The 71586-nt window shown below is 44.2% G+C and overlaps 2 protein-coding genes across 3 annotated transcripts in view; both read left to right on the top strand.

Moving 5' to 3' along the window:
- PNISR (PNN interacting serine and arginine rich protein) overlaps positions 1–23426 on the top strand; it is a 35874-nt gene extending 12448 nt beyond the window's left edge. For both annotated transcript variants that reach the window (XM_084623639.1, XM_084623640.1), the window contains exons 4-12: positions 2253–2476; positions 6087–6273; positions 6472–6659; positions 7685–7822; positions 8771–8870; positions 9583–9636; positions 11036–11206; positions 21755–22856; positions 23098–23426. In XM_084623639.1, coding sequence (XP_084479765.1) covers positions 2253–2476; positions 6087–6273; positions 6472–6659; positions 7685–7822; positions 8771–8870; positions 9583–9636; positions 11036–11206; positions 21755–22856; positions 23098–23128 — 2195 coding nt within the window. In that variant the 3' untranslated portion in view covers positions 23129–23426. The remainder of the gene's footprint in view (positions 1–2252; positions 2477–6086; positions 6274–6471; positions 6660–7684; positions 7823–8770; positions 8871–9582; positions 9637–11035; positions 11207–21754; positions 22857–23097) is intronic.
- Positions 23427–33680: 10254 nt separating this feature from the next.
- Positions 33681–70341, top strand: COQ3 (coenzyme Q3, methyltransferase). The gene is made up of 7 exons (XM_084623162.1): positions 33681–34076; positions 54255–54378; positions 54849–55001; positions 55195–55294; positions 57303–57545; positions 66500–66659; positions 69216–70341. The coding sequence occupies exons 1-7, from the start codon at positions 33725–33727 to the stop codon at positions 69416–69418; spliced, it is 1335 nt and encodes a 444-aa protein (XP_084479288.1). The 5' UTR covers positions 33681–33724; the 3' UTR covers positions 69419–70341.
- Positions 70342–71586: the final 1245 nt, after the last annotated feature.

Raw genomic sequence — 71586 nt, 5'->3', positions numbered from 1 at the left:
TGTTTTTTCAAGGCACAACAGCTTGGAGACCAGAAAGGGCAGAGGTCTCCTTGTGAAATATATTTGTATTGTATGTGTCTTATTTTTTGAGGTTATAGGCTCTCCCCAGGTCTTGTCCTACCCATTATATACACCGCACATGGGATGCCTATAGTTAAGATTAACTGAGCATTTACAATAAAATAAATCAGTTTCGGTTAATTATAACTTTCTCAAAAAATTAGTTTTTGGCTGAAATGTGTGAAATGTGTTTTTTCCCTATCAAAGAAATTTTTGTCCTGAAAGTTTCATTTAAAAAAAATAAATAATAGAGCTGATTTCAAGCACAGAAGGAATAGAAGAATTGCAGTTTTACTGCCAAGAATTATTTTGCAAACATTTTCTTTTGCAGTTTTTAAAAAACAGATCTAGCACATCTGCAGAATGTAATGGCAATTTGAAATTTGGCAGGAATGCAGTTTCTAAGTCCGTAGCTAGTTTTTTATTAGTCCAGTGAAAATTGCTTTTGATTTTACAGCTACAAGGGAGGGGGAAAAAAATCCCAAAATCTGCACACGTGCACTGAATTATGTTTAAAAGATTAAAACAATGATTTTCCAAAGTTCTCTTGGCACTTTGGCAAATGTGCCTACGGGAACTGAAAGTCTATTTCAATGAAAATTTCCAATCTCAGACCATTACTTGTGGTGCATAGACATGCTTAACAAAGTGGAGTAGAATGTCAGGTTTGAAAGGTAGAAGTTATGTGGTATATAGTGAAGGAGGAAGAAAAATGTGGTTAAGTCACTGAATTGGGACATTAAAGATCTAGGGGAGTCATGGCCGCAGTATGCAGCTCTGCAGAGGATCTGAGCAGTGCTGCTTTCCACAGGGGAGCTGCAGTAAGTAGGGTAGCCCTCAGGGCTATCTAAATTACCCCCGGAGCAGCCCCAGGGTGCAAAGGTGTCTTAACGGCGCCTTAGTCCTTCCACCCCCGGTCTTCAAGTTCTGTGCTGCCACCTCTGAGATATGCAGTACTGAATCTTGCCTATAATGTTTGCAAGGTTTACAGTTGTGGGGTTTTTTTGTTTGTTTTGTTTTGTAGTTTTGTTCTGACTAACTTTCTGCATTGTAATGTAAACATAGAGAACTTGACATAGAAATGTTGAATCATTATTGAGTGGCTATGTTTCTAGTGGGGTCCTGGGGGATTTTATGCCATTTAGTATTTTTATCAATGATGTGGAAAAAAACAAAATAATTATTGATCAGGTTTGCAGAATATACAAAGATTGGAGGAATGGTAAATAATTGTTCTATCAGTGCCCTGTCCTCTTAATATCTGACTCAATTGGTAAGATGGAGGCAAGCAAACAATATTTATTTCACTACAGCCAAATGTGAAGTCATGCATTTAGGAACAAAGAATATGCATCTAGAAACATAGTGACAGGATGAGGGACTCTGTCCTTGGAACCAGAAACTCTGAAGAAGACTTGTGTCATGGTGGATGACCAGCTGAACCTGAGTTGCAGTGCAGTATTGTGGCTGAAAGGACCATTGCATTCCTTAGGATGCATAAATAGGAATCTTGACGACTAAAGAGATTACCTTACTTCTGTATTTGGTATTAGCCTAACCACTACTGGTATACTTTGTCCACTTCTGGTGTTCATACTTCAAGAAGGATGTTTCAAAATTGGAGAAGGTTCAGAGAAGAGCCATGAGAATGATTAAAGGATTTGAAAGCCCTGCCTTATAGTGATAGACTCCAGGAGCTTCATCTGTTTAGCTTATCAAAGAGTAGGTCGAGGGGTGACTTGATCACATCTATAAGTATCTACATGGGGAACAGAAATTTGATATTAGAGGGCTCTTTAGCAGACAAAGGCATAACTAGATCTTGTGGCTAGAAGTTGAAACTAGACAAATTCAGACTAGGAATAATTTAGATTGTGGTGGATTCTCCATTGCTGGAGAATTTTAAATAGAGATTGGATGTCTTTCTAAAATATATATGCTATAATTCAACCACATTGTTTGGATTTGAAGCAGGAATTAATTCAGGGGTATCAGAGTAGGTGGTTATAATGGCTCCTCCTAACCCTAATCTATGGCTATATATCCATTTATACCGACCTGACTCCTTATCGGACAAAAGCTGAAAGTCTTGTTTTTTGGCACTTCATGAGATTGATGGGTTAAGAACATTTATTATTTGTCTAAGTCTCACTGTTAACTTCATACTGAATTTTATTCTAAATCCTGAACAGAATGGGGAATGCCTCACCAACCTCCACATCCACCTCAAGATCAGCAGTGGATGCCTCCAGCCCCTGGTCCAATGGAAATTGTTCCTCCATCTGAAGACAGCAACAGTCAGGATAGTGGGGAATTTGCCCCTGACAACAGGCATATATTTAACCAGAACAATCACAACTTTGGGGGACCACCCGATAACTTTGCAATGGGGCCAGTGAACCAGTTTGACTATCAGGTGAAACATATTTGTTGCTTTAATATTGTAGACGTACAGAGGCCCTTCTGTGGAAGTGTTCCTCTAAGAATATCTAGCGGCGACTCTCACGCTTCAGTTCTACAAACAACAAGAAGTCTGTTAGCTGCTAAATCTTAGCAGCTAAGATACATTTTAACACCATGCAAAATACCTTATGCATACAGAAGAAGACTTTAGAGTTTTCAGTTCTGAGGCCAAACAAGATTTTTTTCCGTACAAATAATGAGAAATGGTTATGTGCAAGATTAAAATGAGTCAGTGTTTTCCAGTATATAATTAACACGACAAAATTGTGTAAAAGAAAAGAGCATTAAATAAAGTTAAGAAAATAATATACCTAAATATACTAGAAAATGTACTATAGGGCAGTGGTTCTCAGCTGGGGATCTGCGGCCCCCGGGGGGTCCACGAGCCCTTTCAGGAGATCCACGGAGCCCCACGGCTGAAACCCAGTGCCCCGAGCCTAGCGCTGAAGCTGGGAGCTGCATGGGGCTGAAGTTGGCGGCCCATCCCCCACCCCACGCAGTCAGGAGCAGTGCGGGGCTGAAGCCAGCAAACCTCCCCCCTGAAGCTGGGAGCTGCACTGGGAGTCCCCCACCTGCCCATACATAGCGCCTAGCTACCCCCTGCCTGCACACAGCCCCTAGCTCTCCCCTCTCTGCACCCTGAGCAGTTTTCAGTCTTTTTGAACTGAGTTCACCCCCCTGATCCGTCTCCCCCACCCTTTTGAGTTATATTTTTTGGTTGCATCCCTACACAGCCCAGACAGGCTGGGTGGCCTCCTGAGTGAGTCGGGGGTAGAGGTGGCGCTCCCTTCCTGGACCCCACTGTGCGGAGTTGGTTCAAGCCCCACCAGCTCTTGCGCCTCCCCCCCAACTCCATAGAAGTAAAACTATGCCTATGTGTGCCCAGAGCCCTGAGTCTCCACCCTGCCCCCGCTGGGCCCTGGTGTTTTTATAGCATGCTGAGGGGGGCCTCAGCAAGAAAAAGGTTGAGGACCCCTGCTATAGGGAATAGCCCTGCTTTTGCAGGGAGATAGACTGGAGGATCCAATTGATCTTATCCCTCTCTATCTTCTGTGAGTCTATGAATAAACAATTATTTAAAAAAAATTCACATCCAATTTTTTTCTTTACTCTTGCAAACAAGTTATGTGTAGTGTGTATAAAGAATAGATTTTTTTTTTAAAGTATTACAGTGAGGGGTGTTGTCCAAGTCTCTATATCCAAAGAATTTACTCTATTCCCACCTCCCCCACCTCCTAATTTTCAATGGTAATGTATGATCAAACCTGTTTAAAATAAATTATAAACACACACTACCTTTTGGAACATCTACCTCATATTCACAGACAATAGAAATGTGTGGGGAAGACTGACAAAAGGCATAGGAATTTATTTCTATTTTCTATCCTTCTTTCTGTACTCATAAATTTTAGTGCCAGGCATCATTGTTAGATGTGAGGTGAGCCATCCATTTTTAAATACTTTAGGCTATAAAAGTTTTCTGTCTGCTGTTACTGGACAAAGTTTTATAGAAAACTTCTCAGAATCCTGTAAAAATGGTACTGAAAGTCCACCTTGTAGCAGATGCTGCAGTAAATGGTACTATATTTAAAATTCCCATGGAAGTACTAAATGTCTGTTGTTTGAATAACCAAAAGAATATAATAAAACATTGATTTTAAAAAGAGCAAAAAAAAATCAGATGTTTTAAATTTAAATTTAAAACATTTTTCTTTTTTAAAGTAACCTATTTAAATTTCAAATTAAGACAACCTGTGTTAAATCCTAAACTTCTTATAAATATTAAAGTAATTTAAATTGAATTAAAATATTAAGTGGTACATGTTTTCTGTCAAAATTTTCAATAAAATCATATACTGAGCTGGTGGGAGTCACTGCCTAAGCACCTGGAACTAGAGTTTGTTGAATTACTAAGCCAGCTTTTGATAGTAGTAGCAGATATTTTCTTCGTTTCAGATTATTCAGATAGTTCAATGGCTAGTTCATTCAGAGTTAAAAAGTTGATTGGAGTTGAAAAAGAAGAAAAGTTTGTTTTCCTCTTCCAGTCTGTGAATAAAAACTCCGTGTGAGAGAATGAGATCTTCTCATTCTAAAATCTTGAAGGACATGGTAACCCGAAACAGTCAGTTCAATTTATTAACCACAGATAGCTCTTATTATTTTTACGTGTTTGTATTGTTGCAGTGCCTACTAGGATTAGTCATGGACAGGATATAGTACTTTTCTTAATAATCAGTTTTAAATGCAAAACATGTTTTGATAAACTTGTTTTTTATGTATCCAGCACATTTAAGGGAGTTTTAGTTAACTAATAAAAAAAATTAAAATGCTGTTTTTGTGCATTTTTAATTGAATTCCAGTTTGCCTGCAAATAGAGCTTGACACAAATTACACATAAAAATGAACCTTGTAAATAAGAAATGTATCATCCATATAACAGGTATCATTTCAAACATAATAAAAAGTGTAAAAAATTAAATATATGTTAAGCTGTATAATTGCTTAAATAAATGTGCATAGATATAGTGTGTCCCCTGGTAAACAAAGAGTAATATCAAATTTAGTGTAGAGGGTATATGTAGTTGTAAATAAGCATGTTTTAATGGTTTCCAACCAATGAGAATCAACCTTTTTTTAAAAGAAAATAAACTAAGTAGTACAAATGCAAAACAGGATTAAAATAAGGTTTCCTGCTTGTTTTAAATCATGCAGAAAATTGGCACTTTAAATAATTTTGACTTAAATCACCCTGTCATAAAATATTTGATGCTTGCAGCCTTATACCTTTACACCATCCTTTCAAATGGATTTGATGGCTATTTCTAGGCACCAACTATAACATGCAGTCATCGATGCCACAACTTTGGAACTTTGCATGGCAGTTTGGTAGGAATGCAAGTACTGTACCAAACTTGCATATAAATGTGTGCATTATTTTGATCAGCCATAATATATCTTTTTATTGGTAACATCCTCGATAGATGAGTGGAGATTGCAGGTAAAGTCCTGCAACAAGCAACAAAAAGTTGGAGCTTTTCACCCATGTCCTCAAGTTGTAGTCAGAGAGAGAGAGGGTGATTGCACATCTGCACTTGGCAGGACTCTGTGTGCTACTTTGACCCCCAGGCTGCACTTTGTGCACCCCAGCTTTAACTGAGTATTCTGGTGATAGTTGGTAGTGAATTGGTTAATATTGACTGCAGCTAGATGGCTATCAGACTTCAGTTTTAAGAGGCAGTGAAAAGGGGTTGTCTGCAGCCCATTCATAGATTCATTATGGTGTCCATGCATTGGTTTGCATTCTAAAATCTATTTTCAAAACCAGAAGTTCTTAAATAAATGTTATTTTTTAAATGAAAATGACACTTTAGATTTTGGGGACCACAGTAAAAGAGGTAGAAAGACCATAGTTAGGTAGAAAAATCCATGATTTCAATTTGCATGGACTTCTGTTGTTTCACTTACACACACGTGCGTGCACACATGCTATGTGGAGCCCAAGGAATAAGTTTAGAGTGCATTGTATTAAATGTGAAGAAAAATGAACTGCATTACTCTTTCAGCATGGGGCTGCTTTTGGTCCACCCCAAGGTGGATTTCATCCACCTTACTGGCAGCCAGGACCACCAGGGCCACCAGGTCCTCCAGCACCTTCAGCGCCTCCCCAGAACCGAAGGGAAAGGCCCTCATTCAGAGACCGTCAACGTTCACCCATCGCGATGCCTGTGAAGCAGGAGCCTCCACAGATTGGTACATGTTAACGACACTTTAATGAAAGAAACCCAAAACCATGATTTCAGAGATGGTTGTCATTGTAAAAAGAAATGTAATGTTTGAAACTGTAATTACAACTTTAGAAAAAAAAATTGCTATTGTTATTGGGTGAGAAATATGTATCTTTTTTTATTTTTTTTCCTTCTGACAAAACTATAAATCTCTGGCATGCAGATGCTGTGAAACGTAGAACCCTTCCTGCTTGGATTCGTGAGGGTCTGGAAAAGATGGAACGAGAAAAGCAGAAAAAGCTGGAGAAAGAGAGAATGGAACAGCAACGTTCTCAGATGTCTAAAAAAGAAAAGAAAGCAAGTGAGGAAGCTGAAGGAGATGGCCCACGGTTACCTCAGAAAAGTAAATTTGTAAGTAGAAACATTCGCTTTTGATCTAGATATGTATTTTCCTGAAAGGACTTAACATTTCTCTCTTCTCTTGTAGATAAAGAGAAACTATTTTTCAGTTTACAACACTTCTTTGATAACTCATGTTAAAAATGAAGTTTGTGTCAACTGCAGTGCCACTTACCTGATCTTTGTAAATTCTTAGTAGATAATGGGCAAAAGTTTAAGCATAGCTTAAAGAATATTTATTATTACTTGGTTTGTAATAGCAAAGAGGAAGTGATAAAATTGGCCTTTATTTTCTGTTGGCATAAATTGGTAATTGGCAGAGACTAGTAGGCAGGTATCTATGGTAAAGAATTGAACCGTTTGTATTAGGACTAGTTTGAGTACAAATGTACCAGTGCATACATGCTTGCCAAACTGAACCAATTTAGGGAGCCTTATGCTGTAGCCTCGTGTTTGTGGTAGTGCTTCCTAAAGAATTTGCAGTGCTGGATACCTATCCTACAGTGACCATACCACTGCATAGGTGGCCTTTCTGGACACAGAGGGGTCAGGTGAGCAGTCGAGAGCCTTCAGTTTTTCTCCTTGGGCAGCTGCCTTGCCTGACGAATATCCTAGGTTGTTGGCTAAGGGTCCTCTCTTTGGACCCCGTAGTCAGATTCCTCCAATTCATGCATAAATGCTGTTCACTTGGGAAAAAGTATCTCCGTTGATCCCCTCACATTATTTCCTCCACACCCTGCCTCCAGTAACAGCTTTGTGTGTCCTAACCAAAAAGAACCACCATGGCTTGTCTTCTGCAAATACTGGTTTGACGGTACATCTGAGGATTATCAAATCTGCATTGCAGCTGGTGATTTATGGTTGGATTTCTGGCTCCAAGGGCTTGTAGAGTGGGAAGGGGGATCACTTATTTGTTTGGAGGGCTGTTTTGCGTCATTCTGAAATGCTCTATTTCAATTTCTGTTGAATACCATAAATAGAAACTGCCTTGTTTTAATTATGAATTTATCCTGAAGTATGCAATGGTCTTCTTATAGGACAGTGATGAGGAAGAAGATGACATTGAAAACACAGAAGCTGCAAGTGTTGGAAAAGTCAGTAGGAGCCCCTCTCCTGCTCTTCAGGAGGAGCAAAGTGAACCAGAAATGACAGAAGAAGAAAAGGAGTATCAAATGGTATAAATAACATAGTTCTCTCAAAAGCGTGTTCGTCGAAGAGCAGTTGTGCTTTTCTATGCCTAACATTTTAAATAAATATGTAACATAGATTGTATAATGTAATGGGATTATATATGGAGTCGTGCGTGTCTCCAGCTTAACATAGGGATAAGCATTTCCACGTCGGGGAGAATGTACTTACATACATGTGCGTACCATACCATATATGTGAAGTTGATAGCTATCTGATAAGCTGTAAAAGAAATACAATATACTTATGCATTTTTGCCCACCTCACTGGTCTTCGTCCATTAATAATTCTAACATTCCAACCCCCCCCCCATCTACATTTTGCAAAAAATGCAGTTTTTTGAAGCCCAAGAATAGCAAAATTAAGTCTTGGGCCAGCAGCAACTTTTCTAACCAAAAAAAAAAAAATGATTTGAAGTGCAATATCACTTGTGGTGTTGCATGATGCGAAGTGGGAGCTTGTTTCCCAGTATGACCTAGTATTCATTGGAGGGTCTCTCTCCTACATATAAAAAAGCTATTGCAGGTGACTTTCTGTTTTTATGGTTCTTTCTGAACCCTCTACAACTGAATTCCTGGTATTTAAGGCCCCAAACCTGCGAAGTTGTATGCATGTACTTTATTTTAATGAAAGTGGGTAATTGTGCAATCTGTAATAGTGGGATTTCATACCCTGCTTCTGTATGTGAAATGCTTATGATTATAGGTCAGTGTGAGAGTCCAGACTGTTTGGATTTTTTCAGTTGGACTTAACTTCCAAACTACTTAAGAGTCCTAATTTTAACTGATCTTTTGTATAGAAAAAATAAGTAAGTAAAAGGAACCAAATCATGGTTTTACACCCAAGAAAAGCAGTGGGGTTGCATAAGTATAACAAAGTGTAGAATTTGGTCCAAATACTTTGCTTACAGTGTTGTTTAACATTATTTTCTTCAGATGATGTTGACAAAACTGCTGCTGACAGAGATTCTTTTAGATGTCACAAATGAAGAAATTTATTATGTAGCCAAAGACGTACATCGTAAAGCAACTAAAGGTATGCTTTTCTTTTTTAGTTTGAGTGAATATTCTATATTTGCATGTTTTTAGAACATTTTACCCCATAGCAACTGTTCCCAAGAGCAATCAATATATAATGCATCTGATTTGCTAGAGCTCAAATCCAGTAATCATATACTGTTGTCCTGTGCAGTGTATTGTGAGTTACTTCAGTTATTCCATTTCTTTCATATAATTCATTTCTTTAGTTATGATGGTATCTGTGTGTTAATGGCTTTTGCAGTGTAGATATCTGTTTCTTAATGCTATTGTTTTACCTCAAACTTTTAGTTGATCAAAAATGAAAGGAGACAAATATGAATCCTCAAGTAGCTCATTTTGTTTCACTGTTAACAAGCCACTCTATATATAAACAGCAGGTGATTTTTTTCTATATAATTATGAGTAAAATTAAATATGTAAATACTGGTATTTGAAATATATATGCAGATGCTGTAACTTGGAAACAGATCTATGAATATAGATTTGTGGTTTGCAAGTGACTATTAACTCACGTTTATAATGTGAAACTTTTACATGGTGAGAAAATCTAGGACTGGTTTTAAATGGATGATACGTTTTTAATGTTTCTTCTCTCCCTCCAAAAAACAGCAATAGTAGTAGATTTAACAATACCATAGAATCTCATGACTATGAAATCGTGGCTATTTGTGTTAACATGTTGTTCCTGTTGTTGATGTGATACAAAGCTCCTGCAAAACAGCTGGCACAGTCCAGTGCACTGGCTTCCCTCACTGGGCTCGGTAAGTATGTTCCTTATTTTTGAGAGGGGCTTAATGGGGAGATCACTCTTACCTTGCATTTCCAGAAATTGTGTTTTGAAACTAGGTTGTAATTACCCTAATAATTAAGGGTCATTCTGCAACCTTTACTCATGTTGGGTAGGACCTTACTCTACAAGTTATCCCACAGATTTCAGAGGGATAATTTGTGGAGTAAGGAACTAATCATATGAGTAGAGTATCAGAATCTTGCCTAAGTTTGTAAACTAGGTAAACACATGAGAAGTACACTTACTTTTTTTTGGCTGGATAGTTTACTTGATAACTAATCTTAATAGGATGGTTTTTGAATTGTTCCAGGAGCAAACTACAGTCTTTTTGAAGGAAGATCACTATTTTTTTGCATTACTCCCTTTTTGATCCAGCCTATGTTAACCGTGGGTAACAGTGGACAACATAACTGATAAAAATGTAAAGCTCTGGTTTGAAAAAAAAAAAAAGCCTATTCAAATGTTTAGAATAAATTTATACTTTCATTGGAAAAACTACACACTTACTAAAGCTCCCATATCCACGATTATCAATTTGAAGATGTACAGGATGTGAAGCATAGAATTGCATTCTGAGATGTAATAGGAAAAGCTCTTTCCCAATGTTGTCATCTTACCGTAGTCTAGTAGCAGTGCTACAATAAAATGTCAATGATCATGTGCTGTGAACTTTGTTGGTGAACACCTTTACATGAGGTGAAATGTTCTCTGTCCCAATTATTCAGATGTTTTTAAACTAATTCTAATAAAGATTAAGAGAACCTCAAATGGAAAGAAAGTAAATTGCCTCTGTGTCAGATGTTTAAGGTTACTTCGTATCAGTCCAGTATATACTCCGATCTTTCTTTTGGAGGCGAGGGAAGTCCATTTCTATTCCATCTCTGTACCTTTTGACGTACAGTATTTTCTAAACCACAGTAGAAAAGTTGATATGGCATTCAGGAATTCTAAGCCCTGGACAACTGAAGGCTGCCGAAGTCATTGCAGAGATGTCTTCTGGGACAGGGTCCCAGGCATTTCACTGCTTTGTCTGTGCGCTTGCTGATACATGGGAAGGCATTGTTACTGGCTCCATATGGAGCTTTTTTTGCCTTTCCATACAATGAGAAAAGTGCCATGATCACTGTGGTTGCTTGCTGAGAAATAGACAAGCTGTTCCAGAAGGAGTAAACCCAGATAATAAGCATCAATACAGAAATGGGGGCCTTGAACACTCCAGTCAACCAGCATTGGCACTTCCCTCAGAATAAGTGGCTTCTTCAGAGAAGAGAAAGTGAAAAAAGGGCAATGTACTCTCCTTTTTGCCCCACAGAAATATTAAGAACAAGGCTTAATCTTTCCTCGTGATAGACTGGGCTTTATGCACGCAGGTGGACTGGGTGGTTATGGATCAGGAGACAGTGAAGATGAGAGGAGTGACAGAGGCTCTGAATCATCTGATACTGATGATGAGGAACTACGACACAGAATCAGGCAAAAACAGGAAGCATTTTGGAGAAAAGAGAGAGAACAGCAACTATTACTAGAAAAACAGCTAGAAGGTAAGTCACTTAAATGAGTTCCTGCTGTAAAAACCTGCGCATGCATACTTTTTACAACTTAGTGGAATATGTGTGGGGTACTGATATATATATTCAGGCTAACACATATGGAGCCTTATATAAAAATGATGTTCTTCGAGTGATTGTTCATGTCCACTCCAAGCAGGTGTGTGTGTGCTGCGTGCACGCCAGCTGGAAGATTTTTTCCCCTTGCAGCGTCCGAAGGGTCGGCCTGGGCGCCCCTGGGGTGGCGCCTTCATGGCGCCCAATATCGGGCCCCACCAACCCCCCATACCCCTTCAGTTCCTTCTTACCGCCCGTGACGGCTACAGCAAAGGGCGGCTGCTTTGCTCGCTCTTACAGCAAGCGCCTTAGCAGTGTCTTTGTTCTTAGTGTAAATAGTTTTTTTCTATAGTTGTCATATAGGTAGTAGTGTTTGGTTAGATAGTTCGTTTCCCCTTCGGGGGTATGCCCGGGCCTCCGGGGTTTAAACTCTGTGAGTCCTGTGGAAAGTTTATGCCCAAGAGTGATCCTCGCTCGCCTTGCCTGCGGTGCCTGGGTGAGACTCACCAAAAGGACAAGTGCCGCATTTGCAAGGGGTTACACCCAAGAACCCTTAAGGACAGAAAGCAGAGACTAAAACTCCTGCTCATGGAGGCAGCTCCAAGACCATAATCTGACATGGGACCCAACGACCCGGCATCGAGGACGTCCTCTTCAGTGCACAGCGCTCTGGTGCCAATGGCATGCGAAACGAGCCCGGCTAAGGACTCTAAAGCCCACCGGCACCGCCACTACTCAGGACATAGGGCATCAGTCTCAGTTCGGCACCATTCTCTATCTCCAGTGCCGGTAAAGAAGAAGAGACCAGTGAGGGACCGATCACCCCCCTTGAAGCCTAAGGGGCCGGCGCCATCCACAAGTGGCTCGGCACAGACCGCCTCTGCCTCACTTCAGCTCAGGGTTTCGTCAACTCCTGCCCTGGCCGGGGTCCAGTCGAGTCCGAACCCTCCTCGGTCACCGGACCATCTGGTGGACATACAACCACCATCGACACCGGAGGCGTTTGAGGCGGTAACGAACCTGATGCGCCTCCGGGTGCCATCCTCCCGCAAAGGGAGGGACAAATCTCTGGCGACCACACGCCACCTGTTCCACTCCAAGAGTAAGGCAACCATGATGGCTCGTCTGTCTCCATCTCCGGCACCACCTGCACAGACGCAGGAAGCGCATCGCTCCCCAGAATCAAGTTGTCGTTGGTTGGCAACCCGGGGGACTGCTCCTCCATGGTGGTCTTATTCGGAGACCTCGGAGTCGGAGGTAGACTCAGCTCGATCTAGCAGATTGCGAAGCAGAAGGTCCTGGTCCCGGCGCAGTCACCAACCGGACCCAGCACCTGCTCAATGGCCCTTCTGGACACCCTGGGCATACCATCAGAGCCAGGGTCAAGTCCATGGTCCACGCTCCAGAACGGTGTTGGCGTCGTTCATGCCACAATCCGTGCCGGCACCGCTGATGACGGCGCCACCCTCGAGCAGAGTGGGCCTGCCGACTCACATGGTTTCGGCACCGATACCTCAGTCAGCTTCGGCACCGGCTCTCCAGGTGACGGCACCGGTGGAAGCCTCAGCTCCGTCCCTACCGACCCCGACGGTCTCGGTCCTGCCGGATTTATCTGCCCCAGCGCCGGCTGGGGTGCAGAGTTCTTCACTGGTGCCGGCTCCACAGCCCGAGTACCACATGCTGAGGGACCCCAAGGGGGCCAAAGGTAGTGAACTGGGCCCACCTCTGGTTCTCTCTTCCTTGTCCTCACCCAATGAAGCAGTCACGGGGAGTTCGGCCCCAGCTTTGGAGGACAACCAGGTTCTTAAACAGCTTTTGAGGCGGACCGCCCAAAGCCTGGGGATTCAGGCAGGGGAGGTGGAAGAGAATTTAGACCCTGTCATAGACATCCTGGCTCCCTCCGGCCCATCCAGGGTTGCACTGCCATTTATCAAGTCGCTAACTGAAACATCTAAGAACTTGTGGCAAACTCCTGCTTCTCTGGCACCTACAGCCAAGAAATCTGAGCGCCGCTACTTTGTTCCCTCTAGGGGGTATAAACATCTTTACACACACACCCCCCCCCCGGTCTCTTTGGTGGTCGACGTGGCCAATCAGAGAGAACGTCAAGGGTTTCAAGGCTCCACCCCTAAAAACAGGGATGCCAAGAAACTGGACCTGTTTGGCCGGAAGGTCTACTCGACAGCAGGCCTACAACTTCCTATAGCCAACCAGCAGGCCATAGTAAGCCGCTACAGCCATAACACCTGCTCGTCTATGGCTAAGTTTACAGAACTTCTGCCCCAGGAAGCTTGGGAGAGTTCTCTGCGCTCGTGGAGGAGGAGAAACTGGTCTTGCGAGCGTCTTTGCAAGCGGCCTTGGACGCTGCGGATGCGGCCTCCTGCACTTTGGCCACAGGGGTGGTTATGAAGAGAGGCTCCTGGCTACGCGTCTCTGGTCTTCCCGACAAGGTCCAGCAGACCATTCAAGACCTTCCCTTCGAGGATGTAGCTCTCCTCTCCGAGAAGACGGATAAGAGACTTCACAGCTTGAAGGACTTGAGGGCTACCCTTCGTTCGCTGGGGCTTCACACGCCTGCTACCCAGCGCAGACATTTTAGGCCTCAATGTGCCCCTCGTCCTTACCAACCCCAAAACTGCCAGGACTCTCCGCATAGGCGGAACAGGAGCACTCGGAGGAGGCAACGCCCTCTCTCTGTACAAAGCTCGGGCCAGCCTAGGGCCCCACAGGGCTCTAGACTACCCTTTTGAGGGTACAGTCGAGGACTGCTTGCCAGTACGACCTTTGGATCCTTCCCATCTTACTTTCTCATCCCGTCTGTCTGTGCCAGGTCCCAAATTACTTCAGACCGATGGGTGCTCCGCATGGTAGAGAGGGGATATTCCATCCAATTCTGTACCCTCCTGCCTTCCCAGCCCCCTTCTCCGTCCCTCTTCAGGGACCCCTCTCACGAGCAACTTCTAATTCAAGAGGTTCAGTCCCTCCTATCGGGGGCAGTGGAGGAGGTTCCTCAGGAGCGAAGGGGCAAGGGTTTCTACTCCCGGTATTTCCTCATATGGAAGGCTAAGCGGGGGGCCTCAGACCCATACTGGACCTGCGACAGCTCAACAAGTACATAAAGAAACTCAAGTTTCGCATGGTCTCACTAACCTCCATTATCCCCTCACTGGATCCAGGAGACTGGTATGCCGCCCTCGACTTGAAAGATGCATATTTTCATATTGCAATAGTCCCACATAACAGACACTACCTCAGATTCGTGGTGAACAGAGGCAACTACCAGTTTGCCGTCCTCCCGTTCGGACTGTCGACTGCCCCCCTGAGTATTCACAAAATGCGTGACAGTCGTTGCGGCATTCCTGCGGAAGCGCCAGATAGATTTTTCCATACCTCAACGACTGACTGATCAAAGGTTGCTATTTGGAGGCTTAGGTCGAGTTTATAAGGAGGACCTTCTTCGACTTAGGTCTCCTCCTGAACAAGCAGAAATCTACTCTGTCCCCAGTGCAGAGGATAGAGTTCATAGGCACGGTCCTGGACTCTACCCAAGCCAGGACGTACCTCCCAGAGGCCAGGTTCCGCTCACTTCAGGACATCATACAGAGCCTCAGACGGTTCCCAACGACGTCGGCAAGAAACTGGCTAAAGCTGCTGGGACACATGGTCTCCTGCACATATGTGGTGCAGCATGCCAGGCTCAGGCTGCGCCCACTCCAGTCGTGGCTGGCATCAGTGTACCGACCAGCCAGAGATGTGTTGGACAGGGTCGTAACCCTGCCCCGTCTGGTACTGGACTCCCTCCTATGGTGGCTCGACCCTCGAATGGTTTGCGCAGGGGTGCCTTTTGCCAGCCCTCAGCCCTCGCTCACCTTGGTGTCAGACGCCTTGGATCTGGGTTGGGAGGGCTCATCTAGGGGACCTCAAGACCCAAGGCCTCTGGTCTCCGGTGGACCTCACTCTTCACATCAGTGTCAAAGAGCTGAGGGCAGTGCATCTGGCATGCTACGCTTTCAAAACACACATAATGGGCAGAGTACACGTTCCTCTCCCCTGTGCCTAGAAGCCCTTGCCCTGTGGGACTTCTGCATAGAGCACTCGATCCACCTGCAGGCTTCATACCTCCCAGGGGTGCGAAACACACGGACAGCCTCAGCCAGACCTTCAACGGTCACAAGTGGTCCCTTTGGCCAGACGTGGTGAGCTCAATCTTCTGGTTCTGGGGCTCTCCCCAGATAGACTTGTTCACCACTCTGGGCAACAGGAAACGTCAGACTTTCTGTTCTCTTGGGAGCCACGGCTCGGGGGCCATCAGGGATGTCTTCCTTCTCTCATGGGAGGGCTGCCTGCTATATGCTTTCCCACCCATCCCCTTAGCCCACAGGGTGCTCCTCAAGATCCACAGGGACTGGGGCCGAGTCATACTAATAGCACCAGTGTGGCCGCGTCAGCACTGGTTCACCTCGCTCCTGGAAATGTCCGTAGCGACCCCACTCACCTTACCCCTGGTCCCCGACCTGATCACACAGGACCAGGGCCAACTCCAGCACCCGAATCTGGAGTCGCTCCACCTTACGACCTAGATGCTCCATGGCTAAGTGCCACAGAGCTGTCTTGTTCGGACCAGGTCAGACAAGTCCTCCTGGGTAGTAGAAAGCCCCCTACCAGGGCTACTTACCTGGCCAATTGGAAAAGGTTCTCTGTCTGGGCGGAGCAATGTAGTCAGTTGCCGCTCCTCACCTCCATACCGTTTATACTGGACTACCTCCTTCACCTAAAGCATCAAGACTTGTCCTGGTAATCAATAAGGGTCCACTTGGCCGCTATCTCCGCCTTCCATCTGGGTTCAGACGGTCTCTCGGTCTTTGCAAACCCTCTGGTCAGTCGTTTTCTCAAGGGTTTGGACAGGCTCTTCCCACACACGCGTCAGCCTGTCCCTGCCTGGGACCTGAATTTAGTCCTCTCCAGGCCTTACAGGCTCGCCATTTGAATGTCTTGCCACCTGCTCCGTTATATCTCTCATTCAAGGTCACGTTCCTTGTGGCAATTACCTCGGCTCAACGAGTTTCAGAGCTCAGGGCTCTCACGTCTGAGCCCCCGACACAGTTTTTCATAAGGATAAGGTCCAGCTCAGGCCTCTTCTGGCTTTTCTCCCGAAGGTCGTCTCCCATTTTCACATGACCCAGGACATCTTCCTCCTAGTGTTTTATCCCAAGCCACACAGCTGCACTCACTGGACGTGCGTAGGGCCTTAGCCTTCTACATAGAGAGAACTAAGTCGTTCGGGAAGTCCGTCCAACTCTTCGTAGCCATGGCGGACAGAATGAAGGGCCGCCCGGTATCCTCTCAATGCATATTGTCATGGATAACGTCCTGCATTAGGGACTGCTATACCCTGGCAAAGGAGCCTGCTCCACAGATAACCACTTACTCTACCAGGACCCAGGCCGCCTCTGCGGCGTTCCTGGCACAAGTCCCTATTCAGGAAATTTGCAGGGCAGCTACATGGTCCTCAATACATACATTTACGTCAGACTATGCAATTACACAACAGTCCAAGGACGATGCGACTTTTGGGAGAGCCGTGCTCTTTTCTGTGGATAACTCCGACCCCACCTCCTGAGCTCTAGCTTCTGAATCACCTGCTTGGAATTGACATGAACAATCACTCGAAGAAGAAAAAACGGTTACTCACTTTCTCGTAACTGTTGTTCTTCGAGATGTGTTGTTCATGTCCATTCCAATACCCACCCTCCTACCCCTCGGTCGGAATAGTCAGCAAGAAAGAACTGAGGGGGGTGGGGGGTCGGCGGGGCCCGATATTGGGCGCCATGAAGGTGCCACCCCAGGGGACACCAGGCCGACCCTACAGACGCTGCTAGGGGGAAAATCATCCGGCTGGTGTGCACGCAGCACGCGCACACCTGCTTGGAATGGACATGAACAACACATCTCGAAGAACAACAGTTACAAGAAAATGAGTACGCGTTTTTTCCTTAATTCTAAATTTTTGCTCAAAAATGTGTTTGAACTGCTTTGCCAAAAACTGGTTTTGTGTCCTTTTTTTTCCTTCCTGCTTGTAAAATTCGTTATATTTGTTCTTCATAGACTATTTACTTTCTCAGTTTTAAAAGAGCAAATTACAACAGATAGAGCCCTGCAAATCCATGGAGATCTGATTTATGTCTGTGGATATCCAAAGATTGTTTTTGCAGATCAGATGCAGATACAAATTTTGTATATGTGCAGGGTTCTACAGATAGTTTTCAAAAGTAAATTCCTTTAACATATCAACCCTGATTTAGAGTAAAATTCACCCCTATGGAGAGGGACCATGTGAAGCCTTTTCTCCACTGATCTTTAAAGTGGGACATAAGCCTTATGTTGTCCCTTCACATGCGAATGAATTTTACAAGGACTGCATTGCACAAGGATCTTTGAAATCGTATATGTTTACAAAGTGTTCTCAGGTTGAGAACCTTCTCCAAACCTATTTGCCAGGCTACACAGTGGTATAGGTCAGCTTACTAGTGGATGATGAAAAGAGCTTGTGCAGATGAAGAATTTTGTATATACTGTGGTAAACCCAGGTCAAACAGCTACAAGGGGAGGTAGTAATTAGTCTCAGGGGGTTAAAAGGCCCCTCCCTCCACTGAGGAGAGAGAACCAGGGAGCAATAAGGTTCAGCTGGAAAAGGGGTTGCTAGGGAACAAATTAGGTTCAGCTGACTCCAACTACTTGAGACATTTTTAAACCGGCCCCTGCCTGGAAGAAGGGGGAGAGTGAGAGAAGCAGGGAAGCTGCCAGTCGGCTGTTTGCAGCAAGACACCAGACCTTCCCATTAGGGAGGCTGCACTCCCCCTCCGCCCCTCCAGAAGGGAAGTAAAACAAGCACAAGGGACTGACTGAGGAGAGGAGCAGCAGCACCCTGTGCCACCTATAAGGATTTGCCTTGCCCCAAACTTGAGTCTCCAAGGCTAAAAAGGACTGAGCCTGCTGAGGCGAACAAGGTATTTCGCCACAATATGTTATAAATACATGAAATGTATTCTAACGCTTGTGATGTCACTCCCCATTTCAAAGGGGCAGGCTGGTTCTGTCTCTCACTAGATAGTGAAAACTTGGTGGCTGGATAAGCTATCATTTTTTTGGGATTTCCCCTTTTCCCTGCCTTTTAGAATTTTTCTTCTGTCACTTCATTGGGGCTAGATTAGCATAGGATGCTTCCTTGTGGGTAGTTAGACTTGTTTGCCTTAGGGTTCTCCTCTCTCCAACCTCCCCCCTCAAGAAAATCAGACTGCAATTTGGGTCTCTAAGAGAAAGCTGGGCAGTCCTCAGCCAAAGGGATTATCTTCTTTCAAACTGCTGAAAGTTGGTTTGGAGTGATTTGTGACTGCTCAGACCTTGAAGAAAGTAAGACCCAGGATATGCAATTTCTTAAAGCAGATGTAGAGATATATTCACTGCTTTTTGTAGCCTGAGGTACCTATTGGGTTCCACTCTATTCTAAATGTGAAGAAAGTGAACTCTGTTTTCTGTGTGCCAGTCTAATTTCGGAGACTCAATTTTCCATTATTCAGCAAGTCAAATGGAAGGAATTCTGCAAGAGGCGTGCATTCACGTACTCATTTACTCAAACAGTAAGAGGTTCCTTTGGGTTTTTGGGTTCTCAAAACCAGCCAAAAGTTCCTTGCCCCATTGCAGAAAACACTTCTAGGTTAGATAGTCTGCTAAAGTGTTCCTTTCAGGACCTCAGATTATGCAACTAGGTATGTTTACATGTGTGTCTTCGTAACTTGGTGTCGGTTCCAGTTTTCACATTCAGTCACTCCAGCTGTAGCTTCTGAGAACATAACCTTGATCAGAGCTCTCTCTGGCCTATCTCTCCTAACACTTTGGATATTAAGTCCCCCCTCATGCATGATGGTTACAGCACAAGAAAATTTGCTGGGGTTACTTCTGTGTTTCCTGCCTGGAGAGCAATCATGATTGGTACATGCATGAGTGAGAGGCTCACTTAAGTCTCAGAGTGGGGTAAGTCCACTGGATGTTGGCAGAGAATAATGTTTACCAATCATTTTGCTTAAATAAAGGGGGGCTATAGACAATTTAGTACTTCAGTCAGGATCTGATGGGAGCAAGGCAGTTAAAACTCAAAAAACAGTGTATCACTGGCATATTTATTTCCTGTTGTGTTGAAGTTGGACATTTTCTCCTCTTTGTTTAAAGGCCTGGAAGCTGACCTGGATCAGCCATTCCTTCATAAAGGGGTGTGATAGCTCAACATTTCATTTTCATTCTTCTCTTTAGGTGTATTAAGCTGTGTGCATATATCAAGGGAGAGGAATGTGGAAGTGATCTGTATTATGGTCACATGAGGGAGAAGAAGTCTCCCTGAGGAAAAAAACAAACTGGAATTTTGAAAGGTTATTTTAAATTTTTGTCAAGGTAGTCCTTATAATAATAATTTTCCTGGCCTGCTTGATTACTTCTAGTTAAACATGAGCAAACAAAGAACCTTTGTCATTGCTGAATATTCAAGAAGGTGGGTTTTATTGTGAAGCTTGAAGTGAAAATGATCCAAAATATCTTCCAGATCACTTCATTTTCATGAGTTTTTTCCCACCCCTGTAAAAGGTGGTCTCTTCATAAGGCAGTCCTTGCATGAGAACACACTTAATTATTGCATCTGTGTATCTCAAAGTTTTGTGTGGCTTTTAAACTTTCTATTTAGAAACCATGTTGCCTCTTTTGATTTTCAATTTCTCTTCCCCTGCTTTTATTTGTATTTATATTAGGATATTTACATGAAAACAATACTATTTTTGCTTAGTCTTCTGCTCATCATGTAATATTCCCCACTTAAAGGCAAAACTAAAGCTGTGTGTCCAAGCCTATTAGCTAGAAAACACTTCTCTTCTGAGGTATTCACTTTGCCATTTAAACTGTCACAGCAAGCAAACAATGGAGTTGTGCATAGCTATTTAGCCAGACTAAGTTATCACCAGATAGAGCAGTAAATGGATGTTTCCTATCATAAACAGACAAAAAAGCTTTACTGCAACAGAAGTGCTTTACCTTGGTTGAGTACATTTTTGGATCACAACTGTAATCATTATCTGTGTTCAGTGAGGTACAGCTGACTCAGTTTTATGTAGAATTTTGGGGGGCAACCTTTAACCTCTTCAACATGCAGCTGAAACAGACTTACCTTGTTACTCCATTTCTGTGTGTGCTATATATCAAAGTTGATTATAATTGAATTGTAAAAGGTGAGCATTTCCAGTTTTTCTGGGTAGCTGAGATTTTTGGCAATGTATGCATTTAATGTAATGGTGTCTTGTTCTGCTATTTAAAAAAAATTATATTGAAGGGGAAAAAGTATTCTAAAATTAATTTTTACCCCTTAAGCGGTGGTGTCCTAATCCTTTTAATGTGTTTAAAATATGTATGATGTACTGAAAAAACCTTCTAAAATTCATAAGTATTTTTTTCTTGCTTAAGCGCTATTTTAAAATAAAATATGTGGAAGGTCTGGATGATTTGGGGAACTTGGAGATGGGATATATAACCTTTTTTTACTCTCATGTCACCAGTTCGATGCATACTGGAAGTGATCTGTCAGCAGTCTGGTGTGCTGAAGGCTTGGTTATATGTGGAGTTGTTCCTGATTAACTCCATGTGTGAACACTCTTATTCCAGAAAATATCAACACATGGAGTTACTTAGGATCAACTCCATATATAGACAAGCCTTTAGTTCTGTTTCTAGTGGACAGATGTCCACTTCCCAACATTGCTAATTAGTCTCAACAAAGAACCTAATGATTAAATGAGTGAGTATGGAGTCTCCGCTATCCTTTTCTAGAGGTGTGGTCCATCAGGGTGGTATGGAGAAGTTAACACATCTTGCAGTACATATTGCTTTGAGGTGCAGTACATATCGCTTTGTTGTCATGGAAATAGAATGGTTTCTTTTACCCATATGCACCAAGTTCAGATACATTTAAAATACGAACATAAAGTATGAATTAATCACTTGCCAAAATTCTTGATTGAGTTATGTAAACAAAAATAGCATCCAAAACTGTTAAAAAAAAATATCTCCTGTTTTGCCTTTTAAAAAAAAAAAAATTCAGAAAACAGGTTTTAGAAATCACCTCTAAATTACAGTGTCATAAAATTAGGTCATCCAATGCAGTTCCCTGTCATTACAGGCTTGTGAATGAAATCCTGTATGTTGAATGATATTAAGCACTGGGGAGGGGGAGGGATATATTTTTTTTTTAAGAAGACGCAAAAGTCATCCAGGAACTTTAAGATGATGGTGTAGTGAGGAGTGGCAAGTGAATTGTTTTCTAAAAATGACTAAGGTGGTCTGGGAACTTGTTCCTTAGCCAAGAAAGACAGCACATTTGTTCTCTTGCCATGTATCTGTACACATTATTTGGCATTACTTGTGGTTTTTTTCTTTCATATGCTTTTCCAGAAGAAAAACTACAAAATGAAAAAATTGCAAGAGAGATGAGTGAATTCATCAATAAAGAGCAAAATAGTAATTCAGCACCACAGGAAGCGAAGGAAACAGAGGATGATATGTTCAATGAAAAGAAAAGATCTCCAGGTGAAACTGCACCAGATATAGAATCCAAAAAAGAGGTTAAAGAAAAAGAGAGAACAGGAAGGAGTAGGTCAAGAAGTTCTAGTAGTGGTACCACTAGCAGCAACAGCAGAAGCAGTAGTAGCAGCAGTACTGTGTCTAGTACATCATATAGTACGAGCTCAGGTAGTAGCCGCAGTTCTTCACGGTCTTCCTCTCCTAAAAGGAAGAAGAGGCGTAGTCACAGTAGATCTCCATCACATAAAATTAGGCGCAGTAGAAGTAGGAGTTATTCTCGTAGAAATAGGAGAGAGAGGAGTAGAAGTAGGGAAAAGATAAGAGAAAGGAGAAGGTCTAGTAGAAATAGCATTGACAAGGGGGAGAGACGAAAAAATCGTAGTCCTTCCCGGGAACGAAGTTGGGAGAGGCGTAGGAGCAGTAGTCACTCAAGGGATAGGCGAGCTAGTCATGCTAGTCGCAGCAGGAGTCGAGATAGGCGTAAAAGTGATGACCAGCATAGAAGTCTTAGTGGAAATAGGCACAAGCACAAGGGCGATGGTAAAGATCAAGAGAGGAAAAAGGAACGAAGTAGGAGCATAGATAAAGATAGGAAGAAGAACAGAGAACGGGAGAGAGACCAGGAGAAAAGAAAAGAGAAGCAAAGAAAAGAAGAAAAAGACAGTAAGTCTGGCAATCATGATGACAGTAGGTTAAAAAGAAAAAGAGATAGTGAAAGAGCTCTCTCTCGCAATTCAATATCTGTTAAAATTTTAAGACAGGATTCTAGACAGGAAAGCAAAAAAAGTTCTACCAAAGATAGTAAAAAACATTCAGGCTCTGAATCTAGTGTCAGGAGCAGTTCTGAATCACCAGGAAGCAGCAAAGAAAAGAAGGCTAAGAAATCAAAGCATAGTCGGTCACGATCCATGGAGAAATCTCAAAGGTCTGGTAAGAAGGCAAGCCGCAAACACAAGTCTAAGTCACGATCAAGGTAGTATACTTTTTAAGTATTTTGTCTGATTATTTTTTTTTTTACTATTCGTCTTCCTGTGTACAACATATAAAAGTATTTTTTAAAATAAAATTCGGTATTTGTTGTAATTGTTGTCTTGGGCAAAAGTAATTTTGGGAAGTCTTTTAAAATTACTAATTGTTAAGCCTAAAGTATGTGTGGTTTTGGGGCGGGGTGTCTTTCCCCATTAACTTTTTCCCCTTTTCCCTTTATTTTTCAGGTCAATCACCCCTCCTCGTCGTAAACGCTGAGGAATGATGTGGCACCAGTGACATGACATTAAAAAATTCCATGAGTTTTAAGGGCTTGTCTCATTATAGAGGCACATTGTGGCTGTGTAGGTGAAACCAGAATCCTTTTTTTAAACTGTAAATAGATGTATTTTTTTCCAAATGCTGCTCAGTTAAATAATAGGATTTCTTTGTATTGCAATTTTTTCAAAAACAGTAGTGCTTAATAAGAATATAAAACATGCCATTCTCTTTCAGCTGTAATGTTCTTAAAATTACTATTGAATGTATTGTGATGTCAATAAAGCTCTTTAGTTCATTTTTGTTTAAAATTCTTGCACCTTAATTTTGCGTGTTAAAATACAGATAATACTTTTTTTAAAGGCAGCTGTTTTTTTGTATAACAAATTTTAAAAGTACTTTGAAAAAATTTTAACATCTATTGTTTTTCAAAGTATGTAATTTTATTTTTTTTATTTTGTTCAGGGATTTAAAATTAATCAGTTGGGTTGGGGTTGGGGAGAAAAAGAAATAGTTTTCTAATTATTTTTTTCGTTAGATGAAAATGTCTTAACATTTTCACAGTTCTCCTTCTTTTTTGGACTATCAGGTAACATATGCTGTGTGTGTAAAATATGGATCATTCTGTAATATGCGATATGCTAAACCCAACTGAGCACCAGTAGGAATATGTGAAAGTAACTGATCATGTGCACCATGAATGTTCAGCTTTGGAACTATATTCCTCACTCAACCACTTCTATTTTGTGTTCAACCGCTACTTAATACTGGTTGGAATATAGAATAATGGATAATAATCTGCTCTCAATAGACTATCAGTTCTCTTAAGAAGTGAGAATTTTGTGAAACATTGGTTATCTTGAGAGTTTAGACATTTGGGAATGTGTAGATTTTTTTTTTTTTCAATCAGCTACAATTAAGTTTAAGATACACTACTGTGGAATATAGGTTCTGCAATGCACTGCATTTGGTTTTCAGTCCAGATCTTATATTATCTATTCAGTTTAAAAAAAAAAAAAAAAAAGTGTGAGAGGTTTATATACTCTCCCAATAACTGGAATTTTGTCATGTCCTGTAATTATGGAAATTACATTTGACACAACTTCACTGATATTGGTATTGACTTGGCAATAAAGAGAGCATACTACAGTACTGCTGTATTTAAAAATTCCATAGATCTAGCTAAATAGCATATACAGAACATCTATTATTAGCAGTACATTGGCATTAATTTTGTTACGTTGTTGACATTCACATACATTAAACTTCATCGTGTTTTATAAGAGAGTTCTCTTACGAGCATGTTTGAATGGGAAAGGTAAATAAGACTGTCAGGTGTAATTTCATACATGGAGGAGATATGGTCTTAAACAGTTTTGTGGGTAAGTATATAATGGAGGGTTTGTATAAATAAAGAGAACTCTAAATTTAGATGCTCTATTAATTTGGATTTGTGAAGGCTTCTGCCTGTTCCAAACAGACACAGATTAAAATAATTTTAAAAGATTTGTGCAGTAGGGAAAAGGAAACACCATTTTTAAGTGTATGGAGCAAGTGTTATGGAGTTTCTTTAAAACCCAAGTTCACAAATGAAGGCTGGGGTGGAATGAATATAGTATCCTCCCTGTTAGGGCTTCCCCTCGTCCTCCCTTGGTTCTTGTCACGCAGACAGAAAGAAGGCCAGAGTCTGAAGTGCAAGCAATGCAGTGTTTATTGGGGTTAATCAAGCAAGCATATCCATAGCTTTGTACACCAGTAGAGTTTTTTCCTCTCCTCCTCACCCCGCAGCTCTTTCTTAGCAGGCTCAATTATACCTGTAGTGCATGCTCCAGCACCACTCCTTACAATTTATGGTCCTATTCCATTTTTGGGGGGTAGGGGTAGGGGGTGGGCAGGGGGTTGGATGGGTTGGGGATTCTGAGGGGGGCAGTCAGGGTGGGAAGTGGGAGGGGGCAGATAGGGGGTTGGGGCCAGGCTGTTTGGGGGGCACAGCCTTCCCTACCTAGCACCCCATACAGTTTTGCACCCCAAGGTGGCCCTTGGGCCAAAACATTTGCCCACCCCTGTCCTAAACTATGGCTACCGTACCCCTTACAAGTAGTGTTGAGGGTTCTAATTTTATTCTCACTAGATTTAGAAAACACAGAATTGCTAGAAAGTCTCTGTCCCCAGAAGTTTGTAACTTCTTCAGTTACTTGAGGGAAATAATTTTTAAAATAATCCTGATTTTTACTTTCATTTTGATGAAATAAAATTCTAAACTCAGACTGATAAACCAATTCTGGAATTTTGAGTGGAAGCCATGATGGGATGGAAGTTTTGCACCAGCTCCTAGAAAACCACAGGAAAATCATTGTGATCCTCAAACCTGATTTAGGCACCTAGGTTCCCTGTACAATGAATGAAGACAGATAAGTGCCTTAGAATGTGATCCACAAAAGCCAGCATACTAGGCAGGGAGACACCGAAGCTTGCTAGGGGAGATGGTAACAAGAGAAGTGTGTCCTAAATCCCTCCCCTCTCAAAAATAGGTGCCTAAGTCTGGGCTGCACGGTGACACCTATATCTGCTTAGTGATCCACAAACAGGGAGCCAGCCACATGGAGTCAGGTGGATTAGGGGCCTAAGGTGTCTCTTAGTAGTTAGACACATGCCTTGCTTCACACAAAATGGTGAGAGGAGGAGGTGCCCACCTTATTACTCCTTGCCCAGTGGTTAAAGCACTCATGTAAGACGTGGAGACCCAGGTTCAATTCCCTTCTGTCTGATGGGGTGTGTGGGAGAGGAAGGATTTGCACACTTCTCAGGAGGGTACTTTAACCATTGAGATATGACAAATTGTGTGTGTGTGTGTGAAAGAGAGAGAGAGACTGTAGTCCAGGGGTTAGGGCAGCCCTTTGGGGAGTAGGAGACCCAGGGTCCAGTCCCTCCTCCCCCCCCTCCCCTTTTCATTAGCCACAGTGGCACAGCTTCAATAGGAGAGATTGAGGAAACCCTCTAACATCAGAATACTATATAGCTCAGTGGTTAGAGCACTCACCTGAGAGGCAGCAGACCCTTATTCACATCCTTTTCCCCCTCTGGCAGAGAGGGGGAAATTCAACCTGTTTCTCCCACATCCCATGTAAATGCTCTAACCCCAGGGCTAAAAGTACTAAGGTGGGCACCATCTTCTTGGGTGGCCAGATTTTGAATAGAACCTGATCCAGCTTTTGAGCACACCTACTGGATTGGGCCCTGAATGTGACTTAGGCATTCAGCTGCCTGTCTTCTCTGGGGTTGTGAATTGCTCTGGGACCTAGGTGTGCAGATGCCTAGATGGAGGCAGCAATGTGCATGCCCAGATGCAAAAACATAGGTGCCTAGGAAACTCTGACCCTGAAAATTTAGGCTTCTAAGTAATTTAGGCACCTACAGGGTTCAGCAGAAGTTTTGTGGATCACAGTGGAACCAAAACTGGAATGTAAGTGCCTGAGGCTTAGGTTCCTAAGTCTGTGGTTTAGGCTCCTAAGTACCTTTGTAGTTCTGGGCCCCTGTTCCTTATTTCAATAATTCCATATTCCAAAAATGGAAATTGTCAGATTAGGTTTCCTCCTGGTAAAAGAGCACACTAAGACCTGGTCATCTATTTTAGCACATTATAATCCACTCAAAAACAAACACCACCACTTGATTCCAGCATTCTAATACTGCTTCCAAATTGACATGTCTTAATTGCTACTTGTTTTCTGTCATCATTTTGATTTCTCAACACTGTATTAGTTTAATGTTCTCAATTAGCATCAGATCCATTGATGATCTTACCCACATCGTCAGTATTTCCCTTTGCCTGCTACAAACAAAACTTTTAAATTCTTAATCCAGTACAACCACTGTATTGTGTCTAAGCTTTTGTTACTATCCTCTCTGCTCATACTAAGTAACTCAACATTGTTCAATAAGATATAGATACATCTTTGATGTCTTCTGCAAACACAAACAAAAAACCAACCTGTGATAGTGGGAGAAGCCTAGGGCTGACTCACCACTCTGCACTTTGTAAGTACCCAGATTGAGAGTTGATTAGAACTGGGTGATTAAACAGTTAATGAAGAGATTCAGCTCATCAGCTAAGGACTATTAATTGGGAGACAGGAGACAGAAGGAAAGGTAAAACAGCCCAAGATCTTAGAGAGATAAGACCTCTCTTTCAACTCTCTCACCCAGTGCCAAGAGGGCTGTTGAAGCTTGGGGAAAGCCTTATGGTAACAGCACATGAAGTCTGTGTAAAACACTGTAAATAAAGTCCACTGTTAGTGAACTCACCAGGAGTGTGTGAGGACTGCTTGCAAAGAGAAAGCTAGGGTGAAGGAATATGGAATTTGGAGACTTGTCCTGGCATTTCCTACTCCACTGTATGTGAAGGACTGGAAAGGGAAGCTGATGATGTGGGCAGACTGGGAAATATGGAGGAACTCCTGTGGTGGGTAGGTGAGTAGTAAAAGTTTCAACAGATCCAGTACACAGAGAGGCAGTTCTTGTTATCTTAGCAAGCTGAACAACAAAAAAGCCTACAGTAATTTATTGCAGGCCAGTTGCATGTGCAGCAACAGCTCTTTGAGAAGTTGGTGAGTCCCTCAATAAGGAGTGATTACCAGGCAACGGACATGAGGCTGTGCAAAATGGGCCTAGTGGATGACCCTGATGCTTTTTTGTTAACACCTGAGAGAATGGCTTCAGGAGTAGCCTGGAAAAAGAGGGTAGGGGCCCGACGTGGCTTTGTATCTCTTGTAAAAAGGTCAATGCCACTCAGTGATGAACAAGCAGCAGATTATGATACCGTGAATGCAGCCATTTTAGATTGGCTGGGTCTGTTGGCAGATTGATACAGGCAGAAGTTTTGAGCAGCAAAGTGGTTGGAGGGGACAAAACTTGGGGCCGTTGCTCAAAAAGTGATTAGATTGGGCCGCTAGGTGGCTGAGGCCAGATGTCTGAGGAGTTTGGGAGATTTGTGGACTCCATTATTTTGGGACTTGTAGACTGAGGTAGATAGTCCAGGTTGCAGAGATTTCTAAGATAGTTGTGGCTCACTCAGCTACTGAGCAACCAGTTACACCTGCTATTTCTATGGCCACTGCAGTTGCTATATGTGGAATACCTCTCGTAGATTCCCCCACCAGTAGCAGCTCAAGAAATACACAAAGTAATCCCACCACCACCACCTTGAGCTGGCTACTCCAGCACAAGGAGAAGAGGCCCCAACCGGGAGTTAGCCAGATGTTGTAACCTACCTCTTCTCCCACACTTAAGGTGCATGCTTATCCCTCCCAAGTCCTGAATTTGGAATAAACAGTACTGGAAAGGAGCCTGGAACCTGGTTGGGGGAAAAATATTTTACACAGGGAATCTCGAAGGTATTGCCCCTACAGCATCATCACCCTACTGAAGCTGAATGATGAAGGTTGGGGGTGATTTGGTTTTGGATCAGAAGTGGCCGAGGTTGAACAGTTTACCATCCATTTGATAGATTAGCTGCACTGCTGCTGGAAGCTTGTCAGTGATCAAATAGAGCATCGCAGCGAGGAAGATGGAGAAGAGCATTGGGACAATAACACAGCCCTGCTAAATGCATGTCTTAATCTTAAAAGGCACCATAGCAGATCCATTTCAAAAGATCACTGCTTGCAAGTCATTGTGAAAGAGTTAAAAGAATGGTGATAAATGTTGGTGGGCATCCATACTTCAGAAGGATTTTCTACCGTGCTTCTCTCTTGATGGAGTCAAAGGCTTCTGTCAGGTCCATGAACACCAGTCTGTGGTATTCTCTACATTTTTCCTGCAGCTGGCAAGCAGTAAAGATCATGTCAGTGGTGCCTTTAGATGGTTTAAACTAGGGGTTCTCACAACAAAATTTTTGATGGCCTAGGAGTACAGCCACCCACTCGTGCTCATGGCTGGTCTGACAATGTTTCTTAAAGTATTAATTAACTTTAGGAAAAACAAATATGCACATATACATGTCCACATCATTGTAATTTATATATGTAGGGTTTTTTTTTTTTTTTTAACACGATAATAAAAACGTACTGTTGTCTCCATTCTTTACTGGTCCTAAACAACATAGAAACACAAAGTGCTTTGCACGTTCTTGTCTTTTTTGTTATTTCTTTTGCTTTTTTGTTTTTTAAAAGACTTGCTAGCTCCTACAACTACTGCTGTAAAAAGGAATACTTGCATGTAATATCATTTTTCACAGTCCTCCTAGCTGGCTCCTAAGTCTGCTGTGAAAAGTAGTATTAACAAATATCACTTTTCACAGTAGCCTTACTTAGCTCTGGGACAAATTAAGCCCTGGATGAGGTGGTGAAGAGGAAGGCAGCAGAGTCCTGGGGGGAGTTGATGGAGGGTGTGGGGGAGGCAGCAGGGGCAATTGGGGCAGGGGGGGTGAGCCTGGGGTCAGCACCCACCGCTGCCACACAGCTGGGGCCCAGGGCCAGAACTCCATAGCTGGGGCCTGAGCCCGAAGCCCTGTGCCTGGGGGATGGAGCCCCCTGCTGTGTGGTGGAAGCCCAGGCTGGAGAAGGCAGCAGGGGCCAGAGGCAATGGGGAAGGGGAGGTAAGCCAGAGGCTGGAGCCTGCTGCCCCATGACCAAACCCTGGCGTTGCAGGAGGTGTGGGGGGGGGGGGGGAAGGAGGGATGAGCTTGGGGTGGGAGCCTGCCCCCGGGCTTAAAAAACTCAACCCCACTGCCCTTGGGAAGGCGGGGAACTTGCTGGCTGCCTTCTCCTCCAGCATTTGTGGTTCCAGAGGGGTCCTGGGGGAGAGATCCTGGTAGTGGTAGGGGACTCTGGGAGCGGTCCTGGGAGAGAGGCTGCTGCTTCCTCCCCTCACCAGAGCACAGCTCAGCATGCTGTGGCCACAAGAAAAGCCCCAGGTGGCAGCATTTGAGAAATGTTGGTATAAACCCACATTGAGATTCACAAAGCATATCTTCCCAGAGGAAGAAGATGGTTCAGGAGGAATCTAGCAAGGACGTTTCCTGAAGTTACTAGCAGAGAGATTCCTCTATAATTTCCGCAGTCAGACTGATTTCTGATGTTGTGTTAATGTGTCAGAATATATACAGGTACCATTGATATAACTAGGTTGAAACCACACTAAAGTTTTCACTGATTTAACTAAATCAATTTTAAACAGATTTAAAATAACTGGTGAAATCCTGTGTTCAGACAATCCCTGAGAGCAAGGACGGAGAGAAGTGGAGACACCAGGCAGCGGTGTTGGGCGGTAAAGCAGTGACCTTCCTGCAGCGCTGGGGAGGCAGGTGGAGGGGCTCTCCCAGGGGGGCTGCTGTATGCTGTGTGGTGATCACGATTTTAATTCTGGCTTGGGGCACGTAAAAAAAGAAGTGGAGTACTTGTGGCACCTTAGAGACTAACCAATTTATTTGAGCATGAGCTTTCGTGAGCTACAGCTCACTTCATCGGATGCATACCGTGGAAACTGCAGCAGACTTTATATACACACAGAGAATATGAAACAATACCTCCTCCCACCCCACTGTCCTGCTGGTAATAGCTTATCTAAAGTGATCATCAAGTTGGGCCATTTCCAACACAAATCCAGGTTTTCTCACCCTCCACCCCCCCACGCACAAATTCACTCTCCTGCTATTCTCTGTGTGTATATAAAGTCTGCTGCAGTTTCCACGGTATGCATCTGATGAAGTGAGCTGTAGCTCACGAAAGCTCATGCTCAAATAAATTGGTTAGTCTCTAAGGTGCCACAAGTACTCCTTTTCTTTTTGCGAATACAGACTAACACGGCTATTACTCTGAAACCTGTCAAAAAAAGAAGTGTGGGTCAGGCAGGGGTTCTGCTACTCACTGGCAGGGGGCAGGGTGATAGACCTGGTCGCAGCCAGTGTTCCCTCTAATTTTTGACAGGCCGTGTGTGTAAAAAAATTTATTCTGCGCAAATTTTTGAAGCAGAGTCCAAATTTGTGTGCCATGAGGCAAATGCGCCCAAGCGAGTAAAATACTTATATGTTATCCCTTTCCCACCCCTTGCCAGCTGGCAGAATCTGGCTGTGTTGATAGATGGCAGGCGAACAATGTCAAAAGTCGCCCATAAATGATATTTCGGCCTGACTCCGAGGTAGTATTTCATTTTTTGTGCGTCTGGTGTTTTGCCATGTGCACAGGGTTTAGGATCTGCGCGCACACACACATGTACAACTTAGAGGGAACAGTGGTCACAGCACCTGTGCCTGCAGGTGACTCCCAGGAGCCACTCGGTCTGCTGCCCAGCCCTAGGGTGACCAGACGTCCTGATAAAATGGGACTGTCCCGATATATAGTTGTTTGTCCCATGTCCCGACCAATGTACTGTTTGGACGCCATTTGTCCCGATATTTTGGCGTGGTGTTGTACCTATAAAATAAAAACCAGCAGGATCTTATTAAAGGGAAAAAGGCAAAATACCACATTTATTGTGAATACAGAAGGAATCCTAGTAAGCAGTTAGTTATAGCTATAACATGCCATTCAATCTCATATTTATTCACACATTCATTCATACAAACACACACACACAGGTTCTGCAAGGTTGTTATCATAGTTACCAGCCTTAGAGTTGCTCATGCCAAGCCACTGGCCAGGTGGCCTGGACATGAGGAGGGAGCAGGGCCTTGTCAGATGCTCATCTGATGCTCCTGGAAGTTGGTTTGCAGAATCAGACCCCAAAGTTCTCACTTTTTAGAGTCTATTTTTATAGGAATTTCTTCCTATGCCAGTCTATGGGAATTGCTTCATCATGCTGTTGCTGAATCAATCAGCAGATAGCACATTCCTGATGGCTCCAAGATGTTATCTTGTTCTTTGGTTCTCCCATTCTTGAGGCTGTTGGGTGGATTCCAGTCTGCCCTCCGGGGGTCCTCTGGTTATTTCCACTTGACGCCTTCTTCAGCCGATGGACACTGGATTCTTAGGCTGGCACCTCCCTGATCATTCAGTTATTATCCACACCAAGCATCCATCCACATACATCCTCTATCTCTATTTTAATCACAATTGTTAATACAACAAAAGGGCGGGGAGTCTCTGGGTGCTGTTTCTGTTGTTCGAGTATTGCTTTGAGTCTCTCTCTCTGTGAATTGCTTTGAGAACAGACTCTGTCTTCGAATGTACTAACACAATTAGCAGCTTGCAAGTTTCACACAGAGAGGGAGAGAAACAGTACCAAAAACCAAGAGACCTCTTAATTAGTAATACCCTGGAATTTAAACTCTGGGGAATCAAACTCATTTGTGATTTTAATACAGAACTTCTTTAATATGATCCAACAGTGGGGCTGGACTGAATTGGTCACCCTAGCTGGCAGGCTCCTGCGCAGCTACTGGGAAGCGGCCGGCAGGACCCTGCAGCCCCTAGGCACAGTGGCAGCCGGGGGGGGGGGGGGGGAGGAGTCTCCAGTCCGTGTGCTATGCCCACCACCAGCGCTGGCTCCATTGCAGCCAATGGGAGTTGCAGGAGCAGGGCCTGTGAGCATGGGCAGTGCACAGAGCCCCCTGGCCGCCCTGACCCTAGGAGCCAGAGGGACCTGATGGCCACTTCCCCAGAGCTGCCCCAGGTGAGTGCCACTGGGACCCCCACCCCACCCCTGCCCCAGGCAGGTCCTTCTGGCTCCTAGGGTCAGGGACAGACAGGGGGCTCTGCACAGTACCTGTGCCATGCAAACCCTGCCCCCGCAGCTCCCATTGGCACAATTCCGGCCAATGGGAGCTGCGGAGCTGGCACTAGTAATGGGTACAGCATGTGGAGAACCCCCAGCAACCCTGACCCTAGAAGCCAGAGGGACCTGCTGGCTGCTTTCTGGAAGCCACCCCAGGTAACCGCCACCTGGACCCTGCCCCTCCTCCCCTTGCCCCAGCCCTCAGGTGAGCAGGCGGGCGGAAGACCGGCCAGGGGCAATGGGGCATGCATGGCATGATCAGATGCACACTGGTCTGGTGGCCCTGTTGAGGGCAAGCCCATGCTGTGCCACACAGCTCCCCCGTCCAACACCCCTTGAACGCCCCGTGCTCTGCACACCACCACTACTGCCCAGCGCCCCCCTGCCCACAGCCCCACCACAACTGCCCAGCACCTCACAGAACCCCCACTCCCTAGTTCCCCAACACACAGATGCCCCCTTACTGCCCAATGCCCTTCCCCACAGCCCCACCACAACAACACAGCTCCCTACACAGACCCCTACTGCCCAGTGACCTGGCACACACAGATCTCCCCCACTGCCAGGCACTCCACCACAGACCTCCCAGACACTTACTCCCCCATGCCCTGGGCCTGCCCCCTCCCCTGGCCACGCTCACGGGCCCTGCTGGGAGGTGATGTGAGTGTCAGCTGGGTTGAGCCTAGGGTGACCAGACAGCAAGTGTGTTAAATCGGGACAGGGGGTTGGGGGTAATAGGAGCCTATGTTAAAAAAAACCCCAAATATCAGGACTGTCCCTATCAAATCAGGACATCTGGTCACCCTAGCTGAGCCAGCAGCGCGGTGGGGGTTGGAACTGGGACCATGCCCCGTGGCTTCAGCTCCGGGGGCTGGAGCTGGGGCCATGTGCCCCTCGCAGGGGCCGTACGCCCCCCACAGCTTCCAGGGCTGTGCGTCCCCCTCCCCCGGGGCCCGGTCGGGGCTCTGCGCCTGTGGCGTCCCCGCCCCATGTGTCCCGAGATTTTCCTCTCGCGCTCGGCTCACTGCCCAGCCCGGAACTATGCGGCGGAGGCCGCGCCGTGCGGCGGCGGGAGGCGGGTCCCGGGTCCCGCTCGGGGCGGAGCTCGGCAGCGGCGCTCTGCCCGGGGCAATGTGGGGCTGCGGCGGGCTGAACAGAGCAGCCCGGGCTCTCGTCGCCCCGCGGGGCCGGAGCAGCGGGGCGGGCCCGCCCGGGAGGAGACCGGGGGCAGCGGCCGGTGAGTACCTTCTGTGCCCGGCCACAGCCAAGCGGGGCTGGGGCAGGCAGCCCGGGGCGGCGGCATCAGCTGGCTCTGGGTGTTTCCTGCGCGGCCTGCCTGTGGCCCGCGGCGGCCGGGCTACGTGTCCCCCAGCGCTGGGCGCGCCTCCACCGCCGCCAGCCGCCGTGGCTGTGCCGGGGCCAGTAGCGCTCTCCAGTGCTGGGCGCGGGCTCCGGAACCGCCCCGGTGCCTCTGCGGCCGGCTTGCGCCATCGGCGTGATTGACAGCGCCCAGGCGCCGCCCGCGCCGCGCTGCCCCAGAGCTGCCATGGGGCGCGCGGGCGGGCGCTTACCCGGGGCCCGGTGCGAACGCGCCGCGGCCGAACTGCCCAGCAGCCCTGGGAGCTGCCGGCGGCTGTGCAAATGTAAACAAACTGTCTCCTGCCCGCCAGCGGATTACCCTGACGGGCCGCGGGTCGCCCACCCTTGCAGGACTGTTCTTGTGGTCACTGGCTTCGATGTGTCACAATACTGTACTTGCAGCCTAAATTGTTATAATATGGACGGAGGAGTCGCTTTTTAGAAACAAATGGAGGGTTGGCCGGTTGGCATGGTGGAAGTTCCACACGGAGTAATAGCTATTTTGCTACAGCCATTTAAACAGGAAAGCTAATTGTCAATGTATTTAGGATGGAACTAATTATATAAAATTAAGTTTAGAAACATTTTATGGGTCGTTTGCTCTATTAAAGCTTGAAGCTGGCAATTTTGAATGGCCCTACTGGTCTGCAAAGGTGGCTTAGAGGAGTAAAGCTCTAAAGAGTACCATCGTCAGGGATTCACAATGTCTGGTCTATGCCCCAGCTTGCGGAGTGATCCCTTTTCTGTGCTGGGCCCTGAGAACTCGCAAAGTTCCAGAAGGGCAGGTCCAGGACCTCCCAGAGTTTGAAACTGGGCCTTTGGGCACCAGTGATCCCTGTTTCTCTCCTCGGCTCCCTGCAGCAAAGCTAGATAAGGCAGACTTCTCTGGGAGACTTGTGTGGTACCCGTTCAGGGCACAGTGCTCCCAATGAGTATTTGCTGCAACACCAGGCATCCTTTCCAAAATAAAATGGTAATTTATTAATCACCTAGCATACAGAATCTGAGAGTCCTTTAATTAGCATAGAGAAACAAAGGTTAAGATAGAGTTGCTCCCTTGAGCTAGGCTGCCATCACCATGCCAACTAAGCCATCTTGGCTCTCTCACTATCTTTTTGCCTTTACAGGCATCTGGGAGTGGGACTATCTGGCTATGTCTACACTTGCAGAGTTTTCATGCTGTCAGTTTCAAGGGTGATAGTGAAAGAAAAGTGCTGGTTTGTGTACTCACTTACTTCCACAGGCATCAGAGAGTTTACATTTGCAGCACTTCCATCCTGGATGAGAGCAGTGCACTGAGGGCAGCTATCCCACAGTGCAGCTCTCTCCATTTTGACGATGTGCCTTTTGGGAAGGGGTGAGAGGTGATCGCGGGACATCCTGGGTACCTGCACAGCCTTCTCTCCCCAAACACTGATCAGCTGCAGTAGCTCAGCATTGCTTCAAGCAGGGGATCCTTTGCTCCATGGAGCAGCCATTGTCACCTGGCCCGATGATAAGTGAGCTCTTGCCAAGAAAACAGGAAGGGGAGTTTCAAAGTTCCAGGGGCTTTACAGGGAGAGGGGTGGATGTGTGTTTACTTGGCATCAGATCAGCAGAGCTGCTGGCCAGAGTGGTCACCTAGGCACTGTGGGATATCCTCCAGAGGCTAAAAGCTCTGTAAACAGAGAGAATATCTTCACTTGCACATCACTGCAAAAGCATCACCAGTAAGCCCTGGTCTACACTAGGACTTTAGGTCGAATTTAGCAGCGTTAAATCGATGTAAACCTGCACCCGTCCACACAATGAAGCCCTTTATTTCGACTTAAAGGGCTCTTAAAATCGATTTCCTTACTCCACCCCTGACAAGTGGATTAGCGCTTAAATCGACGTTGCCAGCTCGAATTTGGGGTACTGTGGACACAATTCGATGGTATTGGCCTCCGGGAGCTATCCCAGAGTGCTCCATTATGACCGCTCTGGACAGCACTCTCAACTCAGATGCACTGGCCAGGTAGACAGGAAAAGAACCGCGAACTTTTGAATCTCATTTCCTGTTTGGCCAGCGTGGCAAGCTGCAGGTGACCATGCAGAGCTCATCAGCACAGGTGACCATGATGGAGTCCCAGAATCGCAAAAGAGCTCCAGCATGGACCGAACGGGAGGTACGGGATCTGATCGCTGTTTGGGGAGAGGAATCCGTGCTATCAGAACTCCGTTCCAGTTTTCGAAATGCCAAAACCTTTGTGAAAATCTCCCAGGGCATGAAGGACAGAGGCCATAACAGGGACCCGAAGCAGTGCCGCGTGAAACTGAAGGAGCTGAGGCAAGCCTACTAGAAAACCAGAGAGGCGAACAGCCGCTCTGGGTCAGAGCCCCAAACATGCCGCTTCTATGATGAGCTGCATGCCATTTTAGGGGGTTCAGCCACCACTACCCCAGCCGTGTTGTTTGACTCCTTCAATGGAGATGGAGGCAATACGGAAGCAGGTTTTGGGGACGAAGAAGATGATGATGAGGAGGAGGTTGTAGATAGCTCACAGCAAGCAAGCAGAGAAACCGGTTTTCCCGACAGCCAGGAACTGTTTCTCACCCTAGACCTGGAGCCAGTACCCCCCGAACCCACCCAAGGCTGCCTCCTGGACCCAGCAGGCGGAGAAGGGACCTCTGGTGAGTGTACCTTTTAAAATACTATACATGGTTTAAAAGCAAGCATGTGAAAGGATTACTTTGCCCAGGCATTTGCGGTTCTCCTAGATGTAGTCCTAAAGCCTTTGCAAAAGGTTTCTGGGGAGGGCAGCCTTATTGCGTCCTTCATGGTAGGACACTTTACCACTCCAGGCCAGTAACACGTACTCGGGAATCATTGTAGAACAAAGCATTGCAGTGTATGTTTGCTGGCATTCAAACAACATCCGTTCTTTATCTCTCTGTGTTATCCTCAGGAGAGTGAGATATAATTCCTGGTCACCTGGTTGAAATAGAGTGCTTTTCTTCAGGGGACACTCAGAGGAGCCCATTCCTGCTGGGCTGTTTGCCTGTGGCTAAACAGAAATGTTCCCCGCTGTTAGCCACAGGGAGGGGGGAAGGTTGAGGGGGTAGTCACGCGGTGGGAGGAGGCAAAATGCGACCTTGTAACGAAAGCACATGTGCTATGTATGTAATGTTAACAGCAAGGTTTACCCTGAAAGAGTGTAGCCACTGTTTTATAAAATGTGTCTTTTTAAATACCGCTGTCCCTTTTTTTTTCTCCACCAGCTGCATGTGTTTCAATGATCACAGGATCTTCTCCTTCCCAGAGGCTAGTGAAGCTTAGAAAGAAAAAAAAAATGCACTCGAGATGAAATGTTCTCCGAGCTCATGCTGTCTTCCCACACGGACAGAGCACAGACGAATGCGTGGAGGCAAATAATGTCAGAGTGCAGGAAAGCACAAAATGACCAGGAGGAGAGGTGGCGGGCTGAAGAGAGTAAGTGGCGGGCTGAAGAGAGTAAGTGGCGGGCTGAAGAAAGTAAGTGGCGGGCTGAAGACAGGGCTGAAGCTCAAATGTGGCGGCAGCGTGATGAGAGGAGGCAGGATTCAATGCTGAGGCTGCTGCAGGACCAAACCAGTATGCTCCAGTGTATGGTTGAGCTGCAGCAAAGGCAGCTGGAGCACAGACTGCCACTGCTGCCCCTCTGTAACCAACCGCCCTCCTCCCCAAGTTCCATAGCCTCCACACCCAGACGCCCAAGAACGCGGTGGGGGGGCCTCCGGCCAACCAGCCACTCCACCACAGAGGATTGCCCAAAAAAAAGAAGGCTGTCATTCAATAAATTTTAAAGTTGTAAACTTTTAAAGTGCTGTGCTTAAAGTGCTGTGTGGCATTTTTCTTCCCTCCTCCACCACCCCTCCTGGGCTACCTTGGTAGCCATCCCCCTATTTGTGTGATGAATGAATAAAGAATGCATGAATGTGAAGCAACAATGACTTTATTGCCTCTGCAAGCGGTGATTGAAGGGAGGAGGGGCGGGTGGTTAGCTTACAGGGAAGTAGAGTGAACCAAGGGGCGGGGGGTTTCATCAAGGAGAAACAAACAGAACTTTCACACCGTAGCCTGGCCAGTCATGAAACTGGTTTTCAAAGCTTCTCTGATGCGTACCGCGCCCTCCTGTGCTCTTCTAACCGCCCAGGTGTCTGGCTGCGCGTAACCAGCAGCCAGGCGATTTGCCTCAACCTCCCACCCCGCCATAAACGTCTCCCCCTTACTCTCACAGATATTGTGGAGCACACAGCAAGCAGTAATAACAGTGGGAATATTGGTTTCGCTGAGGTCTAAGTGAGTCAGTAAACTGCGCCAGCGCACCTTTAAACGTCCAAATGCACATTCTACCACCATTCTGCACTTGCTCAGCCTGTAGTTGAACAGCTCCTGACTACTGTCCAGGGTGCCTGTGTACGGCTTCATGAGCCATGGCATTAAGGGGTAGGCTGGGTCCCCAAGGATACATATAGGCATTTCAACATCCCCAACAGTTATTTTCTGGTCTGGGAATAAAGTCCCTTCCTGCAGCTTTTGAAACAGACCAGAGTTCCTGAAGATGCAAGCATCATGCACCTTTCCCGGCCATCCCACGTTGATGTTGGTGAAATGTCCCTTGTGATCCACCAGAGCTTGCAGCACTATCGAAAAGTACCCCTTGCGGTTTATGTACTCGGCGGCTTGGTGCTCCGGTGCCAAGATAGGGATATGGGTTCCGTCTATAGCCCCACCACAGTTAGGGAATCCCATTACAGCAAAGCCATCCACTATGACCTGCACATTTCCCAGGGTCACTACCCTTGATATCAGCAGATCTTTGATTGCGTGGGCTACTTGCATCACAGCAGCCCCCACAGTAGATTTGCCCACTCCAAATTGATTCCCAACTGACCGGTAGCTGTCTGGCGTTGCAAGCTTCCACAGGGCTATCGCCACTCGCTTCTCAACTGTGAGGGCTGCTCTCATCTTGGTATTCATGCACCTCAGGGCAGGGGAAAGCAAGTCACAAAGTTCCATGAAAGTGCCCTTACGCATGTGAAAGTTTCGCAGCCACTGGGAATCGTCCCAGACCTGCAACACTATGCGGTCCCACCAGTCTGTGCTTGTTTCCCGAGCCCAGAATCGGCATTCCACAGCATGAACCTGCCCCATTAGCACCATGATGCATGCATTGGCAGGGCCCATGCTTTCAGAGAAATCTGTGTCCATGTCCTGATCACTCACGTGACCGCGCTGACGTCGCCTCCTCGCCTGGTATCGCTTTGCCAGGTTCTGGTGCTGCATATACTGCTGGATAATGCGTGTGGTGTTTAATGTGCTCCTAATTGCCAAAGTGAGCTGAGCGGCCTCCATGCTTGCCTTGGTATGGCGTCCGCACAGAAAAAAGGCGCGGAACGATTGTCTGCCGTTGCTCTGACGGAGGGAGGGGCGACTGATGACACGGCTTACAGGGTTGGCTTCAGGGAGCTAAAATCAACAAAGGGGGTGCCTGTACATCAAGGAGTATTTCAGGCAGGACTTCACGGAGGGTTCCAATAAGAAATGGTGCACCTAAGTTATTGTTCTTATTGGAACAAGGAGGTTAGCCTGGCCTCTGATTGATACATGGCTAGATTTACCTCGCTGCACCTTCTCTGTGAGTGACTGCAGTGTGATCTAGAGGAATGAGTCCCCTAGACAGGGGAGGAGGCAAATGAGTACAAAACAAATCTGGTCTATTTCTTGTTCTGACCCACTCCATCTATCTTTTACATCTTTGGCTGGCAGCAGACGGTGCAGAAGGACTGCATGCCATCCACATCTCATGGCTGCTCGGCAGAAGATGGTACAGTACGACTGCTAGCCATCCTCATCTCTTGCCTGCCTGGCAGAAGATGGTATAATACGACTGCTAGCAATCCTCATCTCTTGCCTGCCTGGCAGAAGATGGTACAGTACGACTGCTAGCAGTCCGTATCGCCTGCCCGCTCACCATAAGACGGTTCAATAGGACTGACTGCAGGACTAAAGAGAATGACCTGCTCAAGTCACTCCAAATTTAGTCCCTGCACCCATGTCTGCCCAGGTGCTCCCAGCCGACGTGGCCAGGAGCACCTCGGACATGACGATGATGGCTACCAGTCGTACTGTACCGTCTGCTGCCACAAGGCAAGGGGTTGCTGCTACTGTGTAGCAATGCCGTACCGCGTCTGCCAGCACCCAGGAGACATAGGGTGACGGTTACCTGAGCGGGCTCCATGCTTGCAGTGGTATGGCGTCTGCACAGGTAACTCAGGAAAAAAGGCGCGAAATGATTGTCTGCCCTTGCTTTCACGGAGGGAGGGAGGGAACGGGGGCCTGACGATATGTACCCAGAACCACCCGCGATAATGTTTTAGCCCCATCAGGCATTGGGATCTCAACCCAGAATTCCAATGGGCAGCGGAGACTGTGGGAACTGTGGGATAGCTACCCACAGTGCAACGCTCCGGAAGTCGACTCTAGCCTCGGTACTGTGGAAGCGCTCCGCCGAGTTAATGCACTTAATGCACTTAGAGCATTTTCTGTGGGGACACACACACTCGAATATATAAAACCGATTTCTAAAAAAACGACTTCTATAAATTCGACCTTATTCCGTAGTGTAGACATACCCTAAGAGTTCTATGCCTCTCGTGGAGTTGGTTTTCTTTTTGTGGTGAAACTTCTGAAGTTTCACTGCAAAAAATCAATGGCAAGTGTAGACACTCCCACGGTTTTTGCTCAAAAAAGGAGACTTTTTCTGCTTTAAATAGCAAGTGTAGACATGCCCTAAGTCTCTCTCGGACACCTCCCCCTCCCCCCTTCCAGGCCAGTTCTTAATGCAACTTCCAAATACCTTTCCTCTTCATTCTTTAGCTGGGGCTTTTGCTCCTCTTCCCTGCGGGGAGGTGAGGGAAAAAATCTCCTTTCTCTTGGTTGTTGATTGCTAGGTGTGAATGGCTCAGCCACTGGGGTTCCCATTGTCTTTCCATAGATATGGGTTGGTTTCAGTCAGTCCTTAGTAACCCATTCCTACCACCCTAGACACGTGTGGCACAGTGCAGAGTCAACCTATGGAATTCATTGACATGGGATATTATAAAGGCCAAAAGTATAACTGTGTTCAAAATAGGTAGATAAGTTCCTGGAGGATAGGTCCATCAGTAGTTATTAGGCAAGATGGTCAGAGACACAACTCCATGTTTTAGGTGTCCCTAAATGTCTGACTGCCAGAGACTGGAATTGGACGACGGGATGGATCACTTGATAATTACCTTGTTCAGTTCATGCCCTCTGAAGCATCTGCCACCTGCCCCTGTGGGGAGACAGGATACTGAGCTAGATAGACCATTGATCTGACCCAGTATGGCCATTCTTATGTTCCCATGTCCCCTGCTCTGCCCCAAGAGCAGCTTTGTAACCTTTTACACTTCATGCATAGCCATGCAAAACACAGAGGGAAACTGAAGCGTACATAGCAATCATAAAAATATTACCAAAATTCTTACTTTATCACACCATAAAACAGGATAAGCACTTTTCAACTTCACTGGTGGATTTTCCTAAATCAATAACTAAAGGACATAGTTGTAGGTATATATTGTTACATGAAATAAGGGCATAAGCCACAATTAGCAGGAGTAAATATTCATATAATGGTAGTACTGAAGGACCCCAATAGGGTTAATAAATTAAAACTACCAAAATGATTTGCTTTGTATTTTTTAAGCTGGCAGCAAAAAAATCAGTCTAAAGCATTGGTAGGGTGATCTGATTCATAAAAAGAATACCAACAGATCTGTGGCCTTTGAACTATGTACTCACTTTATTTGCATTATACATTTCCAGTTGTTTGACAGCACATTTGTGTTTCATTTTATCTACATTAGTTCTGTGTTTTTTTTGTATGCAATGTTGCTGTAGTCATGTTAGTCTCAGGGTATTAGAGAAACAAGGTGGGTGAGGTAATATCTTTTACTGCACCAACTTCTGTTGGTGAGAGAGACAAGCTTTCGAGTTTACACAGAGCTCTTCTTCAGGTCTGGGAAACTAACTCAGACACTCTGTGTCAGTTTTCCAGACTTGAAGAGGAGATCCGTGTAAGCTCGAAAGCTTTTCTCTCTTACCAACGGAAGTCCAGTAGAAGATATGACCTCACCCATCTTGTGTCTGTCTCTCTCTCTCTCTCTCTCTCTCTCTTTTTTTCCTGTCATTTAGTTGCTTTATTTATCACCTGTAAAGTACCTAAGTATTTTCTATAAATAACTTAGTAGTGAGATTCTCCCTTCTCTCCTCAGAAGGGATACAGCACTGTTAGCATGAAACTGACTGTCATGTAAACACATTGGAGCATGTTCATATACATTAATAAAATAAAACAAATAACTCTACCAAAACACTACACTAGCCCACATAATTTTTCCTATGGGGAGAGTATGAGACAGAGCGAACTGCATGTGAACAGATGTTAGTCACATTGCTTAATACGCTGCTGGAAGGCACTCGTATTTCAGTGATGAGGGGTGGTATAAGAACTTATATAAGAACAAATTGCTTAAAATAATTGCTCTAATTCTGTTTTGTTACTCAAGTATAAACACACAGACTATGACTTGACGCATGTGTCTAAATGAGAGGTGATAAATAGTTTTTTTAGATACTTCAAGTTTGATGCCCGAAATCGTCTACTACAGGAATAAAACTAGCTATTCCCTTTGTTCTGTATCTGAGTTCTTAATGACAGACTGATGTTTTTGGCAACTTTTCTTTCAATAGTTCTTGGTTTTTCTTTTTTAAAATCTCACTCGCTATTTATTCTTAAAGAGTGGGAAGGTGCGGGGAAGAAGCTATATGCAACATTATGATTGCACAGCTAAAAATTAGGAAATCCAGAAGTTATGGTTGCAGTAATGATGCTAACTCAGCTGTGTTGCATATCCTGTATGTTTTATGGCAAATACTACAATGTTAAGCTACATATTTAACTAGAACAGTGGGAATAGAAAATGGGTAAAATATTCAGAAGTACCTATATCCCATTTTCAAATGAGATTTAGGAGATAGGTTTCAGAGTAACAGCCGTGTTAGTCTGTATTCGCAAAAAGAAAAGGAGTACTTGTGGCACCTTAGAGACTAACCAATTTATTTGAGCATGAGCTTTCGTGAGCTACAGCTCACTTCAAGCTCATGCTCAAATAAATTGGTTAGTCTCTAAGGTGCCACAAGTACTCCTTTTCATTTAGGAGATAGGTTTCATCAAAAGTCAATGGGATTTCGGTACATAGGTGGTAGGATTTGGTTTAAGACATTCAGATTTAGGAACATATGAGTTGTCATCTTGGATCAGATCCAAGGTACATCTACTACAGTATTGTGTCTCTCACAGGCCAGCACCAGCAGCTTCAGAGGAAAGTGTAAGAATCCTGTAGCAGGCAGATGGTCTGCCTGCACATTGTCTCTTCCTGGCCTTTAATAGCGGAGATCAGTTAAAGACCTGAAGTATGAGGTTTAATATCCCTTCCAAAATGTTTATCATTAATTATAACTGGATATTTTTGATATCCATATAAATGTCCATTACCTTTTGGAATTTTGTTAATTTCTTGGCCTCAATAGCTTCCTGTGGCAATGAGTACCACAGGTGAATGATAGGTGTGCAAATGTATTTGCTTTTAACTAGTTTGAATTTTCTACCTTATAATGTCATTGAATGTCCTCTTGTTCTTGTGTTATGAGTCAGGGAAAATGGAAGGGTCCTGATCTACCTACTCTGTATCATTTATTATTTTATAGACTTTTATCATGTTCCCTCTTACTCGCCTCCTTTCTAAGGTAAATAATCACAATCTTCAATCTCTCTTCATATAAGAGTTTTTCCAGGCCTTGGATCATTCTCATAGCCCTCCTCTGAACCCCCTCTAGTTCTGCAGTACCCTTTTAGAGATGGTGTGACATTACTGTACACTGTATTCCAGATGAGATCACTTCACTGATTTATATAAAGGCATTATAATGAAGATGTTTTCTGTATTATTCTCCCTCCCTCCCATTCCTTATGCATCCTACCATCTTGTTTGCTTTTTGTCTGCAGCTGCCCACTGAGCATGGGTTTTCATTGAGCTGTCTACAGTGACATCCAGGTGTCTTTCTTGAGTTGATACAATTAATTTAGAACCCTGTAAGGTGTACAAGTAGTTTATATTTTTTCTCTTCAGTGTGCATGACTCTGCATTTATCAATATTGTCATCATTTGCCTTTGTGTTGCCCATTCACCTAGCTTGTTTGGTCTCTCTGAAGTTCCTCACAGCCCTCTCGTCCTGAATAATCTAAGTAATTTTGTCATCTTCACATTTTGCTATCTCACTACTTAGCCTGTGGTTTCAGATCACTAAGAAATATATAGAAGAACACAGAACCTTGAGAGACCCCATTGTTAACCTTCTGCTATGATGAAAATTGTCCATTTAATTCTAGTCTTTGCTTTCTGTCTCCTAGCCAGTTTTTTATTTGATAGTACTTTGACTCTCGCCCCATGACTTTTTAGCTTCTTTAGTAGCTTCTTATGCAGGGCCTTTTTGAAGTCTAAATTCTGTCAATCAGTTTATTGACAAATTCCAAGAATTCTAAGAGATTAGTGAGACATGATTTTCCTTTGCAGAAACTGTGCTTGTTAGACCCAGTCATATAACCTTCCAGGTGTTTTATTCTGTTTTTATCCGCCATTTCAACCAATTTGCCAGATACAGAGGTAAGGTTTACTGGCCTATAATTCCCTGTATCATCCCCCAGCGCCTTTTTAAAATATAGGTACAACATTTGCTACCCTCCAGGCCTCTGAAATAGTGGCTGTTTTTAATGACAGATGGCATATTTTTGTTATTACTTTATACTTAATCTCTTTTAGGACTCTTGGATATAGCATCTAGTCTTGTTGACGTATTGCTTCTTAAATTATCAATTTCTTCTAGCACCTCTTCTTCTGATACTTTAGTCTCTGAGAGTACTTCATCTTTATTACCAGAAAAAAGCAGGTCCAGGATAGACATCTTCCCAACATCCTCGCTGGTGAAGACAGATACAAAGAAACTTCCTTATCTTCCTCAATTGTTCCCTTTAATTCCTGGTGATCCAGCAGACCCACTGATTACTTTATAGACTTCCTGCTTCCCCATATGCTTGTTTGTTTTTAACACCTTTAACTATTTGCTTTTCAAAATCCATGTAGGCCTTTCTAATTTTCCTTTAGCATATTGCCTTCTGCAATTTATATTTCTCTTTATTCGCTTCATCGAGTCAGATTTCTAAATTTTGAAGGATTTCTGTTTGGCTTAAATAGCTTCTTCAACTTTGCCATTTAGCCATATTGGCTTACTCCTTGCTGGTTCCCTTTTTGTTCATGTCTTTTGAGATGCTTATATTTTTAACATTAGCATATATGCCACCACTACGGATTTTACTTTCTCAGCTTTTAACTTTAGGGCCTTTTTTTGACTAATCTCATTTTATTGAAATCTCCTTTTTTAAAGGTTAGTGTTCTGTATGTTGTCATTTTTCAGTATCCTCCCTATCCTATTGGAAGTTGAACCTTAGTGCTTCATGTTCCCTATGTCTAAATGGGGATCGTACCATTTGTTTCCCAGATATTTTGTGCGATTTCATTAATTGCTGATAAAGCTGAAATCCTTGAATAGAAGGCATGGTAGAAGTACAGTATGATGTTAAGAACTACAGTTTATAAACCTTTATTTTTATCATATTATATTTAATCAGATATATAATCACAGATCTCACTTTGAGATGGATCTCTGTAGTTCTGAATAATACTCAGCAAACCAAAGAAATCTATGCTTGTTAGTAGGTTCTATTCAAAAACAAAAATTTTTGCAAAGCTTAATCTCTTTGATAGTAGATATGTCCACAATTATTTTCTCTGTATGGAACTATCCTGGCCTATATAATCTAATAATAAATCAATAAGAATATTTTTAGATGTAGTTTAGAGGGAAAGTGGCTCCAAACAAAGTGACCAGTGTAAATATGCCACAGGCTCACTGTTACAGAATGTAAGCTGTACAAAGTGTTTTTTACCTGGGCAACCCATGTGAACAGTATAAGTGAATCCCATTCTACTTGACACTGTGTCCCTTTTTAATGATAATGTACAGAAGTGATTAGAGGGAAGATTGTGTACCTAGTATTTGTACGAATAAATTGTAATTACTCCAGAAGTCTTCAGATGCATCACCATTGTATAGGGCTGATTAATAACCGTAGGGATTCTGAGGTTTATTGATCTGCATGCAGGAGGTATGCTTTGCATCGCATAAAAGGTGAGTCCTGTGATTGTATCCTTTATCCTACCTAATAAGATTCCCTTCTCCCCAGACCCCCTTTAGTATCTGAAAAAACAAACTGGATTATTGCACAGTATTATGAGGCATTGTCACGCTCTCCATCATCCATTATGCTGTCAGACAAATAATCTGACATGTGGAACAAGTTAAAAAGTCAGGCTGGTGGTAATCAGATATCCCCTGGGTACCGATTATGAGGCATGGCTTTGACTAAGCTATGGATGAGGGTGCATGTGATAGGGAGAGGAGATGAATAGATTGGAAAAGTATGGGGCAGGCTGGGGAGAGGAGGACCACAGTTTCTAAAATGACATGGTGGATTTGGGGTGTGCCACCTTTAAATGTATCAGGGATCAGAGCCCTGTTTTGCTAGGCATTGTACATATATGTTAAAAATGGTCCTTGCTCCAAAGAGCTTGCCAACTAAGATCCCAATGTGCAAACACGCACATGCTTAATTTAACTACCGTGAAGTCCCCTTAAAGTCAGTGGGGTTACTTGTGGTAGTAAAGTTAAGCATGTGCATAAGTGTTTGCAATATTGGGGTCTCCACTACAAAGTTTGGTCGATTCAAATTACATATCTATACAGCCACCAAAATGTGTATATTCATAGAATCATAGAATATCAGGGTTGGAAGGGACCCCAGAAGGTCATCTAGTCCAACCCCCTGCTCGAAGCAGGACCAATTCCCAGTTAAATCATCCTAGCCAGGGCTTTGTCAAGCCTGACCTTAAAAACTTCTAAGGAAGGAGATTCTACCACCTCCCTAGGTAACGCATTCCAGTGTTTCACCACCCTCTTAGTGAAAAAGTTTTTCCTAATATCCAATCTAAACCTCCCCCACTGCAACTTGAGACCATTACTCCTCGTTCTGTCATCTGCTACCATTGAGAACAGTCTAGAGCCATCCTCTTTGGAACCCCCTTTCAGGTAGTTGAAAGCAGCTATCAAATCCCCCCTCATTCTTCTCTTCTGCAGGCTAAACAATCCCAGCTCCCTCAGCCTCTCCTCATAACTCATGTGTTCCAGTCCCCTAATCATTTTTGTTGTCCTTCGCTGGACTCTCTCCAATTTATCCACATCCTTCTTGAAGTGTGGGGCCCAAAACTGGACACAGTACTCCAGATGAGGCCTCACCAATGTCGAATAGAGGGGAACGATCACGTCCCTCGATCTGCTCGCTATGCCCCTACTTATACATCCCAAAATGCCATTGGCCTTCTTGGCAACAAGGGCACACTGCTGACTCATATCCAGCTTCTCGTCCACTGTCACCCCTAGGTCCTTTTCCGCAGAACTGCTGCCTAGCCATTCGGTCCCTAGTCTGTAGCTGTGCATTGGGTTCTTCCGTCCTAAGTGCAGGACCCTGCACTTATCCTTATTGAACCTCATCAGATTTCTTTTGGCCCAATCCTCCAATTTGTCTAGGTCCTTCTGTATCCTATCCCTCCCCTCCAGCGTATCTACCACTCCTCCCAGTTTAGTATCATCCGCAAATTTGCTGAGAGTGCAATCCACACCATCCTCCAGATCATTTATGAAGATATTGAACAAAACCGGCCCCAGGACCGACCCTTGGGGCACTCCACTTGATACCGGCTGCCAACTAGACATGGAGCCATTGATCACTACCCGTTGAGCCTGACAATCTAGCCAGCTTTCTACCCACCTTATAGTGCATTCATCCAGCCCATACTCCCTTAACTTGCTGACAAGAATACTGTGGGAGACCGTGTCAAAAGCTTTGCTAAAGTCTAGAAACAATACATCCACTGCTTTCCCTTCATCCACAGAACCAGTAATCTCATCATAACAGGCATGGCTGTGTGCATTTCTGCATAAAAGGCATATGCTGTGTGCATATTGCATGGCTGTGTGCATTTCTGGTTGCTTGCACTGGTACCCAGAGTCTGTGTGTTGATGTAACAGTAGTGTGAAGTGCAGTGTATCCTGGGTAGGTATCCCAGTGTGCCCTGCTGTCTGGTGCAGTGCGTTTTGGGACACTTTCACAGTGCTTTGTGAACTAGTAGCATATATCACCCAGGGATTTCTGGGAGCGAGGGGTCAAGTTCCCACCATGCTAATTTCTCCATCCTATAATACTTTCCATATCCCATAATTTTTGTTCCGTTTTTCAAAATTCTCACAGTCGCTTGGAGTGCTTTTTGGTGTCTGCCATCTGTCTGTCAGAAGCATGGAGCCGGCAGAACTCAGTACAGTTCTCGTCTGCGCTGCTAATACAGGGCACATGATTGTCCGGTATTTTCACAGCTTGAGGGAGTACTGCTGCAATTGGGATTGTGATAAAGACAATGCAGCGTTATTTGAGCACAGTAACTGGATGCTGGTGGACATAGTGAAAAACAATGCCAGGTTGCTGCTGGCATTCCCGGAGCTGCTCTGCATGTTGGAGCACTGTTTCTGGGCCTGAGAAATGAGCATTGGCTGATGAGAATTGCATCATAATGCAGATTTGGGATGATGAACAGTGGCTACAGAGCTTTCAGATGTGAAAAGCCACATTCCTGGGGCTCTGTGTCGAGCTCACCTCAGCCCTCCGCAACAGGGACACCAAAATGAGAGAAGCATTGTCAAGTGGAGAAGCAAGTGGAGATCACTCTCAGGAAGCTTTTAACACTGGCTTGCTACTGGTCAGTGGGCAATAATTTTGGGTTGGAAAATCCGTAGAGCGGGGCCCATTATGCTCCAACTGTATAAGGCCATAAAACATCTCTTGCTATGCAGGGCTGTGACTCTTGATAATGTGTAGGAAATAGTAGGCAGATTTGCAGTAATCGGGTTCCTGAACTGGACATGGAGTGGGTCCTCAAGGAACCAATTTTGAAGCACTTAGAGGAGAGGAAAGTGATTGAGAACAGTCAGCATGGCAAGTCATGCCTGACTAGTCTAATTGCCTTCTATGACGGGATAACTGGTTCTGTGGATGAGGGGAAAGCAATGGATATGTTATTCCTTCACTTTAGCAAAGCTTTTGATATGGTCTCCCACAGTATTCTTGCCAGCAAGTTAAAGAAATATGGGCTGGATGAATGGACTATAAGATGGATAGAAAGCTGGCTAGATCATCGAGCTCAACGGGTAGTGATCAATGGCTCCATATCTAGTTGGCAGCTGCTATCAAGTGGAGTGCCCCAAGGGTCAGTCCTGGGGCCGGTTTTGTTCAATATCTTCATTAATGATCTGGAGGATGGCGTGGATTGCACCTGCAGCAAGTTTGCAGATGACACTAAACTGGGAGGAGAGGTAGATGTGCTGGAGGGTAGGGATAGGATACAGAGGGCCCTAGACAAATTAGAGGATTGGGCCAAAAGAAATCTGCTGAGGTTCAACAAGGACAAGTGCAGAGTCCTGCACTTAGGACGGAAGAATCCCATGCACCGCTACAGACTAGGGACCGAATGGCTAGGCAGCAGTTCTGCAGAAAAGGACCTAGGGGTTACAGTGGACGAGAAGCTGGATATGAGTCAATAGTGTGCCCTTGTTGCCAAGAAGGCTAACAGCATTTTGGGCTGTATAAGTAGGAGCATTGCCAGCAGATCGAGGGATGTGATCATTCCCCTCTATTCGGCATTGGTGAGGCCTCATCTAGAGTACTGTGTCCAGTTTTGGTCCCCACATTACAAGAAGGATGTGGAAAAATTGGAAAGAGACCAGCGGAGGGCAACACAAATTATTAGGGGGCTGGAGCACATGACTTATGAGGAGAGGCTGAGGGAACTGGGATTATTTAGTCTGCAGAAGAGAAGAATGAGGGAGGATTTGATAGCTGCTTTCAACTACCTGAAAGGGGTTCCAAAGAGAATGGATCTAGACCAGGGGTCTCAAACTCAAATGACCACGAGGGCCACATGAGGACTAGTGCATTGGCCCGAGGGCCGCATCAGTGACACCCTACCCTTGCTGCCCCTGGCCCCGCCCCCACTCCACCCCTTCCATGAGGTCTTGCCCCTTTCCCGCCTCTTTCCTGCCCCTATTCCAACCCCTTCCCTTCAGGGAGCAGTGCGGGGTTCTCGGCGCCACAGGGTAGACAGAGGGGCATGCGGTGTGGGGGTGCGGGGACCTTGGCGGGCTGCATGAAAGAACCCTGCGGGCAGCATGCGGCCCACGGGCCACGTGTTTGAGACCCCTGATCTAGACTGTTCTTAGTGGTAGCAGATGACAGAACAAGGAGTAATGGTCTCAAGTTGCAGTGGGGGAGGTCTAGGTTGGATATTAGGAAAAACTTTTTCAGTAGGAGGGTACTGAAGCACTGGAATGGGTTACCTAGGGAGGTGGTGGAATCTCCTTCCTTAAAAGTTTTTAAGGTCAGGCTTGACAAAGCCCCGGCTGGGATGATTTAGTTGGGTATTGGCCCTGCTTTGAGCGGGGGGTTGGACTAGATGACCTCCTGTGTTCTTTCCAACCCTGATATTCTATGATTCTAACTGCGATAGGGTGATAGACCGCATACACGTCCCTATTTTGGCACCAGCCCACCTTACCACACAGAAAGGGTTACTTTTCTGTGGTTGTGTAGGTGCTAGTGGATCACCAGGTGCACTTCACTGATATCAGTGTGGCTGATCAAGGAAGAACACTGGACTTCTCAAAAAGCTGCAAGCGGGCACATTCTTTCCCAACCGGGAGATTGCCATTGGCGATGTTGAAGTGGCAATAGTGAGTCTGAGGGACCCAACCTACCCCTTGCTTCCCTGGCTCATGAAGCTATACACTGGCCACCTCAGACACCAAGAAAATTTTAACTACCAGCTCAGCAGGTGCAGAATTACATTAGAATTTGCTTTTGGGAGATCGAAGGGATGCTAGTGGTGTTTACTTACTAGATTGGATCTCAATGAGAGAAACATTCCAATGGTTTCAGAGTAGCAGCCATGTTAGTCTGTATTCACAAAAAGAAAAGGAGTACTTGTGGCACCTTAGAGACTAACCAATTTATTTGAGCATAAGCTTTCGTGAGCTACAGCTCACTTCATCGGATGCATACTGTGGAAAGTACAGAAGACGTTTTTATACACACAAACCATGAAAAAATGGGTGATTATCACTACAAAAGGTTTTCTCTCCCCCCACCCCACTCTCCTGATGTATGATACACATTGTAAGGAGAGTGATCACTTTACATAAGCTTATTACCAGCAGGAGAGTGGGGTGGGGGGAGAGAAAACCTTTTGTAGTGATAATCACCCATTTTTTCATGGTTTGTGTATATAAAAATGTCTTCTGTACTTTCCACAGTATGCATCCGATGAAGTGAGCTGTAGCTCACGAAAGCTTATGCTCAAATAAATTGGTTAGTCTCTAAGGTGCCACAAGTTCTCCTTTTATTTATGTCAAGATATGTAAACGGTAATTCCGTCCAGTCTGTTGTGGCTACATTTATACTGACCTGTGTTTTTACATGTGTATATGTAGCTGTGGTTCTCTTCTTGTTCCTCGGTGTGGAACAGTTGGATTAAGGAAGTACACTGTGGTATGTTTAGGTATATTTAGGACTGCAACGTCTGCTCAGTGCGGGATCTTTGGGACTGTAGGTCAACCATGCTCTGTAACATTTGTGTTTGTTACTCGAATAACCCCATTATGTCCTGGTGCATTTCTTTGGTGCCTCCTAGTCCTTTTGCCTGTCCTGCAGCAACTGCTCTCTTCATTCTCAGTTTTCCCCTCTATTATGTTCTGAAGAGTTCTCCAAGACCTTTGATCATGGTCCAAGGCAATTGTGGCCTGGAGGCTCTTGCAGCACATATACTCCCTAGTCCTCTTTCTTTGCCTCCTGATCAGGGTCAGACGTGGCTTGGGCATGGAGGGGGGACTCCTCAAAACCACCTGATAAAAACAGACTGATACACTTTAGAGTTGCAGTCACAACGAAAAGGGAAAGAGAAGTCTCAAAACTCTCTTTGTATTATTTCCACAAATACCTTAATAAAAAATGCTTATTGACATCTGGGTTTTGGAGCATCTTGGTACAGCATTGCTCTGCAGCTCAAACCCTGGTGGGTACGGCCTAGCAGGGGGAGGACAAGGGGGTGTTCTATTGCATGTGGCTATACAGTTTGGTCCTCTTCCTGGTACAGATATAGGGAAATGGCTGTGACTATTAATGCTATTTTTCATAGGCAATGGTGATTTTGGCTAATATCTCACTCCTGAGGGTCACAAAGGCACAGAGAACATGGCTGCTGATGGCTTCCTTAAGCTGCCTGGGCCTGTGTGGGACTAGCTTGTTTACTGCAATGGTGCCAGCTGAACTCATCACAGAGTGGCATGGGAAGGCGTCTTTATCTCAGAGGAAGAAATAAAGCTACCATCTCTAGAATTCTTCAGGAGAGGATTGCAGAAGATCTCCATGAAAGTTTCATCTGGATCTCTTGAGGATAAAAGACATCCCTATTCTGATAAACATAGTACTCCCCATGACCCCCCTCCTAGCCCAACAAGCCAAAAAAATGAAAAGTGAGCCTAAAGTCTGCCTCTGTTTCTTCCATTGCCACCCGAGCACATGACACTGATCTGATGTGTATTGTATAATCAGACTGCCATACAACCCTTTTTGAAATGTATTTTCTAACATTACACCAGTACAGCAATGAAAAGTTGATCCATTGTTTTAACTTGTGAATGGGACTGGTGTCATTTTAAAATGGGGAATAAAGGTGGCTGGGGGGAGGCGGGAGATGAGGTTTGAGGGAAAGGAAAAGCAAAAAAAAAAAAAATTGCAAGGAAAACTGCTCGTACACTTACTCAAATTCCCTTCCCCTTTGGCAGTGGATTCATCTGTGCTTACCTGGTGAGACTGGCTAGACTCCTGCACAGTTTTAGACTGTTCCTAGATTGTGGCATGGTTTGAGTTCCCTGCCATGTCTCTCTCCCTGCTGTTCATGGCAGGCATCTCCTTCTCTGGCTTTTCCACAGTCACTATCCTGAACACCATAGTCAAGTCCTAGAATTGACACCACTAGGTCGATGGAAGAATTCTCCCGTTAACCTAGCAGTGGCCTCTCGAGGAGCTGGATTAACTACAGTGACGGAAACCCCCTTCACTATGGTGCCTACAGACGCACAGCTGCCGCACCATAGCTGTACCACTCGAGCATCTACAGTGTAGACAGACTCTAAGAGCTGTACTGTCTTAGTGCAAAGGCAAGAGTCAGCTTCTGTTTTTAGCACACTCTTAGATCACTTGATTAGATCATAAGAAATGCATTCTTCCTTAACTTTCCTGTGAAGTCTTAAAGTAATTCTTGTTTTAAGGTTGTAAATTGATTTAAATGCTTATTGTAGTAATTGGCAAACCAGATACATTGAACCATGGATCTGTTAATTGAATTTCAATTGTAATCTTAATTTGATTGTTGGATTGTGTTCTATTTGATTAGTTCAGGGAAATTAGAAGTAAATCAGTGATATATTTGCTTAGCTTTGTATTTGTTTGCGTATTCTTTTCATAAATCCATAACAACAGGGGACTGGTTTCTCTCTCAAAACTTTTGTGTGAGAGAACAATGTATTCACAGGTAAAGGTGAATACATTGATTAGCTCCTGGACACATATTTTAATTATTTAAACTTATGACCACTACATAGTGTTTCAAACCAATTTGACAAACAGATCTTTTATCTCTGAATGATCATAAAGCAATGATTTCCATTGCACTGATTTTGTTATATATGCAGGTGACCATTATGGTCAGGCTTTTCAGAGAGGCCCCGGGGGCTTCAGTGAGAACTACAGCTGGAAAATGCAGTTGACATCCAACAGTACAAGGTTTGTCTGTCTGACTGAAACGAAAAGCAGCATGTAAGTACAGTAGCTAATCAAATTATCCATGACATTATCCTTTACTGTATAAAAATGAGCTTAATGATGTTTGATGACAACTTGATGATGATCTGATAAACTCTTCTGAAAGATCAGAATTGATTTTTTCAGATAATTTTTGCTCTTCCTTTTTATTGTTACTGTACATAAATACATACTACTAAGTTTAAAAAATCCCCTACATGATGTACATTAAATAATCTGTTTTATGCTCAGAGTTATCAGTAATTCAGTGTGACGTTAAATGATCTTAACTAAGTTAAAAGGAGAGATTTTAGATTCTAGGCAGCGAGATAAATTGAATTAAAAGTGCTTTCTCTGGCTTTGTTCCTCCTCCCACCTTGAAGGAAATATTTTTCCCTCCTCTTAACCCAACTTTTTGTTTCAGTCACATGTTTTGGTGCCAGGTATTCATGTTTATGACATGATGTTTGGCTTTCATTGTTTAGGTCTGCTATGAAGAGGCTATACAGTACTTCACACACGACAGTGGATTCAAAAGAGATGAAAAAATTCCAGCTTTTGGCACATAGATGGTGGGATGAACAAGGAGAATATTCCATCTTGCATTCTCTGAATGATATTAGAGTGCCATTTATTAGGTACAGTTTTGGAATTACTTTTGCTGCGTAATGCTATTTCTAAGCATCCATCTAAAAACAGTGTAAAATAATTAGACAGGAAAATGAGACATAACTTGTTGAACAATTATAGTTACTTAACACAAATTTTAAAGAAACATTTCATTTAAACCATTTTGTATCTTTGTGCTTATTTATGTTCACTTTATTTCAGAGATACTCTATTGAACATGAGTAGTGATCATCAGTTGGGAAGCCCTCTGTCCAGTGTAAAGATTCTAGATGTTGGCTGTGGTGGTGGATTGTTAAGTGAAGTAAGAAACAGTTTGTTGTTCCTGCCTCTCTAGCTAAGGCGCATATAAAGACTTTGAAAGGTGTTTGTTTAACTACTAAATCTCAGATGAGGAGGAGTAGCCCCAGGCCCTTTTGTGCCGTATTGGTACATTGATAAATGCATGTTTTGGAGTGCAGTAAATTCTGCAAACCACATTTAGTATTTGGGTTAAAAAAAGTACACGCAATGTTTTGTTATAATCAACTGAGGTTCTTCAAGAAAAGAGAAACGAAAGGAAGAGGTGCTAAAACTTTATGGTTAACCAACAAACAGATTATTCAAATATTGTCACAAATAGCAAAATATCATCAGTCCTTTCTAGTATTCCTTTGGAAAGTCATTGGAAAATAACTTTTATTTGTATTGGGTGGTGGGGAGAGGTTAGTAAAAGATCACTTTTTATCATGACCACTCTTGTTAATGAAGTAACATGTTTTCCATTATAACCTATTTTCACATGCCTGACACTTTTGAAACTTCTGGGCTTAAATTTTCCATATTGGGCAAAGTTCTCATCTCTGACCTTGCCTCTTGACACCACCTAATAGTACTGGGGCTGTACAAAGGGGCCCTAAAAGCCCTGTATCTGGCATAAGGAGGATTCCTGTGGTGCAGGGGGCAGCCGTATATACAAGGTTTACAGTTTGGTTCAATGAGTCTCAGCACCCCCAGTATAAAAATTGTTCCAGCACCCCTGGTTGAGGGTGGGAGTGTAACACACAGATTCTGGTCAGCGCTGTGTCTCATAGGGCTGCTCTAATTTAGACTGGCCCCCAGAACTGTCTAAGTTACGCTGGGGACCTCTCTAGCCCCCAGAGCAGCCCAAGATCTTTTGAAGCTTTTAAGTTCAGAGGTGTAGCACAGACGCTCACCCTGGCTCTCTGCACAAAGGTGGGTCTCTCTCTTCCCCCCGATTTCTGGTAGCTAGACGTAAATCCTTTTTAACTGCGAGAGAGTGAAAAATGTGTATCTTTACCCTGTTATAAAACAATTCCTCCTTCCCTCACCTCCTACCCTCCAAATACATGAGCCAGCTAGAGCAAAAACTACTGAAGTGGAAACTTGGTATAGTCTTAATTCTCATTGATGATTAGTACCTTTGCTTGATTTTTGAAAAATAAAACAAATGGTTTCTGTTTTATAGAATTATGACTGCTTGAAAATTGTACATGAGCATTAGAAAATTTTGCAGGTGTGTGCTTAAGGGTGGATATACTGTGCATATGTGTCCATCTAGTTAAGTTCTCACTGGCTGGTTGAAAGTACTTACAGGCTCCACACACTGAATGACTATGGACGAGTAGCTCTCTCACTCTGCTGGTAAAGCCAGTGGAGTTTGTAACTTTCACAAGCTTAATAACTAGAGAATTTAGAGTTCCAATAACATAAAGTTATTGGTTGTGTTGCACAAAGTATTCCAGTTTCAAAAGAGACATCAACCTCTGAGAAAGAACGTACTTAAAATATTTCAGTGACAGTCAAGACTGGTACTTTCCGAGTAAACATCTGAGTATTCAGCTTTCAGCATTGAGCAGGTATCATAGATAATCATTTGTAGAGTAACCATTAAAAAGACACGTGGATTCACCATTTCAGTAAGGAGTGACCATACGTGTAGGTTCAAAAACCTAGGGGAGAAAAATGGTGTCTCTGTGATAGTTGCAGTGGAGAAAATCTGCACTTGTGGCAAAGTGGACAAAGAACAATTATTTAAAATACAGATGTAAAAGAATCACTATCTTCTATTTGACAATATTAGTTTTTAAAAGAATAGAAAATCTGAAATGTGTTTTGTGCTTTCTCTGTCTAATAAACTTTTAAAAATGCTGCAGATCAAAGGCCACTCTTGTTTGTCTCACTGTTCTAATGATGATTACTGCAAGATTTTTTTGTGACTTTGACATTAGATTCTGTTAGTTTACACAGAGCCTTATGCTTACGCTGATTGTTTTAATGCAGCGAATAAACAACACTGTATGTATCATTAGCCTCTAGGTAGACTGGGAGCTTCAGTTACTGGAATTGATCCTCTGGAGGACAACATTAGAACAGCAGAACAGCACAAGTCATTTGATCCAGTCCTAGCCAAGAGAATACAGTACAAACCGTGTTCACTGGAGGATATTGCAGAAGAGGCTACAGAAACCTTTGATGTAATGGTTGCTTCTGAAGTAGTGGAGCATGTGGCTGACCTAGAAACATTTATCAAGTACTGCTATCAAGTGTTAAAAGTAAGTGTTTGCTTTAATTGTAGGAAATGTTTGTTCCTTCCTTCTTTAATGAAGTTTTTATTTAAAAAGTTAATCAGAACACATGTAGATCCCAAAGGCCTCTGTGACATCATCACTTAATATTGCAGTAGTACCATGACTCCCATTAGGTTGTACAAGGTCAAAACCTAATGAAAAGTTCTTACAGCCTGATTTTCCAATGGTGGAGGAAGATCTAATAGCTATGTTGATGGTGTCTACAAATATGATTTAACTATGCACTGAAGTTCTGTCTGCAGTTAAACTTCTGTCTCATGGCATCTTATTCCAACTCAGCATTAAAAGTCAGATGTATTCCTGGATTGCTTTAAAGAGTGCCATGTTTACATTTAGATGTGCTTAGGATTTATTTTATTTTTTCTAGTATTCTTGTTTCTGGTTAGTAGAGGATGACGGTAGGCCCAGTGTGCAGTCTGAGACTCTTCTTTACTTCACCGCCTTGTCAAACTACTCACGCAGGGAACATAGTTTATCTGAATAGGAACCATCGCTCCCTTCTGTCTAATTTCTCATGCCCCTATCATTCTTTTTCTACCAGTGCATAGAACCACTAATATTACTTTTGTTCTTTGAAAGTGTTTACGTTAGGACATACAGAGACTCAATTAAACAAAATTTTATCTAGAAGTATATTAATTGTGTAATGGTATCTCATATTTTGCAATTTATGCTGCTGTACATTATGAAGATTTGCTGGTGACTTAGTGTTATGGCCAAATTCCAGCATGGGGAATTACAGTCTACCTACCTACCTAAATAATGCTGTCATAAAAATAAAGGGAAGGGTAAACCCCTTTGAAATCCCTCCTGGCCAGGGGAAAGCTCCTCTCACCTGTAAAGGGTTAAGAAGCTAAAGGTAACCTCGCTGGCACCTGACCAAAATGACCAATGAGGAGACAAGATACTTTCAAAAGCTGGGAGGAGGGAGAGAAACAAAGGGTCTGTGTCTGGCTGTAGTCGTCTTGGCCAGGGACAGAACAGGAATGGAGTCTTAGAACTTTTAGTAAGTAATCTAGCTAGGTATGTGTTAGATTATGATTTCTTTAAATGGCTGAGAAAAGAATTGTGCTGAATAGAATAACTATTTCTGTCTGTGTATCTTTTTTGTAACTTAAGGTTTTGCCTAGAGGGGTTCTCTATGGTTTTGAATCTAATTACCCTGTAAGATATCTACCATCCTGATTTTACAGGGGGGATTTCTTTATTTCTATTTACTTCTATTTTTTATTAAAAGTCTTCTTGTAAAACACTGAATGCTTTTTCATTGTTCTCAGATCCAAGGGTTGGGTCTGTGGTCACCTATGCAAATTGGTGAGGCTTTTTATCCAACATTTCCCAGGAAAGGGGGGTGCAAGTGTTGGGAGGCTTGTTCATTGTTCTTAAGATCCAAGGGTCTGGATCTGTAGTCACCTAAGCAAATTGGTGAGGCTTTTTACCAAACCTTGTCCAGGAAGTGGGGTGCAAGGTTTTGGGAAGTATTTTGGGGGGAAGGACGCGTCCAAACAGCTCTTCCCCAGTAACCAGTATTAGTTTGGTGGTGGTAGCGGCCAGTCCAAGGATAACGGGAGTAATATTTTGTACCTTGGGGAAGTTTTGACCTAAGCTGGTAAAGATAAGCTTAGGAGGTTTTTCATGCAGGTCCCCACATCTGTACCCTAGAGTTCAGAGTGGGGGAGGAACCGTGACATGGTGGCACAGTGGTGGGATTAACCTGAAATCATTTTGAGATCCAGTTGAGATTTTTTGAACTAGAAATACAGATTTTAAAAAGGAATTTTTAGGAAGTCCAGGAAGCAGCTTTGAAACTGAAAGCAGCTTGGTTTCTCTCTGCTTTGTGGCCAAGCAGAGACAAAAGGGGATTATCTTGTGAATTGCAGGTTTTCTTTGCCTGGAGGCAGGGTACTTAACTCCTGCAGGGAAATTCACAGTCTTCCAACCCAGAAGTTTTTTTTTCTTTTCTTCCTAAAAGTAAATAGGGGGTGTGTGCTCTACCCATTTGCCTGGAGACAAAAGTGGCAGGGTTTTTTTTAGGATTTTGATATTTTTTTTGTTTTACAAGGAGCACAGGTTTGAAAAGAAATTTTTTTTTTTCCTTTGGGCTGGGTAAGCAGGTTTCCAAGTAGTTGGAGGTTTTTTGCTGTAATTTGGGCCCAGAGCAGAGACAAGGGAATTGTCTTTTTCTGTAGGCTGACAATCACTATCAGAGAATAGGTATTCTATTCCAGCACAGCAAAATTTTACAGCCAAGTTTTGTTTGTTTATTTCTAAACCTCGGGTGTAAAGTTAGTTAAAAACAGAGAGGTTAGAATGGCCAAATCCTCGGCTCGACTACAGCTGGAATTAGCCAAATTTCAGGCTGAGGAAAAACAAAGGGAACATGAAAGACAGATAGAACTCATGCGGCTGGAGAAGGAGGTACAGGAGGCTGCCCACAAGAGGGAAATGGAGGCAAGGAAGCATGTGCAGGAGATGGAGAGGATAAAGGCCCAGCAGAATATACCAACAAACCCTAGCAATCCTTCTCCAGGTACCACTTCCCATCCCAGAAAGTTCCCCACCTACAAGGCAGGTGATGATACTGAGGCCTTCTTAGAAAACTTCGAAAGGGCCTGCCTTGGGTACAACATCTCTACTGACCAATACATGGTAGAGCTGAGGCCGCAGCTCAGTGGACCCTTAGCTGAGGTGGCAGCTGAAATGCCTAAAGAACATATGAACAAGTATGAACTGTTTAAATCCAAGGCGAGAGTCAGAATGGGGATAACACCCGAGCAGTCTCGTCGGAGGTTCCGAGCCCTAAGGTGGAAACCAGACATGTCATTTACCCGACATGCCTACCACATTGTGAAACATTGGGATGCCTGGATATCAGGAGCAAGTGTTGAATCTCCAGTAAATTTGCCCTTCCTAATGCAAATGGAACAATTCTTAGAGGGTGTTCCTGAGGAAATAGAAAGATACATCCTAGATGGGAAACCCAAAACTGTAATCGAGGCAGGAGAGATTGGAGCCAGATGGGTGGAGGTGGCAGAGAAGAAGAAAACTGGTCGCAGTTGGAGCGGAGACCAGAAGGGACCACCCCAGACCACACCCTATTACCGGGGGCCGCCCAAAGCCCCACCTACCTCCCAAAAAACCCTCCAGACCCCTTATCGTCCCACCACCCCGTTCTCCAGCAACCCACCTCGCCCTGGTGACCCGTCAGCTGGACGATGTTTTAAATGTAACGAGCTGGGGCATGTAAAGGCCAACTGCCCCAAGAACCCCAACAGATTACAGTTCATTGCACCGGAATCACACCAGAGATCCACAGGCCCAGATACCTCCCAGATACCCGTGGAGCGGAGGGAAACTGTGAGTGTGGGCGGGAAGAAGGTCACCGCGTGGAGGGACACCGGAGCACAAGTGTCAGCTATCCATGCTTCCTTAGTGGACCCCAATTTAATCAACCCAGAGATCCAAGTGACGATTCAACCCTTCAAGTCCAACTCTTTCAATTTGCCTACAGCCAAGTTGCCTGTCCAGTACAAGGGCTGGTCAGGAATGTGGACTTTTGCAGTCTATGATGATTATCCCATCCCCATGCTGTTGGGGGAAGACTTGGCCAATCACGTGAAGCAGGCCAAGAGGGTGGGAACGGTCACCCGCAGCCAGGCTAAACAAGCCGTGGGGCCTAGCTCTGTTCCGGAAACTTCTATCAGGGCCCGGTCAGAGGTGATGGACCCGGACCCCAGGCCAATGTCTGCAACAGCAGTAGTGGATCCAGTCCCAGAGACCCAGACGGAACCAGTCCCAGAACCGGAACCAGCCAAACAACCAACACCAGACCCCGTGCCAGCACTGAATCCAGTACTTGCAACCTCAACACCAGAGGGCCCCACTGAACCTGAACTGGCAGCAGCCGATAACCCTACACAAGAGACTCAGCCGGAGCCTGAATCCCAACATAGTGCACCAGCGGAGAGCGGTTCACAGTCAACAGAAACAGCTCCATCCCCTATATCGCTTCCAGAGGGACCAAGCCTATGTCCCCAATCCAATGAGGAACTGATGTCTCCAGCATCAAGGGAACAGTTCCAGACCGAACAGGAAGCAGATGAAAGCCTCCAGAGAGCGTGGACGGCGGCACGGAGCAACCCACCGCCTCTCAGCTCTTCTAATCGATCCAGGTTTGTGGTAGAAAGAGGACTTTTATACAAGGAAACTCTTTCTGGGGGACACCAGGAAGACTGGCATCCTCAGAGACAGTTGGTAGTTCCAACTAAATACCGGGCCAAGCTCTTGAGCTTAGCCCATGATCACCCTAGTGGCCATGCTGGGGTGAACAGGACCAAAGACCGTTTCGGGGGGTCATTCCACTGGGAGGGAATGGGCAAGGATGTTTCTACCTATGTCCAGTCTTGTGAGGTGTGCCAAAGAGTGGGAAAACCCCAAGACCAGGTCAAAGCTCCTCTCCAGCCACTCCCCATCATTGAAGTTCCATTTCAGCGAGTAGCTGTGGATATTCTGGGTCCTTTTCCGAAAAAGACACCCAGAGGAAAGCAGTACATACTGACTTTCATGGATTTTGCCACCCGATGGCTGGAAGCAGTAGCTCTAAGCAACACCAGGGCTAAAAGTGTGTGCCAGGCACTAGCAGACATTTTTGCCAGGGTAGGTTGGCCCTCCGACATCCTCACAGATGCAGGGACTTATTTCCTGGCAGGAACTATGAAAAACCTTTGGGAAGCTCATGGGGTAAATCACTTGGTTGCCACTCCTTACCATCATCAAACAAATGGCATGGTGGAGAAGTTTAATGGAACTTTGGGGGCCATGATACGTAAATTCGTAAATGAGCACTCCAATGATTGGGACCTAGTATTGCAGCAGTTGCTCTTTGCCTACAGAGCTGTACCACATCCCAGTTTAGGGTTTTCCCCATTTGAACTTGTGTATGGCCGTGAGGTTAAGGGGCCATTGCAGTTGGTGAAGCAGCAATGGGAGGGATTTACACCTTCTCCAGGAACTAACATTCTGGACTTTGTAACCAACCTACAAAACACCCTCCGAACCTCTTTAGCCCTTGCTAGAGAAAACTTACAGGATGCTCAAAAAGAGCAAAAAGCCTGGTATGATAAACATGCCAGAGAGCGTTCCTTCAAAGTAGGAGACCAGGTCATGGTCTTAAAGGCGCTCCAGGCCCATAAAATGGAAGCATCGTGGGAAGGGCCATTCACGGTCCAGGAGCGCCTGGGAGCTGTTAATTATCTCATAGCATTCCCCACCTCCAACCGAAAGCCTAAGGTGTACCATATTAATTCTCTAAAGCCCTTTTATTCCAGAGAATTAAAGGTTTGTCAGTTTACAGCCCAGGGAGGAGACGACGCTGAGTGGCCTGAAGGTGTTTATTACGAAGGGAAATGTGCTGGTGGTGTGGAAGAGGTGAACCTCTCCATGACCCTTGGGCGTATGCAGCGACAGCAGATCCAGGAGCTGTGCACTAGCTACGCGCCAACGTTCTCAGCCACCCCAGGACTGACTGAACGGGCATACCACTCCATTGACACAGGTAATGCTCACCCAATTAGGGTCCACCCTTACCGGGTGTCTCCTCAAGCTAAAACTGCTATAGAACGGGAGATCCAGGATATGTTACAGATGGGTGTAATCCGCCCCTCTGAAAGTGCATGGGCATCTCCAGTGGTTCTAGTTCCCAAACCAGATGGGGAAATACGTTTTTGCGTGGACTACCGTAAGCTAAATGCTGTAACTCTCCCAGACAACTATCCAATGCCACGCACTGATGAACTATTAGAGAAACTGGGACGGGCCCAGTTCATCTCTACCTTGGACTTAACCAAGGGGTACTGGCAGGTACCGCTAGATGAATCTGCCAAGGAAAGGTCAGCCTTCATCACACATCTCGGGCTGTATGAATTTAATGTACTCCCTTTTGGGCTGCGAAATGCACCCGCCACTTTCCAAAGACTTGTAGATGGTCTCCTAGCGGGATTAGGAGAATATGCAGTCGCCTACCTTGACGATGTGGCCATATTTTCGGATTCCTGGGCAGACCACCTGGAACATCTACAAAAAGTCCTTGAGCGCATAAGGGAGGCAGGACTAACTGTTAAGGCTAAGAAGTGTCAAATAGGCCTAAACAGAGTGACTTACCTTGGACACCAGGTGGGTCAAGGAACTATCAGCCCCCTACAGGCGAAAGTGAATGCTATCCAAAAGTGGCCTGTCCCAAAGTCAAAGAATCAGGTTCAATCCTTCTTAGGCTTGGCCGGTTATTACAGACGATTTGTACCGCACTACAGCCAAATCGCTGCCCCACTGACAGACCTAACCAAAAAGAAACAGCCAAATGCTGTTCAGTGGACCGGAAAGTGTCAGAAGGCCTTTAACAAGCTTAAAGCGACACTCATGTCTGACCCTGTACTAAGGGCCCCAGACTTTGACAAACCGTTCCTAGTAACCACAGATGCATCCGAGCGTGGTGTGGGAGCAGTTTTAATGCAGAAAGGACCTGATCAAGAATTCCACCCTGTAGTGTTTCTCAGCAAAAAACTGTCTGAGAGGGAAAGCAACTGGTCAGTCACTGAAAAAGAATGTTATGCCATTGTCTACGCTCTGGAAAAGCTACGCCCATATGTTTGGGGACGGCGTTTCCACCTGCAAACCGACCATGCTGCACTAAAGTGGCTTCACACCGTCAAAGAAACTAACAAAAAACTTCTTCGGTGGAGTTTAGCTCTCCAAGATTTTGATTTCGACATCCAACACATCTCAGGAGCTTCTAACAAAGTGGCTGATGCACTCTCCCGTGAAAGTTTCCCAGAATCAACTGGTTAAAATCGTCCTTGAGATGTGGAAAATATTGTTAGTCTTTATGTACTTGGTAGTATATTTAGAGATTCATGTGTCTTATTAACTCTGTTTTCCTAGAGCTCCAGGAAGAAATCCCAGCCAGTGTTTCACCCTAGCTGAGATTTGGGGGGCGTGTCATAAAAATAAAGGGAAGGGTAAACCCCTTTGAAATCCCTCCTGGCCAGGGGAAAGCTCCTCTCACCTGTAAAGGGTTAAGAAGCTAAAGGTAACCTCGCTGGCACCTGACCAAAATGACCAATGAGGAGACAAGATACTTTCAAAAGCTGGGAGGAGGGAGAGAAACAAAGGGTCTGTGTCTGGCTGTAGTCGTCTTGGCCAGGGACAGAACAGGAATGGAGTCTTAGAACTTTTAGTAAGTAATCTAGCTAGGTATGTGTTAGATTATGATTTCTTTAAATGGCTGAGAAAAGAATTGTGCTGAATAGAATAACTATTTCTGTCTGTGTATCTTTTTTGTAACTTAAGGTTTTGCCTAGAGGGGTTCTCTATGGTTTTGAATCTAATTACCCTGTAAGATATCTACCATCCTGATTTTACAGGGGGGATTTCTTTATTTCTATTTACTTCTATTTTTTATTAAAAGTCTTCTTGTAAAACACTGAATGCTTTTTCATTGTTCTCAGATCCAAGGGTTGGGTCTGTGGTCACCTATGCAAATTGGTGAGGCTTTTTATCCAACATTTCCCAGGAAAGGGGGGGTGCAAGTGTTGGGAGGCTTGTTCATTGTTCTTAAGATCCAAGGGTCTGGATCTGTAGTCACCTAAGCAAATTGGTGAGGCTTTTTACCAAACCTTGTCCAGGAAGTGGGGTGCAAGGTTTTGGGAAGTATTTTGGGGGGAAGGACGCGTCCAAACAGCTCTTCCCCAGTAACCAGTATTAGTTTGGTGGTGGTAGCGGCCAGTCCAAGGATAACGGGAGTAATATTTTGTACCTTGGGGAAGTTTTGACCTAAGCTGGTAAAGATAAGCTTAGGAGGTTTTTCATGCAGGTCCCCACATCTGTACCCTAGAGTTCAGAGTGGGGGAGGAACCGTGACAAATGCCTATAGTTTCAGTGGGATAAACTAAGTCTTCACTTCTTGTCCAGAACTGCTGTGTAGTGTAACATTGTTGCAGCTGTTAAACAGCACCTGTGTTGTGCTTCACAAATTGCTGCTTGTCAGTGGGTAAAGTGATCTTTCTGTACAATCTGTAAACCATTTTAAGGTCTTTGAGGATGAACTATGCAATATAGGTTTATTAATGTGCTTATTTTTACAAGAATGCGGAATATATATGAATTGAAATAGCAAGTCAGCCAGTCACGACGCAGCTCACTTCACGATGGCCCAAAAGAAAGCCCCCCAAAATGAGCGCTGATTGGCTGCACTATCCGTTTTTGGCTGCCCTCTGAGCAATCAAGCATTTCCATTAGTAAGTGCCCCACTGATCCCACTCGCTGTAGGAGAAATATCCTTGGGCAGTTTTTGCTCTATGGATTTGTGGTGTGGTCAGCAGCCACAGTTAGGTATGAAAATAGCCCAAACTAATCTGCTTGCAGTTGCTATGGAGAAGGGTGTGTATGTTTGTTTAATTTAAATTGAAGTTTAATAAATAAGACCGGATATTGTCTTGTGTTTACTACACACATTCTTATACTTGTAATTCATTCTCTTCTCGGGCATCATTTGCATGTATTGTTTTATAATTTAATTAGGTGTTATCCTTGATTAGCATAGACATTTCTGGGCATGGCTGTTCTTTTTTAATGTCCAAAACCTTGATGATGTTGACTGTTGGTTAAATGCTGAAAAGACTCAGTCTTTACAAAAAATAATCACATCCTGATTTTTCTATCACCTGCAGTTGTCTTAAAACATTTATGTCCATATATCAGTGAAAGTAGCTTTCATTCCTGCAGCTCCTGGCTTCTAAATGGACACATTCTGTACTTGAAATTCAAAAATGATTAGTCTTGTACTTTTTCATGTGAAAGGTCCTCACACTTTTTGTTTAGTTAAATGTACTGCTAATTGAATATTGTTTTAATATTTTTATTAGCCTGGAGGCTCGTTATTCATTACTACAATCAACAAAACACAGTTGTCCTATATCTTGGGGATTGTAGTTGCAGAGAAAATAATGGGCATTGTACCAGAAGGTACTCATGACTGGGAGAAGTTTATTTCACCTGAAGAGCTAGAATGTCTGCTCGACTCAAGTAAGTGTCAAATAGAATGACGGGAGTGAATAGAGAGATCCAGGTGTTACTGATTATAATGGCAACTGTCTGGGGACTAGATAGCTAGGATGATTGGTAATCTTGAAGTGAAGAGTTCTGTGCTCCTGTTAGCAGCTCAGATTTGGCGTAGGTCAAGCATAGCTAAAAGTCATTACCACATACTGGCTGTTCAGATGAGTATGTACAGTTGATGATTTCAGTTCAACTCCAAGCGTACAGAGGTCACTTAAACAAAACCACCGTCACAGCTAGCCTCCTTGTTGATAGCCAAAGCATCAAAAGATGCAAATTCTTGGACTCTTTTTGGAGACAATAGTGTTTCGTTTCTAAGGGTGAGTCCTCTAGGTCAGGGTTGAGACACTTGATGAGCTAGTGTCCAAAGGTTGCACTGCTGCTGCACTGTATAAACCAAGGGCTTTTGTCGTCTTCATCTTTCATTAGCCTTATATTTATTAAAACATTTCATTTAAAAACTGTCTGAAGTTGAAAGCTGACCACAGACTTTCCAATAAAACTTGAAAGAGTGTATTATGGTGTCTGGATCAAAATACTAAGTCACACCAATGATCCCAGTTTGATTGCTTTCCTAAAAGACTGATTTCTGAGGTGTTGGGTTTTTCCCTCAGACGCTCCTTCTCTACAGAAAGTTAAAAATAAAACAAAAACCCACCAGCAAGCACCTCACTTTTCCTGTAACTCGCTGTAAACAAGCTGGTGCCTGAACTCAATTTTTTATCTTTTGTCCTGCTGAGTCTGAGATGATGCAGCATCATATGATGAACCTAAGGGATATTAAGAAGGGAGCATAAAATTTCTCTTTATTTACACCGTTTCCTTGATCCATGTTCTTCTTGCCTTATTTTTTTCATTCATAGCTAAATCTCCAGTGTCTTCCATAGATATTGTGACAGGTTGGCTCACAGAACCCCCCTTGGGAACTGCCAACTGATGTGCCAAGACTACTGCTGCTCCTGCTTTCCTGCCCTGTCAGCTTAGGACTTCAGTACCCTGCCTGGTTTGAGCCAGACTCGCTAGCCTGCTGCAAACCCAGACCCAGGTCTGAACCATGCCCCCTAACAGCTGCAGGCTTAACTGAAAGCAGCTTACCAGAAGTGTTCCTGTCCTTGACACTCAGATGCCAACTCCCAATGGGGTCCAAACCCTAAATAAATCCGTTTTACCCTGTATAAAGCTTATATTAGGGTAAACTCATAAATTGTTCACCCTCTATAACACTGATAGAGAGATATGCACAGCTGTTTCTCCCCCTCCCCACCCCCCGGTATTAATACATACTCTGTGTTAATTAATAAGTAAAAAGTGATTTTATTAAATACAGAAAGTAGGATTTAAGTGGTTCCAAGTAGTATCAGACAGAACAAAGTGAATTACCAAGCAAAATAAAATAAAACACGCAAGTCTATGTCTAGTACGGTAATAAAACTGAATACAGATAAAAACCTCACCAGTTCCAAAAAGAAAAGGAGTACTTGTGGCACCTTAGAGACTAACAAATTTATTTGAGCATAAGCTTTCGTGAGCTACAGCTCACTTCATCGGATGCAGTGAGCTGTAGCTCACGAAAGCTTATGCTCAAATAAATTTGTTAGTCTCTAAGGTGCCACAAGTACTCCTTTTCTTTTTGCGAAGACAGATTAACACGGCTGCTACTCTGAAACCTGTCACCAGTTCCAGTAAGCTTTCTTTTACAGACTAATCTCCTTCTAGTCTGCGTCCAGCAATCACTCACACCCCCTGTAGTTACTGTCCTTTGTTCCAGTTTCTTTCAGGTGTCTTTGGGGGTGGAGAGGCTCTCTTTTTAGCCAGCTGAAGACAAAATGGAGGGGTCTCCCTGGGGTTTAAATAGACTTTCTCTTGTGGGTAGAGACCCCCTCCTCTCTCCTGTGCAAAGTCCAGCTACAAAATGGAGTTTTGGAGTCACCTGGGCAGGTCACATGTCCAAACATGATTGAGTTCCTTACCGGCCACGCCACGTTCCTGGGAAAGCCCAGATGTGGATTGGCGTCTCCAGGTTCATTGTTGGCTTAAGGGCTCTTGATTGGGCACTTACTGAGAATAGTCTTTTCTCAGGAAGCTGACCAACTGTTTCATTAAAACCTACTCAGAATCAAACAAGTATACAGCCAATGTTCATAACTTCAAATACAAAAATGATACATGCATACAAGTAGGATTAATAGATCCAGTAGATCATAGCCTCTACAGAGATATGTTACATGGCACATGTAGGATAAAACATATTCCAGTTATGTCATATATACATTCATAATCATATCTCCATAAAGCCTTATGGGGGGGCACCGTCACAGGTATATTCAGTTTATCAGTTTTGAAGTGGATGACCTGAATCTGCAAAACTTGAGCAACTATAAATATGCTTCTGATGACTCAGTGTTGTTGCTCTAAAGCTCGGTGGAAGAATGCATATTTAGAACTTGCTATTTTTTTAGAGCTTGATGTTTTATTGACTTAGAATGTCTGAGGATCGCCATCTTTTTTCCCTTTCTTTTACAGATGGCTTTTTAGTCAAGACAGTGAATGGAATGTCATACAACCCCTTGTCAGGGTCCTGGAGTTGGACTGAAAGCACTAGCATTAACTATGCGGTGCATGCCATGAAAACTAGGGTAAAAGAACAATCAAATTCAAGAGAGCCACCTTCAGAGACAGATAAGGAGGAGCACCTAGCCGAAGCTAATGCCAGCACAACTGTCTGAGACACGGTAGTAGGCAAGCAGCAAGGAGTTGAAGGAAGATTTGCATAAATGGTTGTAATAAAACTGTTTGTTTGCAACAAGTCTGCTGTTCATATAAATGGCAGTTAAGATGTTTTTGCCAATCTGTTTCAATGTAGTCTGGGGGGAGAACAATTGTTTATTCTCTCAGGAATCATGTAGGATTAAGATGGGAAAGTTTTTGGAGAGCTCTTTTATGAGAAAATAATTTCAAACCTTCACATTATTCTGTCAGTATTTGTGTACGATGGCTTTTACAGTCCTACCAAGAAAACACAAGTTTCAACAGGACTCCAGAGAGTAATGGATTGATGCTGAGTTCAATGTGGAGTCACTTTTAAAAACGCAATACACTGTGTAAATAGAAGGATTTAAGCAGTTTTTAAATTAAACTACCCAAGTGCGCTGTTCAGAAACTTGTTTCTGTATTTAATTAATTGTTAAAACACCAAAACCCTCTTTTCCTCCTTCCGTTCTGGATATTCCAACTGTGGGAAAAGAAGGGACGGGTAGTGACATAGGAGCTCCTGCTCTGTCTCCGTGCCACTGGTGTGAGCCGTCCATGGCTGGTTACACTAGTACTGCAGTCTGGTTCAGCGATGGCAACACCACACTTGGGAATCTGGTCTCTGAATGTCAACCTGTCTCACCCTCCAAAAATGGGACCTGTTATCAGGTCCTTCATATTTAAGTAAAATCGTCACAATTTAAACAGTCACTTTTTTAGCATAAAGCAGCAGTTATCAGGCCATCAGTTGGTTTACAATCTGTTATAGAATCTAAATTATGTGAGTGGCACAATCCTTTACCTACTTCACTGAGCTGATAGGAGGTGTTCTCGGTAAAAAGCTATTCTGCTCTGAAATGTGAGTCTCTAAATAAAATGGTGTTGCATGTGTCCATGATCATCTGTCTCCAATTTTATTTTTATCAGATGTGCTCAGTTTACACATAGAGATGGGGTTGTTTTGTTTTCCTAACTGCAGCCCTGCAAACTCAGCCTGGGATCTGAAAGTCAGCTGGGTTCTCTCTTTGTCGTGCATCATCCCCTGTAAAAGGTTCAGCAGCTCAAATTAACCTCTCTGCTTTGTGTAGTTCCCTTGCCTTCTCTGGCCTTGCACAAATGCAACTGGCCTTGTAATTGGAATTTAGTAGATGATTTGATGCACAAAAAATATAGAATCCAGTTTGATTAATCTATTTTTGGCTTTTGATTAATCTACTTTTGGAATTGTCAGTAATTAATAGATTTTTTTTTTTTAAAGCCAGAAGCAACTGGTATGGTCATCTAGTCTGACTATATGCATAACAGGCCATAGAACTACACCCATCAATTTTGGCATCCAGCCCATAATTTCTCTTTGAGCTATAGCATTGCTTTTAGAAAGATGTCCAGTCTCAATTTAAAGGCTTCAGGTAATTGAGAATCCACCATGGCCCCAGGTAAGTTGTTCTAGTGGTTAATTGTCATAATTATACAAATTTTCACCTTATTTGTAGTCAAATTTGTCTGTCTCATATTACAACAATGGGATCTCATGCCTTTTTCTCCTAGATTGAAGAGCCCTTTACTATCAGAAATCTCTCCCCCATGCAGGTACTTATAGTTTGTTATTAAGTCGTCACCTGTTCGCTTTCTCTTGGATAAACTAAATAGACCGAGGTTCTTCAGCCATTCACTTAAAGGCATTTCTTCCCAGACCTCAAATAACTCTTGTAATTCTCTTCTGAACCCTTTCTCATGTTCCAGCATTCTTTGTGAAGAGTGGCCACCAGAGTTGGACAACAGTATTCCAGTAATGAGTCTCACTTATGCTGTATGGGGAGGTAATACATCTTCTTACTCCTACTTGATGTTATTCTACTTCACATCCAAGGGTTGCATTGCTCTCTTATCTATAGCATTGCACTGGGAGCTCATGTTTCATTGATTATCCACCATGACTTCCAATTCCTTTTCAGTATCTCTGCATTCTAGGATACTGAATGTAGGATCTTATGTGACTTACATTCTTTGTTCTAGTTGTATGGCTTTGCGTTATGCTGTGTTAAAATATAGTGTTTAAGCGAGGCCGCCTTACCAAGTGATCCAGGTTGGTCTGTGTAAGTGACCTGTCCCCATCAAAATTTACCATATGATGGGGTGTACA

Source organism: Lepidochelys olivacea, assembly GCF_965140295.1.
Source record: "Lepidochelys olivacea isolate rLepOli2 genome assembly, chromosome: 3".
Classification (NCBI taxonomy): domain Eukaryota; kingdom Metazoa; phylum Chordata; order Testudines; family Cheloniidae; genus Lepidochelys; species Lepidochelys olivacea.
Note: the sequence above shows the minus strand (reverse complement) of the source record. Positions and strands in the feature narration are given on the sequence as shown.

Excerpts from the sequence above, each read along its gene's own strand:
- COQ3 (XM_084623162.1), top strand. The coding sequence starts at position 33,725 with ATGTGCCCCTCGCAGGGGCCGTACGCCCCCCACAGCTTCCAGGGCTGT. Across the intron at positions 54,379-54,848 it reads ACTGAAACGAAAAGCAGCAT|GTCTGCTATGAAGAGGCTAT; the intron begins GTAAGTACAGTA and ends TTCATTGTTTAG. Across the intron at positions 66,660-69,215 it reads AGAATGTCTGCTCGACTCAA|ATGGCTTTTTAGTCAAGACA; the intron begins GTAAGTGTCAAA and ends TTTCTTTTACAG.